The sequence below is a fragment of the Canis lupus genome, chromosome 8, assembly GCF_048164855.1.
Source record: "Canis lupus baileyi chromosome 8, mCanLup2.hap1, whole genome shotgun sequence".
NCBI classification, from domain to species: domain Eukaryota; kingdom Metazoa; phylum Chordata; class Mammalia; order Carnivora; family Canidae; genus Canis; species Canis lupus.
The window spans coordinates 30,544,858-30,616,946 of record NC_132845.1 but is presented as its reverse complement, the minus strand read 5'-3'; the positions used below and the strand labels follow the sequence as shown (position 1 = coordinate 30,616,946).

The window sequence follows — 72,089 nt, the reverse complement described above, 5'->3', positions numbered from 1 at the left end:
TCTGGATAAGGTTTTTCCTTGTCCTGAGAACTTGCTTTGTGACCAGTGACCAGTGAAAATATTATCTGGTCTCCACCAGGCAGATAGTGCACTTACTGGGATCCACCTTGGTACCTAAAGTTGCTAGCAGCACTCTTTGTCCAGCCATGCCAGCTCTCAGAAAGGTAAATAATAAGAGGTACCAGTCCATAAGGGACTTTTATGCTCTCAACCTTTGTTGCCTATTAGTACTGAAAAGTCCCATTCCAGTAGCACCCACCTTATGCCACACATTAGTAGATCTGCGACTGGAGGCATTTCAGGATTTTTTGGGTAATCAAAGACACGATTTTCACTAACCCATACTTACTGCCTGTGTAACAAAGGCTTTTGCTTTCTTAAGACTATTTTTGGGAGTAAACTTTTGGATCATGGGGACTGTATCATCCATGTCCTCTCCAGGGATGCCTCTTACTTCCATGGTCTAAGCCTAGAAACTTGCTTTTGGGTCTTTCCAAAAAAAAAAAAAAAAAAAAAAAATGGCATACTGGTTTGAGTTGTTATTAAAATGAGTAAGATCCGAGGAGACTGGCAGGATGGCAAAAGAGCAGGGGTCCTCAACTCACCTGGTCCCACACTTACCTAGATAACTTTCAAAACATCCTGAATACCTATGCATTCGCTGTGAGATGTGAAGAGAGAACAGCTGGAATGCTACAGAGAGGAAAGCTTTTGCTTCTAAAAACTTTTGAAGGGAAAAAAAAAGAAAAAAAGAAGTGGCAGAGGGGAACCGTGACTAGCATGGCTGAAGTGGAGTGGCGAATGCTTTCAGGGAACAAAAGCCCGGCCTGTACGAACAGAAATTTTAAAAATCCACACCTGAGTGTTACCTGATGAAAAGCGCGTAGCAGGAAAATGGGCAGAATTGCAGGAGGGCCAGTGAAGTATCAAGATTCTCTGAGACACTGTTAAGACTGGGGCACCCAGGAAAAAGCTCACCCCAAACTGCAGTCCAATCTCAGTAAAGGGCTGGAGTGCCACAGCCCTCTGGGGCATTTGCAGAAGTAAACCGGTTACTCCTGGAGTTCCCTTTACCCCAGAGCCCAGCAACGATGGAGACGGCTGTCCTCCATTCCCTTCGGGAGAGGCGGACCCTAGGAGTATGGGTTCAATGGCACAGAGCCCTCGATTTGAGGGCACCCCGCAAGCTGTGCAGATCAGAGGACCCACACCTGCCCGCAGGAGCAGCTAGGCCAGTGTGGACTGGAAGACTGCAGTTAATTACTCTTGGAAACTCCACACCAGAGCAGGATCTCTTGCTGCCACCATTTTTTTTTTCCTCTTCGATTCACCTTGCATCTGGGAGAGGAGGGGCATCTATGGAACAAACGCCCCACATGATAAACAGCTCATACTGAGCCCAGTACCTGGCAAGGGGCAGGGCATCTCCACCCAGGCACAGATACTTGAGAATCAGCACAGCAGACCCCTCCCCCAGAAGAACTGCAGAAAGTACAAGGGAAAAGCAAGTTTACTTAAGAAACAGCACTGGAAAGCTCCAGGACTATGGGAAAATAGTATATAGAACCTTGAGGGCCCTTCCCCCCCCATTATGACTCAATTTTTTTATCAGGCTAAAAATTTCCAATATATTTTCTCTTTTCCCATCTTAACTACAATATTTTATCAACTCTGCATTTTTAATTTCTTTTCCTTTTTGACTTTCATATTTCTACAATTACGTATCTTATATTTATTTTGCACTTCTGGATTCCCCTCAACATATTCAATTTAATTTTGGTAGATATACCAGATACGGCTTTTTGTTTTTGTTTTTTCTGTCTTGTTTTCTGATGGTGAAAGTTTAGTACCTTCTAACACAGGACCAAAACACACCCAGAACCAAGTGGAACACCACGCTGGTTCATTCTATGAGATTAAATTCTCTCTTCCTTCCCATCTTGCCTCCTTCTTTTATCTTGTTTATGTTTTTGTGGTCAATGTAGGGGCTTTCTTATAAGTATTGCTGGTTTATATAAATTTAGGATTGAGCATCTTCTAACATACAAAACAGAACACAACTGGAACCCAGAGGATCACCCTCTAGATCCCCTCAGGGAGACTACATTCATTCTCCACTACCAGTTCCTCACCACAACCATCTCCCCCCATTTTTTCTTTTTCTCCTTTTTTTTTTTTTTTTTTTTATTCCTACTACTTTTTCACTTTAGTGGTTCTTTTATTTTCTTCTGTTCTTCTTTTTCTTTTATTTTCTCGTCTCTGATCTCTTCGGAATCATCTAGGGTGTATTTTACATAGGCCGTGGTTGGTATTTTTTGACTCAGGTCACTCTTGCACTCTGCACTGGACAAAATGACTAGAAGGAAGAATTCACCACAAAATAAAGAACCAGAAGCAATACTCTCTGCCACAGAATTACAGAATGTGGATTTCAATTAGATGTCAGAAATTCAATTCAGAAGCACAATCATGAAGTTACTGGTGGCTCTGGAAAAGAGCATAAAGGACTCCAGAGACTTTGTTACTGAAGAACTGAGATCTAATCAGGCGAAAATTAAAAACAGTTTAACTTAGATGCAATCCAAACTGGATGCTCTGCTAGGGTTCCTGAGTTAGAAGAGAGTGAGTGACAAAGAAGACAAGTTGATGGAAAGGAAGGAAGTAGAGGAAAAAACAGAAAAACAATTAAGAGCCCACGAGGAAAGGCTTAGGGAAATAAATGACAGCCTGAGAAGGAAGCTTATACATCTAATTGGGATTCCAGAAGAGGCTGAGAGAGGACCACAAAGTATATTTGAAGAAATCATAACTGAGAACTTCCCTAATCTGCGGAAGGAAACAGGCATTCAGATCCAAGAGACAGAGAGGACCCCCACCAAAATCAATAAAAAACATTCAACACCTTGACATTTAATAGTGAAACTGCAAATATCAAAGATAAAGAGTAAATTCTTAAAGCAGCTCAAGACAGGAGATTATTAACTTATATGGGGAGAAATATCAGATTAACTGCAGACCTATCAAAGGACACCTGGCAGGCCAGAAAGGGCTGCATGATATATACAGGGTACTAAATAAGAAGAACATGTAGCCAAGAATACTTTATTCAGCAAGGCTGTCATTCAGAATAGAAGGAGAGATAAAGAGCTTCCAGGATAGGTAGAAACTGAAAGAATATGTAACCACCAAACCTGCTCTGCAAGAAATATTAAGGGGGACTTTGTAAGCAAAGGAAGGAGCCCAAAGAAACAATCCACAGAAACAGGAACAGTATAGGTAATACTATGATACTAAATTCGTATCTTTCAATAGTTACTCTGAACATGAATGGACTAAATGATCTCTTCAAAAGACACAGGGTATCAGACTGGATAAAATAGCAAGACCCATCTATATGCTGTCTTAAAGAGACTCATTTTAGACATAAGGACACCTCCAGCCTGAAAATGAAGGGGTGGAAAACCATTTACCATTCAAATGGTCCTCAAAAGAAAGTTGGGGTAGCAATCTTCATATTAGATAAATTAAAGTTTATCCCAAAGACTGTAGTAAGAGATGAAGAGGAACACTATATCATACTTAAAGGGCCTATCCAACAAGAGGACCTAAAAATCACAAATATTTATGCACCTACTGTGGGAGCCAAGTATATCAATCAATTAATAACCAATGTAGGGATCCCTGGGTGGCGCAGCGGTTTGGCGCCTGCCTTTGGCCCGGGGCACGATCCTGGAGACCCGGGATCGAATCCCACGTCGGGCTCCCTGCATGGAGCCTGCTTCTCCCTCTGCCTGTGTCTCTGCCTCTCTGTCTCTCTCTGTGTAACTATCATGAATAAATAAATAAAATCTTAAAAAAAAATTAATAACCAATGTAAACAGATTACTTAGATAATAACACACTAATAATAGGAGATTTCAACATGGCATTTTCAGCAAAGGAGAGATATTCTAAGCAGAACATCACCAAAGAAACAAGGGCCTTAAATGATACACTGGACCAAATGGATTTCACAGATATATATACAGGACTTTCCATCCGAACGCAACTGAATACATTCTTCTCAAGTGCACATGGAACTTTCTCCAGAATAGACCACATACTGGGTCACAAAACAGGTCTTAACTGATACCAAAAGATTGAGATTGTCCCCTGCATATTTTCAGACCATAATGCTTTGAAACTAGAACTCAATCACAAGAAGAAATTTGGAATAAACTCAAAACTCGGAGGTTAAAGAGCATTCTGCTAAAAGAAGAATGGCTCAACCAGGAAATTAGAGGAGAATTAAAAAGATTCATAGAAACTAATGAAAATGAAGATACAACTATTCAAAATCTTTGGGATACAGCAAAAGCGATCCTAAGAGGGAAATACATTGCAATACAAGTCTCCCTCAAAAAAATCAGAAAAAACTCAAATACACAAACTAACCTCACACCTAAAGGAATTGGAGGAAGAACAGCAAATGAAGCCTAAACCAAACAGAAGAGAGATAATAAAGATTAGAACAAAACTGAATGAAGTAGAGACCAGAAAAACTGTAGAACAGATTAACACACCAGGAGCTGGTTCTTAGAAACAGTCAGTAAGATAGATAAACCCCTAGCCAGATTTATATTTTATTTTTATTTTTTATTTTTATTTATTTATGATAGTCACACAGAGAGAGAGAGAGAGAGAGAGAGGCAGAGACACAGGCAGAGGGAGAAGCAGGCTCCATGCACCGGGAGCCCGATGTGGGATTCGATCCCGGGTCTCCAGGATCGCGCCCTGGGCCAAAGGCGGGTGCCAAACTGCTGCGCCACCCAGGGATCCCCCTAGCCAGATTTAATAAAAAGAAAACATAAAAGACTCAAATTAGTAAAATCACAAACAAGAATAGAGATCACATCCAATACCAAGGAAATGCAAATGATTTTAAAATGTATTATGAGCAGCTGTATGCCAACAAATTACCAATCTAGAAGAAATGGATGCATTTCTGGAAACCCACAAATTACCAAACTAGAACAGGAAGAAATAGAAAACCTGAACAGGGCAGTATAACCAGTGAGGAAATTGAAGCCATCAACAAAAACCTCCCAAGACACAAAAATCCAGGGCCAGATGGCTTCCCAGGGGAATTCTATCAAACGTTTAAAGAAGAAATAATACCTATTCTACAAAGCTGTTTCAAAGGATGAAAGAGACGGAATACTTCCAAACTTGTCCTATGAGGTCAGCACTACCTTGCTCCCAAAACCAGACAATGACTCCACCAAAAAAGGAGAATTATAGAATAATACCCCTGATGGACATGGATGCAAAAATTCTCACCAAGACATAGCCAATAGGATACAACAGTACATTAAAAAGATTATTCACAACCAAATGGGATTTATCCCTGGGATGCAAGGGTGCTTTAACACGTGTAAAACAACCAACAGGATAGAGCACATTAAATAAAAGAAAAAACAAGAATCATATGGTCCACTCTAGATGCAGAGAAAGCATTTGAAAAAATACAGCACCCATTTCACCACCTATTCTTCAAAGTGTAGGGATAGAGGGAACATTCCTCAATATCTTAAAAACCATTTATGAAAGGTCCACAGTAAGTATCATTCTCCATGGGGAAAAACTGAGACCTTTCCCCTAAGATCAGGAACACGACAGGAATGTCCACTCTCACCACTGCTATTCAAAATAGTACTAGAAGACCTAGCCTCAGCAATCAGGCAACAAAAAGAAATAAAAGGCATTCAAATTGGCAAAGAAGAAGTCAAACTCTTCCTTTTCACAGATGACATGATACTGTACATAGAAAACCCAGAAGATGACATGATACTGTACATAGAAAACCCAGAAGACTCCACCCCAAAATTGCTAGAACTCATACAGCAATTCGGCAGTGTGGCAGGATACAAAATCAATGCCCAGAAATGCCACTGGGCACACTAACAATGAGACTGAAGAAAGATAAATTAAGGAGTCAACCTTATTTACAATTATTGCACCCAAAAGCATAAGATACTTAGGAATAAACCTAACCAAACAGGTAAAGGATCTATATTCTAAACACTACAGAACAAAGAAATAGAGGAAGACATAAAGAGATGGAAAAACAGTCCATGCTCACGGATTGGAAGAATAAATATTGTGAAAATGTCAATGCTACTCAGGGCAATTTACACATTCAGTGCAATCCCTAACAAAATACCATGGACTTTCTTCACAGAATTGGAACAAATCATCTTAAGATTTGTGTGGAATCAGAAAAGACTCCAAATAGTCAGGGGAATATTGAAAAAGAAAACCAGAGCCGGGGGCATCGCAATGGTGGATTTCAGGCTGTGTTACAAACAAAGCTGTAGTCATCAAGACAGTGTGGTACTGGCACAAAAACAGACACATAGATCAATGGAACAGAATGGAGAACCTAGAAATGGTCTCTCAATTCTAGGGTCAACTAATATTCAACAAAACAGGAAAGACCATCCACTGAAAAAATGACAGTCTCTTCAATAAATGGTGTTGGGAAAATTGGACAGCCATGTGCAGAAGAATGAACTGGACGATTCTCTTATACCATACACAAAGAGAAACTCAAAATGATTGAAAGATTTGAATGTGAGATAAGGATCCATCAAAATCCTAGAGGAGAACACCAGCAACAACCGTTTTAAACTTGGCCACAGCAATTTCTTGCAAGACACATCTACAAAAGGCAAGGGAAACAAAAGCAAAAATGAACCATTGGGACTTCATCAAGATAAGCTTTTTCACAGCAAAGGATACAGTCAACAAAACTAAAAGACAACCTACAGAATGGGAGAAGATATTTGCAAATGACCTATCAGATAAAGGGCTAGTATCCAAGATCTATAAAGAACTTACTAAACTCAACAGAAAAGAAACAATCCAGTCATGAAATGGGCAGAAGACATGAACAGACAGTTCTCCAAAGAAGACACAGACATGGCCAACAAGCAGGTGAAACAATGCTCTGCATCACTTGCCATCAGGGCAATACAAATCAAAACCACAATGAGATACCACCTCACACCAGGGAGAATGGTGAAAATTAACAAGACAGGAAACAACAAATGTTGGAGAGGATGTGGAGAAAGGGGAATCCTCTTGCACTGTTGGTGGGAATGCGAACTGGTACAGCCACTCTGGAAAACAGTGTGGAGATTCCTCAAAAAGTTAAAAATAAAGTTATCCTACAACCCAGCAATTGCACTACTGGGTATTTACCCCAAAGATACTGATGAAGTGAAATGCTGGGATATGGGCACCCCAAAGATTACAGCATCAGTGTCCACAATAGCCAAACTGTGGAAGGAGCCAGGATGTCCTTCGACAGATAAATGGATAAAGATGTGGTCTATATATACAATGGAATATTATTCGGCTATCAGAAAGGACAAATACCCACCATTTGCTTTGACGTGGATGGAACTAGAGGGTATTATGCTGAGTGAAATAAGTCAATCAGAGGACAATCATATGGTTTCACTCATATGTGGAATATAAGAAATAGTGAAAGGGATTAAAAGGGAAAGGAAGATAACGGAGTGGGAAAAATCAGAGAGGGAGACAAACCATGAGAGACTCCTAACTCTGGGAAATGAACAAAGGGTTGTGGAAGGGAAGAGGATGGGGTAAGTTGGTGATGGGCAACGAGGAGGGCATGTGATGAGATAACCAATGGGTGTTATGCTGTATGTTGCCAAATTGAATTTAAATTAAAAAAATGTAAAAAAAAAATTTAGTAAGATCCTACTTATCAATGGTCAGACAATAAATCCTTTAAATTAGCTACATTTCAAAGAAAAAAAATCCTTATACAGAGCTCAATTGTCTTATTAGTGTATCTACTAGCCTTAGGGACTCCCTTGACAAGGTGAAAGAACAGAAGTTAGACTTAAGAGAAAAACTGATGTTCACATCCAAGGTAAATTCGCTTCTTTAAAACCAGCTCCATCTGCCTGTTTTAACTTACCCTTCCTTACAAGATTTAGAGAGAGCACGCCAGCCTAAACTCTAGATTTAAAGTATACAGGTTACTCATGTGAATACTAAAAACCATGAAGTGAGGGACGCCTGGGTGGCTCAGCGGTTGAGGGTCTGTCTTTGGTCCAGGGCGTGATCCTAGTCCCAGGATTAAGTCCCATATTGGGTTCCCTGCATGGAGCCTGCTTCTCCCTCTGTCTGTGTGTCTGCCTCTCTCGAATAAATAAATAAAACCTTTTTAAAAAAATAAATAAAATAAAATTCATGAAGTAAATTTAATAGAAGCACTGAAGACAAGTAATAGGACTTACTTTGCTATTTCTTACAATTCCTACTTTCCAAAGCTCTATAATCAGGCTCTGCCAGTTTAAGGCATTCTTATTCTTAGGTTGATATTCAAGGGCTAATAGAAGCCAAGACCGGACTGGCTTTTGTTAAAATGCTTTATACAGATTCCTCTTTTTTTTTTTTTTTTTTTTTTTTTTACAAAGATATAAACCTTCTGATCTCTACATTAGTTGGAAATCTTGCTCTAAAAAGGCTGATCTATCTCTTGATATTCAGGCTATAAATCAGCTCTTCGTGGGAATTAGAAACAACTTTGCCTGGCAAATCTCTACAAAACCAGAAATGCAAATCAAAGCCCCCCACATCTCTATCAATCCCAAAACTTCATCTATTCGTCTCAAAACACTTATAGATATTACAAAAAAATCAGGTTACTGAAACAAAATTATCCTGTACTTAAGGAAAGTAAATTCTAAATAGCAATTACCTTATAATTCTTAGGAAAAAAAAACCCCACAACTTATATTACATTCTTTCTCTGTCCCTTAAAGTTATAAATCTTCTATCTCTGAAGTATAAACACAGCCCATAATTGCTTGAGTAAAAGTAAAAGAAAAAAAAGATGGAAGGTCTTTTTAAAAAACACGAACTGCAGGGCAGCCCAGGTGGCTCAGTGGTTTAGCACCGCCTTCAGCCCAAGGCCTGATCCTGGAGACCCAGGATCGAGTCCCACATCGGGCTCCCTGCGAGGAGCCTGCTTCTCCCTCTGCCTGTGTCTCTCTGCCTCTCCTTCTCTCTGAGTCTCTCATGAATAAATAAATAAAATCTTAAAAAAAAAAAAAATACGAACTGCAAAAGGTTCTCCTGCCCTTTTTCTCCTCAAATATTAATAACAGTAAGATTTCTGCGTCTGTCAGTATGTCTATTGTGGATATTAGGCATTTTTCCACCTCTGGTTAGAATTGCTAAACTTAATTTGTAAAAGAGTTCTATTTAATTGGCTTAAAGAAAATTAAGCACTTATATAAAGTTTTGAATTCATAAAATTTTTCAAAAATAAAAAAAGAAACTCAATTCAATGAATTTCAAGTTCCTGTGTGCTAGGAAAATATTCAGTATTAAGGCTAACAACGTTGTTGGTTTAATTAAAATAGACATGTCCTTAGAGTTATCAGCATTAAAATAATACTTTTATTCTGCCTGGGTTTACTGAAAGTAAGTTCAAATTATCTCTAGCAAAATTTGTCAACCCCAAACAAAACAAATTTACAATAATGTCTGACTTTCTCTGATGTCTCATCAAGTTTTTGTAGGTAACCTACACATAACTGCTAAGAACAAGTAAATTAAGTAGATGTAAAGGTTTTGGGTAAACTTTTAAAATATGAATCTCAAAACTTTTCGGTAATCTGAAACCTAAAAGTTTTACTAAGTGGTAAGTTAAATTCATGGAAGTCTAATAGATCACTTCCAAATATGATAAAAACCCAAACATTAACTATTGAACATAATAGGTTCAAATTTGGCTTCATTATTGCAGAGAAACTAAAGATAAATTTGGATCTGATAGTAAATATTTTCTTGTGCTTTACTGAAAGATTTATTGGAAGAAGCACATATCTTGAAATTATGAATTATATCTCATGTCAATTTAATTTTTAGACTAAAGAACCTTGAATAATCAAGGAAAATTTTCCTCCCTCAGAACCAAGAGAAGTGCTGGTCATCACAGTGGAAAAATGACTGAAATCTTGTCTGAGACACCAAAATCTTTATACCACCTTTGGAATTAGTATGAGTTGAGAACCAACCACAACCATCACAAGAGCTAATATTTACTAAAGAACTTGACTACACACACTTACATACACACATTATCATACTTGTTTTAAGTATTTTACATTCATCAAATCATATTTACAATAACCCTAAGTATCATGACTATCTCCTTGGGCACTGACAGAACTTGCCCAAGGCCACAAAGCAATAAACCTTAGAAACAAGATCTAATGTTAGAATCTACACCTACAAAACCACTGTCATACACTAGTTTTCAGTAAATTAGGCTGAATTGCTTGTCTCTGTAGAAAGAGGGAGACACATAGGGATTTTATAAATTGATATTTTTAAATACGGGTTTTGGCATACCTAACAGAATTACATGTTCTAAGGAATAATTTTATTTAGATCTTGGCTCACTATTCCTGTCATAATTCTTAATAATTTCAAAATCCACTTAGATGATCCTTTTAATACTCAAGTTTCTCAATTTCTTTAATTTCACCTCTTTCCATGACTCTTTTCACTCAACTACCATGTTCACACCCTGGAACTTCGTCATTAATTACTGTATTCTCTCTACCTTTGTCAATTTGTCACCTTATTATCTTATTTCAATCTCCCAAATTTCTACATCCTATCTCTAGTAAATAATTCCAATATATCTTCAATCATACTACAATCTATAACTGATGATTATCATTTCTCCACTGTATCTCAACCTTCATTTTCTCACCTTGCTCTTTACCCAGAGCTCTATGTCTTTTCTTTTTAATCATTCTCTTGAATACATCAACACCCTTTCCTTTCCCCTGCTTTGTTGTCTTCATCTAGGTAAACTCCAACTTTGATTAAATTCAACTGTCTACTCAGTGATAGCATCAAGGCTAAACATAACTGGAGAAAAACACAAAGTAATTTGTCTACTATCACTTAAATTAACAACAGACTTCAATGACCACTTTAAGTATTGTCTAGCCATCCTTGTAAGAATGTCTTTACCACTTTCCCAAGTATCTATTTTACACTTTCTTTTCTTTCCTCAATCCAACACTCCTTCCCTCTGTGACCTTGCTTGTGTTTCACTGAAAAAAATGTAAATTTTACATGCCCCTACTATGTACCTAGCAAACTACAAATATCTAGACCTACACAATCTCTCCTTTCTCCCATTGCTATTATGAGCCGATTACATGCCCATCCCAGGGTCCTGGGATCAAGTCCCACATCAAGCTTCCCACAAGAAGCCTGTCTCTCCTTTTGCCTATGTGTCTGCCTCTCTCTCTGAGTCTCTCATGAATAAATAAAATCTTTAAAAAAAACCCCAAAACACACACACAAAAAAAACCTTTTTGATACTGTATGTCCCTGAGAACAAGGCTGCTCTCTGACACGGTTGTCTTCAATTCTCACTATATTAAATTCCTAATATTTTCTTTAATATCTCCTCTCATTTCTTCCATCCATCAAACCAGCTTGTCAAGGAGAGGTCTGTCAAGAACAGATCTGACGTATTTCACCACCCCTTCCTACTTGAGATATTTTCATTTGGTTTCTACCTATTCCTCAGTCTATATATTGACATCTAAAAATGAGCTGTTACAGGATTCACTTCTCCATACTCCTAATTCCTATCTTTAAAATTCCCAATTTCCTTATTTCACAGTGCTATGAGGAAGAAGCTGTGATTCACAACAGCATTCCCACAAAGACCAAATCTTTGGGCATTGATTCTGGTTAAATTATTATATACTCATAGGACATTATTAATATGCAAAGTTTTCTTATTAACATATAGCTAAAACTAATTTCACTAAGATACCAATACTTTTGTATGAGAAACACTTACACCTTTACATGATAATCTAATAGATTTGGGAGCACCAAAATAAAAGACTAAATTAGGGCAGGAATACAAATTTCCTAAAGTGGGGAAAATCTACTACTACTAAAACAAAACAAAAAACAACAAAAAACAAAAGCCTCATAGCCAAATAAAACTGCATAAATAAATATAAGAAATAACATTACTATAAAAGACTATGTTTAAGTGTATTAGTATCCAGGCAATGAAAAAGGGCAGTATCTGTAATCATAAGAGAAAATTTCTATTTAGTATTGTAAAATTACCTCAAAAAATTTTATGTGATTATCAAATTATACTTTCTAAATGTATTAAACAACATAAAGAAAAATTAAGAACAATATTTTATTGGAAAGAAAATAATTTATTATATATGAGGAAGATGATTAAAATACATGTAATATATCTCCAATAAACTGATTTAATGCATATAGATTTTAACTTTTAAATATACTTTAAAAGCTGTTACGCACAGTTCCATAGACCAGGTGTCATTTTCTTCTCCTTAAATTTGGAAAGCAGTTGGAAGACACGGAATCAAAAGGAACCTAAAACACCATAAGAATTCATTAAAAATAATAATGATTATAAAACAGTTCATTGGTTTTAAAATAACTAAAAGCATTCATATTTAGAAAATTAGTGAATCATGTCAGTACTACAAACTTTTAATTGTCTAAATAAATTGCTTATAAGGAAACTGATTAAAACATTAAAAAATAAAACATTTTAACTTCTATAAAAATAGCAATTTCAGTATCTGTAATTTTTTGTATTCTTAATGTGACAATAATTACTAACAGAATTTTTCATTGTTTTCAGTATTAGCAATAGCAGGATTTGCAAGAAGTGCAGAGGCTCCAATTCTTGATTTTCCTACTTACAGGAGGTTGAATGACTAGGTTGGCATTAAGTATCTAACCATTTTACTCTAACAAACTAGTATCCAAACTGGTCATCCCTTAGCATTACTAAATAAATCTTTTCAAATTAGATTCTTGGTCCCATTACCAGAAATTCTGATTTATTAGTTTTAGGAGAGTGTCCAGGAATCTATCTAAAAATCCTTCTTCAGTGGTTCTCAACCTTCGTCACACATTAGGAGGTTTGAAAAATTACAGTATCTATGCTGTGCACCAGACTAGTTAAATCAAAATGGGGAGGAAACCTAGGCATTAGTACATTTTTTAGCCTTTTATTTCATCTTTTTTTTTTTTTTTTTTTTTAAGTTTCCCAGGTGATTCCAAAATGTGGCCATGACTAAGAATCACGGTTTCGGGGAATTCCAGTAATCAACCAGTCTGGAAATCATTGTTACTACATATACCTACCAGGACTGTTTTTTCTTTTGTTCCACTTAATGTGCTACCCTGAGTCAACATTATGTCTTCTTCCCTCTGTTCCTCTTTTCTTATTCCTTTAGTTTTGTTTAGAAAAAGAGGGAAAAAAAAATACTTCTACTTGTTATCTCAAAGGAGATACCAATAATAAAACCTCAGATGTGAGGTCTGCTCTCTTACTTGGAATTTACAAAGAAATTCAGTTTTTTTCAGTATATATACTTTTTTAAAAGAAAAAAAGTCCTTTTTCCAAATTTTACAACATGTTATATAGAACACCTAAGCCAGATACATCATAAAACAGAAAGCATGTGTTACTGAATTAGGTTTAGGAAATACATAAATATAAGAAACAAGACTAAATTCTGTGTTAAAACAGATGAATACATTCTCCAAGTAAATAAGTTGACCTGATTCACTAACTTTCCCTGGAAAAATTACATAACCTAAGAATAGCACAGAAAATTCACAGCAGATCTAAAAAGGAGATAAATGATTTGTCCAATCAACACTGATAATTTTAGAAATATATCTTCTGAATAAATTATAAAAAAATATTGCTTAATCTGAATCAATGGGGGACAAAACATTTCTAGGAAAAACAGAAAACACTGCCCCAAAAAGGATACAACAAGAAAGGATACACTTTGTATGACAGTATTACAGCAGTATTTACGCAGGAATGCTTCTAAAGAAGAACAGCAGAATGCAGTTTAATTTTTTTCTCAATTTTTACATTAGATTTATAAATGATATTTTTAAACACACACTGAAAATTGTTATTTTAACTGTTCCACTAAGGTACTTGTAAGAATTCTGATTCAATCAGTATAGATACTTCATAAAATTCAAATATTCAAGGCATTTCACAAAAGGAATAACATTAAGCAAAATTTTCCCTTATTTAGTTATATAATTTTTTCAGCTTAACATCAGTACTGTTGACTGAGTTACTTCATGTTTTTCCAGTTTATAAAGGTAGAAAGATTTAAAATAAAACAAAAAGTATATTTCTACTCGTTTCTTAAGTCAATTACACAAACTTAGAAGTTTAAAATGGTTAATTCTATTATTTTTAATCATTAAATTACATAAGTATGCATTTAAATTACTCCTATAAAAAGCAAAAGATTTCATTCCACAAAAAATATGTAAACATTTCTGTGACATGTGTAATTAGTAATGCAAATTCCTAGGCCCCATTAAGAGCAACCAATTTGTCTTGGCTTTCCAGTCTCAGCACAGGAAAACTGGCATGGTTGACGACCCAAAGCTCCTACTCCAGACCTACTGAATCAGAACCTCTGGGTGAGGGTGAGGGGAAGCCTAGCAAACTGGTTTATCAGCCCTTCAGGTGACTGTAAGACATGTTATTAAAGTTTAAGAACCATTGCTTTACTGTAAACTGAAAAAGTTTTAAGACAAAGACATATAGTCCCCTCATAAATTCATTCTCTAAACTTCCTTTTAAAAACAGATGGGTTTTATTCTGTAGTTATAATTCTGAAATTTATTGGGAACTGATTGCAGAGATAGTGACATAGAGTGAAAAAGACATGGATGGATAGATGGATCAACTGATCTTATCTTTTAAAAACCTCAGAAGATACCTGAATTACCACTCTATCAAGGTTTATCCTTAACTTTATCTCAAGAAAGTCTTGTTCTTTTATTCTGTTTTATTCACACTTACCTTTACTAATTTTTAACACTTCCTTTTTCCTTCTTTAGAATCTTGTTTTGGTCTAGCAGATCGAGCAAATTGCTAATATTTATAAATTAAGGTTTCTTCACAAACATGACAGTAATCTCTAGATAAATAAGAACTTCCTAATGTAGGATAGGAGTAGTTTTTAAAATTTAACTCTTATATTTGTTTTCCTACTCTCAGCCATCTATCAAATATTTTTTTTTGAGCGCCTCCTGTCTGCTGCCCATGATTTGCAGAAGTAAAAAATTTACTTTTTATTTATAATCATTTTTTACACCTGGATCTTCACTTCATCTATCCCACTGATTTCTAGTTTGCAAACTGCATTAACTACTAGAAGCAGAATCTTTAATCCAAGTATACATTTTGGTTGTTAAAATTTCCAAATAGAAATATGAATTATACTACAATAAAACATTAAAAACTACAATGAACTGTATCTTTTCTAATGACTACAAATGTACCTGTAGATACTTTAGTCTTTTAGGCTTAGCCTAAAAATGTACTTCTGAGCTATATAAATGAAATGTTTAGATATTCTAATAATCTCATGCTGCTAAGGCTCTTTTATTTTCTAATAAAAGTCTAAACAACAGCCATGTCACTCAGCTAAGTATGTTTATAACGGAGTATCTCAAGCTAGAATACCAGCGGTTGAGATTTCTAAAAGATAACATAAAAATTAGTTTCAGGTATACCTTTCTACTAAAAAACACATTTTCTTTGGAATGGATTATTTAAAGGATACAACCACCATAGGTTTTCCAAAAAGAACATATCCATTAGCTTCCTTTAAGGCTTTTGCTGCTGCTTTTTCATTTGGAAGTCCAATGAAAGCTTGTCCTTTCATGCGACCTTCTTTCATCAAACGTATATCAAACCTAGAAGTCAAGGAAGAAAAAGAGGTTTTGATTTAAAGAATGTCAAACAATTCTGATCATGGGAATAGAAATGTACTAAACATTTAAAATGCTTGCTATTTCATTTTTTTTTTAAAGATTTTATTTATTTATTCATGAGAGACATAGAGAGAGAGAGAGAGAGAGAGAAAGAGAGGCAGAGGCACAGGCAGAGGGAGAAGCAGGCTCCATGCAGGGAGCCTGACATGGGACTCAATCCTAGGTTTCCAGGATCCCACCCCAGGCCAAAGGTAGTGCTAAACCGCTGAGCCACCAGGGCTGCCCAATGCTTGCTATTTCAGAGTAAAACTGTGTCGGAATAAAACATTAGACTTTATAAAATTATGTTTTGTATTCTGTTCTAAAATTGATTCTAAGTAATAAAAGTTTGATAATGACCTTCAGTATCTATCCTTCTAAGCTATGTTAAATGTATTTATGTAATTTAAAAATTACTGCAAACTACAAAAGCAAACTTAAACCTTTATTTCATATCTCTGTTTAAAAAATTTCATACAGCCAACTCAATATTGTTTACTCACATGACAAAAAACCAAATAACCAAGAATAGAAAGGCTGAAAGGAACTTCAGAAAAGTGACACAGAACTTCAGAATAGAAAGGGAAGGGACCTTATTGATCATCTAGTCAAAAATCATCATTTTACAGGTGACGTCTACAGATTATGAGTGACTGCTTCCAGGTAATACAGACAGCTAAAACTAGAGCAGAAATACAAGCCAGATTTTTTTTATTCCAAGTATAATGTTCTATTATTCCATAATTATTCATTTTTCAAAAATTTTGGGAAAACTATAATCATTTGATGTATATAGCTTTCTCCATATAAAATTATTTCCCCCCTCAAATACTAATTGCAGCAATACTAAAAAACAGACGTAAACTAGTATGTATTTATGTATGTAAAACATTTCATATATACTTTTTTTCTGTTTCTTATAATCATGATTTAAGGTAGCAACAAAAATAAAGGGCCAGTATTTTGCATGCCTAGCAAAAGAAACTTTTGGTAGACTGATAAGGAAAGATTTCTGCCACTAATGAGTATAAACAGGCTAGCTAAGATTTAAAAGATTAAAACAAAACTAACTAGTTCCAGTTACTCCTCCATTTTACCACCACTCAAGTCTATCTCTCTACCTTTTCTACTTTTCTCTACTTCTAACTTATATGGCCAAGGATCTTATATACTTTGGAGCTAACTAACTATGGCATTTTAAAGAACAAAATTGTAACTCTAAATATTAGCTTTTATAGCATTTACAGATCATATTCCTATCTTTTGCACTCATAAAATCGGGAGCCTTGCTTAACGTAGACTAATTAAACGAAGGGAAGTTACTGTCAAGGTTAAGAATCTGAAAAATTCTGCTGGATTGCTGTGTATACTGCTGAATGAGTCATTAAAACAGTAGTTTTCAGAGTGCAATCTTTGAACCAGCATTTTTGGCATGATCAATGAGCTTTTTAGAAATATAAATTCATAGGCCCTACCTTAACCTAGATGTGCCTAGGAAATGGTACCAAGCTCTCCAGGTGATTCTTATGCAGGTTAAAGTTTGAGAACCACTAATTTAGAAATGGGGATTAGGGCTGCAATTTACGCTGTTTGTATAAAATTTTATGGGAACTCAGCCATAAATGTTAGTGTGTATATTGTTAATGCCTACTTTCATGATACAAAGATAGAACTGAGTAGATCCAACAGACCCCGTACGGCCTATAATAAAATAAAAATATGAAATGGTTACTATCTTCCCATTTACAAAGATTTTTGCGGACTACTGCTTTAGACATCTAAAAATCATGTAACAGATAAGAGCAATTTCTTCCTGTAATTTTTATCTCTAAAGGGAAAGTGCTGGGATTTAAGAGCTAATTCTAACGGATAAAAACAAAACATAATTTGAGAATATGACTCCTACTTACATTATCCGTTGTGTTTCTGATGAAAAGTCAACATATCTCCCAAAAATAAATTTAAGGTCCTAGAATTTTAATAAGAAAAAGACAAGTAAGAAGGTTCAGGAAAAAAGAGGTAAAACAATAGTGCCAATTTACAAGTTTCAACTTACCTTTTCTTGAACATGTTTAGCTAAATTCTTTACATAAACTCTACAGTTTGGTTCACCAGGTTCATAACTTCTGAAAACTGACAGTGTTTCCATTTCTTATTTAAAAACAAAACAAAAGGAGGATATAAATTAGGATTTTTTCATTAATTTTCTCAAAGAAAAGCTTTAACAACATTCAAATACAAGCACTAAATAAATTAAGCATTATGAAACTGTCACAACCATAATAACCATTAATAGCAATGTCATGAATAAAAACACTAATTAAAAATCTGAATTGGTAATATGCAAATAAGCTTAAAAATTTCAGGCCATCTAGCATAACTAAAATTTGTTCAATAAAATATCTACTATTGAAGCTCCTTTACAATAAAAGCTTTTTACTTTATTAAGATTGAAGCAAAAAAAAAAAAAAAAAAAATGAAGCAGATAAGTACGTTATCAACCATTTGTGTCACTGTTTAACTTAAAGTCAATTTCCCAAACCACCAGGCACCAACGGTCAAACAGGAGAATAAATTACTCAAACCTAATTAAGTACTTCATATAAACTGTGGCTTCTGGATCCCTATATAGCTACTGCTAGTTCAATAATCAGTTCCTGGCAACTGATGTTCTATGCGAAAATGCTAATTGGAAGTTTATTCCCCATTTTTATGGGAAAAATTATAATGTTACATGTCAATCTCTAAATAACTTCCTAAAAAGTACAAACCAGGAAAATTTCTTTATTTTTACTTTTTTCAAGATTTTATTTATTCATTAGAGAGAGAGAGAGAGAGGCAGAGACAGAGGCAGAGGGAGAAGCAGGCTCCATGCAGGGAGCCCGACGTGGGACTTGATCCTGGGTCTCCAGGATCACACCCTAAGCTGAAGGCAGCCCTAAACCACTGAGCCACCTGGGCTGCCCAGAAAATTTCTTTAGAAGTAAAAAAATCTATCACGTTAGGATATAAAATCCTTAAACACAGACTTTTAACCACCAAATAATTGAAACTATTCTTTTTTAAACTGCATTGCATGCATCTCAAACACAAAACTATGATGATATATCCACTGTATTTGGAACACAAAACTCCAGACAATGGGTCACTTGATTTTTTTTTTAATGTTATATAAAAAGTTTTAGGAATGAAAACAATTTTTCTTAATAAACTGAAAACACTGTATTGAGAGAGACTATCCTCCCTACAAAATATGGGTATTAAAACCAAAAGCAGTGATTAAAAACATTAACCGGAAAGATGTGTTGAAATACATGCCTTAATCAAAATAAAGAACACGAAATTTGTTGTTTCTGACACATCAAAGAAATGGAATAAACATTTCATGAAGTTAGTTACCTTCTCTAGAAATTCTGCCTTTTTCCAACTCCCTTCTAGAAATACATTCTGATGGCATTTCATCACAGTCCTCTTTAATCTCTTCTGTGATGTTCAAATTAGGTTTGGGGAAGATTTTTCCAAATCCTACATTGGGGGCATCACCTTCAGGAGCAGGCAAATCTGAAAGTTAACATTAACATGAGCCATTAAAAATTCCCACTTTTTAAAACAGGCTTTGTTTTCCATTTTTAACTTTAAGATATCCTTTGGCGGGGACCCCTGGGTGGCTCAGCGGTTGAGCACCTCCCGTCGGCCCAGAGTGCAATAATCGAGTCCCATGTTGGGCTCCCTGCATAGGGCCTGCTTCTCCCTTTGCCTATGTCTCTGCCTATCTGTGTGTCTCTTATGAATAAATAAAATCTTAAAAAAAAAAATTCGGAAAAAAAAAAAAATTCGGTATCTTTTGGCACTAAAACTTCGGTATTTTTCTCAATGCTTCAGAGCAGGGGTAGGCAAACTTTTTTTGTAAAAGGTCAAATAGCAAATATTTTAGGCTTTGTAGGCCATATGGTTTCTGTCATGGCTATTAAGCTCTGCCATAATAATATGAAAACAGCCACACAATAAGCTAACAGCCAAACAGCTGCTTTGTGATGCTACTTATAGGGCCTGCAAAGTGGAAAGAAAATGAATTCATTTTCAACGTATTTATTAGTTTGAGGTGCCAGAGGGGCACCTAAAAAAATAAAATGTATTGGCAAGATTGGCAGAATGAAGGTTGGTGGGGTCAATAATAAATATTTTGTTTAACCTATTCACTTTGAATTATTAATAATTACATGAAAGAAATTTGTACTTCATTACTGTAATGGAATGTCATCATTCAAGATTATTTATACAATGGGTCTGAAGACTTCAGAGTGCTACATCAAAATATTATCAAACAGCCTTCAATCTTATCAAAGATGATTAAAAGATTAAGATCAGGACCTATGATGAAATCATGTCATTTCCATTTGACGATACCAAAAAAGTTTCATAAAAGCTTTACAAGTAGTAAAGGAAAACAAGTATTCATACTTAAGAAATTATTCAATTAGGAAAATTCAAAAACACTGCAGAAATTAAACTGGCACAGCAAGGATAGGGTTAAATGTTCACTAGAAAAATTCGTCATACTACCAAAAAACAAACAAAAAACACTCTAAAAAGCTATGAGCATGATGCAAAGAACATGCTACACTTAAGATCGTAAGTCTCTTAATAATGTTAAAAAATTGTTATAGAAACCGATCTCCTTCCTGTAGCCTGAAAGCATCCATAAGAGAAAAACTTAAGACTGCTTCTACCGTTACTTCAACATTGCTACTTGACACTGATGTTGAATGGGAGGACTGTCACCCTGCCAAAATCACCTAGACCCTTGAGTAATTTAAGCTTAAAAAAACAAAAATATTGTGTCTAAGGGTGATTAACATGAAATGAAGAAAAATATTCAAAAAGAAAAAAATATATATATATATATTGAAACAAAAATGGAGCCATCTGTGTGCCCTATGTACTGTTCATTTATTCAACACACAATAGGGCAGCCCGGGTGGCTCAGTGGTTTAGAGCTGCCTTCAGCCGAGGGCCTGATCTCGGAGACCCGGGATCGAATCCCATGTCAGGCTCCCTGCATGGAGCCTGCTTCTCCCTCTGCCTGTGTCTCTGCCTCTCTCTCTCTCTCTCTCTCTGTCTCTCATGAATAAATAAATAAAATCTTAAAAAACAAATAATAGCTAATATTTAGACATTTGCACCATGCATTTTTACTTGGATCATCTTGTCTCACAGCCAATATTTGTCATATGCTTCACAGGCACTGCGCTCTGGGGCAGAGGTTCTGCACATGCTGCCCCTCTGGAGATTATGGTCCAATGGCTGACCCGAGCCCATCTCTAATGCCAATAGGGCCAGGACAAGAGTACAAACGGCAGCCTCATACCATACAGCGAAATACTGTAAAGTTACAAATAAGGTTTAGCTGTTAAATAAATTATCTATTTCCCTAAGAAAGAGAAAAAAACAAGAAGCTATCTGAAAAGGCAATGCATTCTAACCATGAGAAAGAAATTAAAATTAGTTTTTCACTCGCTACATTTGCAATACTTACTGGAACTCTAGAATCTCATATTCACACAAATGGTCAAAGATATATGTGCAAAAATGTACGACGAGTAGTTTCTCAAATAGTAAAAAAAAACAGAAATAACCTCAACTTCTATCAACAGAGCATAATTAAAGATTGATGTAGCTATATTATGTAGTATAATGCAGCCATTAAAAAAATAAGGTATATATTTTTTATTGATAAGTAAACTTTAAACTCCTAAAGATCACAGACCACATCTAACTTGTCCTTTAGAGCCCAGCACAAAGCTGTTATGCTGTATGATTTCAATAAGTCAATATTAAGTCAATGACAAACATTACACAAAACATGATGCTCATTTAAAACAAGAAGAGAAAATGTGTTTACACATGTATAGGGATAAGATCTGGAATGAATAGCTATATTCTAAATTATTAACAATGGTAGTGAGATAGGGGAAAGTGGGGTTTGAGGTGTTAACCTTTTAAATTTTTACTCTATAAGCTCCTGTTTTACTGTTTCTAGAAATCTGTTTTATGAAATTAAAATTAAACAAAGGAATGCCACTATAGTATCAAATTAATGCCTAAAACAAATACCTGTAATTTTAATAAGCTTCTTTTTTTTTTAGATTTTATTTATTTATTCATGAGAATCAGAGAGAGACCAAGACAGAGACACAAGCAGAGCGAGAAGCAAGCTCCATGAAGGGAGCCCGACGTGGGACTCGATCCTGGTCTCCAGGATCACGCCCTAGGCCGAAGGCGGCGCTAAACCACTGAACCACCCGGGCTGCCCAATAAACTGTCTTTAAACTTAAGAATAGTATCTTAGTAAATAATCTATGTCTTTTGGATAAAAAAAAAAAAAAAAAAAAATTACATTAAATCTACAATACACACAATAGTCACACTGCTTGTTTACTTATCAATAATATAAATATACTAATAAAGCCACAGAATATGACATCTAACAATGAAAAAAAATAATTGTTCTATTGCATCTTTAGTGTAAACAACAAAAACCAGACTAAATTTCACCCTGAAGTTCATGACTAGCAAAAGGCAACAGTGATGGTCTCATCATTAAACATTTTTTTTAGTTATATGAAAAAGTTCAAAATGGACAGTATTCCATATTAAAAAAGACTAACTGCGTATTTTTAAAATTTAATTCTAACAAAAAGGCAGAATGAGAAGAATTTTTACATAGCATATAAACAACTAGAATATACTTACCATAACTTTGTTCTTCACAATTTTGTTCTTTTTCTAGATCTTTCTTAAATGCAGATGGCATGTCAGTAGATATATGAAATTCAATTTTCTTATTACCTACAGGCTGTGGTTGGTCAAATACATCCGAAGGTAACAGCACTGGATGTAAACTGCTGTTTATAAATAGTGACAACATTATTTTGCAAATGCAAATAAAATCTTGAGTAAAACATTACTCATATTTACCTTAAATTAACACTGACAAAGTATTCATAATACTATAGGCATTGCACAAACTTACATTTACCACTTCAAGAAATCCCAACAAATTTTCTAATATGAATACTGTTAAATTACTATTTAGACTAGAAGACTATAAGATTAAGGGATATCACTCACTAATGACAGAAACAGTACCTGGGGACTACTGAATCTAAACTTAAGGATATTTACCGATATACAAAGACATTCATTTTATGTTTAATATAAGCATTTTTATGTACTGTGTACTATGTAAGAAAGCTATCTCTCTGAAAGAATTGCCACTAGCCACATGTATGGCTAATGAGCACTTGAAATATAGCTGTTAAATTAAAATATAAGTACATAAAATACACACTAGACTTATAACAACTCTGTACAAAAAAAGGTGACATATCAATAATTTTTGTATTAATTATATGCTGAAATATTTTGGATATAATGAGTTAAATAAAATATATTATCAAAATTAATTTCATCTGCTTCCTGTTACTCTTTTATTTTTTATTTTTATTTTTATTTTCTTTTGGTTACTCCTTTAATGTGGCTACTGGAAAACTGAATTTGGTTCACATTATTTTTAACTGTTCAGTGCTGCTAGAGATCAAAAGCATGGGATTGCAGTATTAAGACATACACAGGTGAGAAACATAGATCATATTTATACCTAATGTTAAATTTTAAAAAACACAGATTAAAGACATTACTTTAAAAGGGAAAAAAGATTTCTAACAAACCCATTCTCAATTTATGAAGTTATTTACAAGTTTGAGTGAAATTTACATTGTAGAATTGCTAAATGAAATTAAAATTGCAATTAATATTAATTTTATGTGATTATTAAAGTACATAGAATTCCATGGCAAACAGGCAAGTAAAATGTCTGCCGTAATTGTTTATAAACGACACAAGTTAAGCAAATAGGCAAATTATACAGAAAAATCTTATTTCATAATTCAAAACAAAATTACCCATGTGAAGCAGATGAAGGTGTTTTCAACATATCCTTTATTTTTTGCTTTTTTCTCACATGGTGCTGCTTTATTGCTTTTGGTCTTTTGGGCTGAAGATTTGCTAATTCCATTAGTTTGGTCATTCTACATTATGAAAAGAGTAAGTAAAAACAGAAATTCTTCATGTAGAAGCATATAGTATAATTAAACTATAAATATAAATTATACATGTTACATCGTAAGTTAGGATTTACATAGAAGTATAGTTTCTAAACCATCAATTAAGATAATTTAAAATAAGCTCAAGTTCTAAATTTCCTTGGCCAACTTTCATTTTACTTTAAAAGGAACTGGTCATTTACTTGGTTTCAATTTATCTTTTTGTTTCTTAAAGATTTATTTGAGACACACACACACACACACACACACGCGCGGCACTCTGCGCACAACACAAGCAGGAGGAGAAGAAGGGAGAGAGAATATTAAGTAGCCTCCCGGAGCCCAATGAGAAGTTATCTCGCAACTCTGAGAGCATGATATGAGCAGAAATCAAGAGTCAGATGCTCAGCCAACTGAGCCACCCAGGTGCTTCTCCATTTATCTGTTAAAGATATGTATTATTATGAAAATTATTAGTTGTCCAAATAAAATGGCTGCATTTGATGCCAAAAAGTTGAACAGGATATAGTAACATATGTAACTTTATTACTTTTCTTGACTGATATTCAAAATACCTCACAAATACAGTATGATTATTTTGATTCTTATTCTAATTAAAAAGAGCCTAAGCTGAAGTTATTTTTATTTTAAAGCATTTTCGGAATTGTTGCACATGAATCAATACACAAACAAGATAACTTACTTAAGAACAAAGTTTTCAATAATATACTCTGAAGTTGCTTTTTATAAGTAATTATCAAGGTGTGATAATTAATACACTGTACCCAGTTTGTCCTCATTATGTATGATATTTCAAATAGATCTTGTCTAGGCATTTTTGTATCTTCCACAGAATCAGATACAGTGTTTCCACTGAGCACAAGCTCAAAACCAGTAGTCACAGCTCTATTTCTGTTACATTTGTGGAATTTAAAAGCAAAATAAACATGCAAACAAAATGCAAGAAAGGAGAATGTAGTTAAAATAAGCTTTAAACCCAAGTGAGGAAAAAATATAAACATATGAATTTGGTTAAAATAAGCTTTAAACTAAATGACAAAAAAAAAAAAATGTAAACACGTTATACATTTGTAAGGCTTTTCAACCATCAAGGTTTACCCAAAATTTTATGAAGAAATCCAATTATACAAAACATGTTTCTACTCATGAATTGCTCACCCAAAATATACTAAGTCTCTCAACAGTGCCCAGCATAAGATAAATATTTGCTGAATATTATGTTTTGTTTTTTAAGTTTCCAGAAGATAGTAGAAAAGCATGAAACCAGAGATTGTTTCTTGCAAGGATTCTATTCTCATTACTTAAGATGAATTACTTGCAGAATTCCTCACTACATCCCTAAACAGAAACCCAAATAAACAAAGCAAAACAAAAAATATTTTGGCCAGTCTGCATAAAGCATTCCTGATTACTATCATTATTTTTATAAAGAAAGTAAAATTTATAGAGATTATGTAATTAACCCAACGCAATACTTTATAATGCTGTTTACTTAGAAACAAGTTAAAGTTACAGTCTATCAAGAACTGCCAGCTTTCCTAAACGCCTCTATTCACAGCATTTTTGTAGTTTTGGCACCACCTATATTTTTAACTCTTTCTCCAAAAGGAATGTCTATTGAGCCAGTGCTTAAGTTAACAGTGACGAGATAATACCCACATTGTTGCTGATTATTTGTAAATATTGCCTGGATTCTCTGCTTGGGTTTTGACTCCTATCAACCACTTCCTGTATCTGACTTCTATACAGTTACCGAAGATTCTCATCATTTGGGGTGCCTGGCTGGCTCAGTTGGTGACGCTTGATCTTGGAGTTGTGAGTTCGAGCCCCAAACTGGGTCTAACAATCACTTAAAAATTTAAAAAATCTCAAAAAAAAAAAAAAAAAAAGAAAGGATTCCCTTCATATGCCCAGAGTAGTCTTCTAGGCTAGAGGATATCAATTATATCATTATAGCCCTAGGACCAAATTTAGCCAGCTGAATTCTCTTTACCTCTTTGTAAACAGAAAGTTTTGCTGAAACACAGCCATATTCACTCGCTTAGGTATTGCCTATAGCTGCTTTCCTATTAAAACAAAACTCTAGCCCTATACAGAAAATGTTTAGCAATTCCTGTTCTAGGCTATGCTGTGGATTATACATCTAAACATTATTAATAACTTACTGCTTTTCACCAGAATATTTATTTATTTATTTATTTTTAATTTTTATTTATTTATGATAGTCACACACAGAGAGAGAAAGAGGCAGAGACACAGGCAGAGGGAGAAGCCGGCTCCATGCACGGAGCCCGACATGGGATTCGATCCGAGGTCTCCAGGACCGTGCCCTGGGCCAAAGGCAGGCACCAAACCACTGCGCCACCCAGGGATCCCCACCAGAATATTTAAATAAAATATATGTAGGTTGTCAAGAACCACTGATAAAAAAGTTAATCTGCATTAGTACGAATTGATTTGTATAAAATCCCACAGAAATGCTCTGGAAATTTATTCTGAGGTGAATAAAATTTAGGGGAATAAGCTGGAAAAAATATGAATATAATCTATTCTTATTCTTATTATTTGAAATAGTTGTGTTTTATAAATCTCCATAAATAATTAGTGAATAATGAATCAATGCCCCTAGGGGAAAGTCAGGATTGGGACCTGCAAGCCTATGCTCTAGAATTTCACCAACTGATCAATACACACCTTTTTTTTTTTTTTTTTTTTAAGATTTTATTTATTTAGAGCACCAGGGAGCACCAGCAGGGCGAACAGCAGAGGCAGAGGGAGAAGAGGGGTCCCGCTGAGCAGGGAGCCCGATGTGGGGCTCCATCCCAGGACCCTGGGATCACAACCTGAGCTGAAGGCAGACACTCAACTGACTGGAACACCCAGGCACCCCACACACCTTGTTTCATATCTGTCTCTGCTTAAGGACACCTTATTTTATGTATCGCTGATTCACTAACACTGAATTCATAATCCACAGCACTATAACTCAAGTCTGAACAAGGCTTATCTAACATGTTTTCTCTGTCAGGCACATCACAGCCTTCTTGATTTTGGAAACGTTAGCACTTTTAACACTATGCTTAGGGACCACTGCTTGGGGACCACTGTAAATAGCAAAATCACCAAAAAACAGCATAAAAATGTGAAAGGCTTGGTATTAAACAGATCACAAAAAGGATACTTGTTTATAGTATGGGAGCTAATGTAAGAAGACAGAATGTCACCCTGCTCTACCTCATCTAGGAATGTGCATGCCAAGTGACTCCAATTTTTCACCATTCTGTGCATACCCACATTTGCAAAAGACCATAAAAACACAACAAGTATTGATTTTGGGGTTACAAATAAATTTTAGCATGTAGACAAATTCCCAAATACATAATCCACAAATTATGAGGATCAACTGCATTTTATAATACCATAATTATCAATCTAAAAACTTACTCATAATCTAAAATTTTCCTTAGGTCTGGATGCATAGTCTCAGAGCTTAATCTTTTTTTTTTTTTTTTTTTAATTTTATTTATTCATGAGAGATAGAGAGGCAGAGACATAGGCAGAGGGAAAAGCAGGCTTCCCACAAGGAGCTGGGTGCAGGACTCGATCCTGAATCCTGGGATCATGATCTGACCCAAAGGCTGATGCTCAACTGCTGAGCCACCCAGGCGTCCCCCATCAGATCTTAATCTATACCTATTCCTATTATATATGCTTGAGGGGTTGGGGGAGTTGGGGAAAAATTCTAATGACCCCAAATTATGAAGAACTACAGGCAAAATTTAAGAAGAGCAAAAACAATCTCTTTCTCATATCTGTTCTTAGAATCTAAACAAATATCCTTTGATATTACAAACCTCTGTCGGTCTTCATCATCACTGCTTTCATATTCTGATTCTTTACTTGATAATTCCTCATCCTCATCTGGCAAAGGTGGTTCCTCTGGTGGCTGAGGAGATGCAGGTGGAAGAGGTGCATGCAATGGCATATAGTCTTCATACTAATTAAAAGAAGATGGTATTCTTATGGTAATCCATGATATTTATAGGATAGAAAAACCACTTCTGTTCAGATAGGTTATTCTCATCTTTCTCCCTAATGATATTCTTTCACACATTCAACACATACTAAGGGAACACCTGCTACAGAAAGACCGCTAGTTGATCACAAAACTTGTTTATTCTTCCTTGGCACCTAGCTGGAATAAATCTCCAAACCTCTTTTACAGTTAGATTCACCATGTAACTGAGTTTTAGCCAACAGAATGCTAACATTAAAAAAAAAAAAAAATCTACCCATAGTCTTCTCTTCCTTCTTGATCTGCAGGATATATGGTAATGCCCTCATCAATCTGGGGATGCACATAGTGAAGAAAAGTTAGGTTTTTTTTTTTTTTTTTTTAAGTTAGGTCTTTTGAATGACTTAGAGTAAGATATCATTCCGCTCTACTTTTGGAATGGACTTGACATGCACAAGTAACTTATACTGCTATATATACTTAAGTGACTAAGATTTGAGTTTTTTGTTTGTAGCAGTTAGCCTAATCTTAATGAATATTCCTGTAATGTACTAGGTAGGCATTGAGGTGTTGGGAATACAAGAAAAAATATGAAGCCAATGGTATATATATTAGAAAAGGAATCTATATGCAATACAGAATAGAAAAGCAAATTTTCTATTTAAGTGTCAGGACTCAAATTACTTTCTCATTGCTATTATCTAAACAAGTAGTAAGGACTATAACAAAATAGTAACTAGAATGATTCAATAACAGACACAGATTGCCATCTAAAATTGATGTATCTGCATAGCATATTCTAATAAAAATTATTGGCTATCTTTCTTTTGTCTTCTGTAAATGAAACTCCATATGCAATAAAAGCACAACAATGGAAATTTTACATAATTAAGTTAAATGTAATTATTTTATAAAATAGCAAAATGTTCTGAGTCAAGGACTGAACAACACTGGCAGAAATGACAGCCTCTATTACGAAAAGCCTCTCTTTCATGTTCTGGCTTTCCCCTACAGTTGCAGGTCTTCAACTATAATTATCATAATAACTTAAATTTGTCCCTTAATTTCAAAGCTCATTAAAGGTTAGTGGCACAATATTTGTGAAGGTCAGCCTCAATAATCCCACATCAGAAGAGAAGTTTTGAACCTTCAAAAAAAATTTTTTTTTCTTTAAAGATTTATTTATTTAACCAGGAGTGGGAGGTAGGGGGTGGGGGTGTGTGAGGGGATGGCCTTAAACAGACTCTGCTGAGTGAGGATGGAGCCCAACGTAGGACTAGATTTCATGACCCTGAGATCACGATCCCAGCTGAAACCAAGAGTCAGACACTCAACTGACTGCACCACCCAGGCGCCCCATGAATCTTTAAAATTCTAAGACATTTCTTACCATGGGAGGTCGTGCCGTTATTGGTCCAAATGGTGTGGGCAAATTCATTTTATTCATAAGATGAAGCACCTTAAAGCAGCAAAACATTGGAAATCACATAGTAAAATGATAATTCAACTCACATCTTAGATTTTATGTACTTTAAAACTTTGCAGTAACACTCCTGATTTAGTGCAAAGGCTGGCCACTTCTCACTTTATCACAAAAAAGGGCTATTACCACCACCTGTATATCTCAGAAGATTACCCCTTCCTAAAATGTTTGTCAGTTCTACAAATACTCATTATTTTCATTATTAAAAATATCATGTTCTTGCAATGTAAATGCTACCAAAATGTTGTCTTTCCCTTGATTACTATGGAATTATGAAACAAAAAGTACATTCAAGAAAATAAATAACACCTGTATTTTGTACTTCAAAGTATCTTACTACTGTTGATACTTTCAAGCATTTGCTGAGGGATCTATTATGTTTTTTCCTTTAAGAAAGAATCTCCACGTTAAAGGTATATGCTCAAGTAACAAAAATTGCCAGAAGTTTTATTTCCCAAATTAGCTTATGTTTATTAGTATTAACATACTACACGTTAGTAACGTTTACACCATAGTTTATATATACATTTACTTGACTGCAGTAAATTTCATTACCTTTTGCAATGGACTTAACCCACATACAAATGCTGAAACCTAACCCTCAATGTGACGGCATCAGAAGGTAGGGTCTTTGGGAAATAATTAAATCATAAGGATAGACTCCTCTGAATGAGATTAGGGTTTCTTATAAAAGGGACCCCAGAGAGCTATCTCATCTCTTTTCAGCTAGGTGAAGATACAAAGAGAAAATAGCCATTTGCAACCCAGGAGAGGACCCTTACCAGAACTCAATCTTGCTGGCACCCTAATCTCGGAGCTCCAATCTCTGAGAAATAATTTTCTGTTGTTTATAAGCCACCCAATCCACGGTACTTAGTTATAGCAGCTCAAGCTGAGAAGATATCCTTAAATAATTTTAATATCATTGCCTGACTGAATTAGTCTGATTAACAAACACTATTATGAAAAGTATAAAAATTAGCATGGAAAAAAACTTATCAAGCTATTCAAGCATTTATTTTTGGAAAGTAAATTGCATTCTACTTACCTGTACATAGAACTTCGGCACACTTGCCAAAGCATTTACTATGTTTGCTAGGATTGTGCTTGAAGGTGGTGGGTACATATACTTGAGGCATGAATTCAGAGGAAAAGTCAGCCTAAAAAATATATTTAAAATGCTTATCATGTTTTAAATAAGTTTCATATCAATAACTTATTTTTAGATAACCTAAGGAAGTATATAACTGCTCAAATAATTCAGTACTTTTACCTTGTTCCTAATAATTCCAAATAAGTACATTTAAGAAGAAACTTGCTTTGGGGCACTTGGGTGGTCAGTTGGTTAAGTGCCTGCCTTTGGCTCAGGTCATGATCTCAGGGTCCTGAGATCAAGCTGCCTTTGGGCTCCCTGTTCAGCAGGGAGTCTGATTCTTCATTTTCCTCTGCCCACATCCCCCAAGGTTTGTGTACGTGTGCACATGCCTGAGCATTCTCTTTCTCTCAAGTAAATAAAAACTTTAAAAAAGAAAAAGAAACTTGTTTTCTGACTGTACTAGTGAAAAGTAAGGTATTTCTTACTAGAGCTTATTTTATTCTCTTAACATTTTAATGGACCCAAATTCAGTGATAAACTCTAATAGCTCAAAACGTTTAATCAATATATTGAAAATATACATGCCATAATAAAATATCCTTTGAAATATCTTATTCACAATATATATACACATCTATATATACGTACTCAAAACAAAACAAAACAGAAACAACAAAATAGAGAAAAAACGCGAACCCATGGTTTGGTGCAATTCCATTTTCTATGGTTATACAACCAAGTTCTTTCTTTTCTTTATCATCTTCCACAGGGTCATCAGATCTAGAAAATACAGAATTAAAGTTGATTTTATCTTTAGAAATAGAGTAAAAAATTGCATACAGAAAAGACATATTATCTTTTTAAACAGAGTATTATGAAAACAGTTCCATAATAAATAAAACTTTAAACCATTTCTCAAGCAAATAGCAAAAAGAAAGGGAAATAGATTCAACCTTTACTATTCCTTCTCTATTCCAGACATACAAGGCACACATTTTCATTTATTCTTTTTATTCTTCAATGAAACCCTATGAAGATGGTATGATAAATTTCACTGACAGACAAAAAATAATTAAAACAAAACAAAACAAAAAAACACACACACACACGCCAAAAAAATCAACCCTGAAGTTCACATGGTATACAACAGTGATACACAAATGTCTTTCATGTGCATCAAAATCACTAAGAAGGTTTGTTAAAACTCACACTGGTGAGCCTTATCTTCCCCTTCCACCCCTCAAATTTCAAATTCAGTGGAACTAGGGTAAGGTCCAAAAATCTGTATTCCAATCAAGATCCTACATAATGCAGCTAGCCCAGGGACTACTATGAGAACCACTAGTGGAAGGGCAAATTTGTAAAGGCTTTATAATTACAAAGAGTCACTGCTGGGAACCAAAGGCCATGCCTATTCATAACACCTTGCTGTCTGTAATACAAGTATAGTTATATACTATATAACTAGTATAATATTATATTTTATTATAATATAATACAATATTATACTAGTTATATTCCTCCACTTAAAGTTGAATGCTTTTCACCCCACCCTCTTCCCACTGATTAATTCTTATTATTAAATGAACACTCAGATTCTTAATGCACAATTAGGAACAAAATAAATATACTAGGTTAAACAGAAACATATATAATTTATTATGTCAAGTTATTTACTTGCTAGTATGAAAACAACCCAATTAATGAAACCCAATTGATTAACCCAATACAACTGATTTAAAAACACTTTAAAATATTAGGAAAACCTAACTACATACCTTTTCTTTTTTTCAGGGTCTGAAGGGGGACATGGGGAATGAACTCGATCTTGCTCTTTTGCAAATTCAACAACTAAAGTATGACCTAGAAGTTTCAGCTGATGTAGTCTTGTCAATGCCTTTAGTTGGAAAAACAAGAGTAAATATTTGATAATTATGATAAAAAATTATTTGTTAGAGAATATCTCCAAAATAATTTATACATGATCTTTGTGAATACTGCTAATATATCTCTGGCTATCTCTTAATCATTTCTAATCTCTAGGTGCTTAGCCTTTGTCATTTATTAAGGGACTGCTTCCTACCACTTAGCAAAACTAAAATCTGGATAAACCCAAACCCCTCTTCACCTATGCAACTGAAAATAGTTAGCAACTGAAAATAGAAAAACATACATAATCAGCCTAGATTCACTTTAAAGTGAATGCAACTGAAAACAGTTAGAAAAACATAATCAGCCTAGATTCACTTTAAAGTCATGATCACAATTGCAAATCTGGGGGTGAAACTTAATGATGCCATACTTATTACATTTTTAGTTCATTTTTTCTAATCTCTTAGAATATTATTTTGTACTTTCTCCTTGTTTCTTAACCTCATAACATTCCTTTCCCATCCTTTTAGCCTAGGACTTTGCTTCCTACTTTGGGAAAATCAAAATAACCAGATGAGAACTTCATATTGCAATCATAATTCCCATCTACCAGCAAATGAATCTACCTTCTGTTGTTAAGGTATTAACTATCCAAATTCTTACCTAAATCTAATTGTTTGACTTGTATACTAAATTCCACCCTCCATCTACTCAAGAATCTCTCTTCCACTCCGAATGGGGAGTGTTTTTTTTTTTTTTAATTTTTATTTATTTATGATAGTCACACACACAGAGAGAGAGAGAGAGAGAGAGGCAGAGACCCAGGCAGAGGGAGAAGCAGGCTCCATGCACCGGGAGCCCGACGTGGGATTCGATCCTGGGTCTCCAGGATTGCGCCCTGGGCCAAAGGCAGGTGCCAAACCGCTGCACCACCCAGAGATCCCTGGGGAGTGTTTTTAAGTACATTGTTAATTTTCTGTCCTGTACGGAATCATCCATATTAGCATACAAATATGCTTCTAACTTCTCCCATACTAATTCGTTTTTATTCATCTATTGATCCCATTTTGCTCCCCTCCTTTCAATTACAGTTGCAGTAAAACTTAAGAATACAAAAAACAAAACAAAAAAAAACAAAACAAAAAACAAAACAAAACAAAACAAAAAACTCCTTAAGATTTATCTAAGCCGGGGGACCTGGGTGGCTCAGTTCATGATCACAGAGTCCTGTCTTCAAGCCCCACACCGCGCTCCCTGCTGGATGGGCAGCCCACTTCTCTCTCTCTCTCCACTGCTTGTGCTCTCTAATGCATGTGCACACTCTCTCTTTCAAATAAATAAAATCTTAAAAAACAAAAGTTAGCCAAGTCTTTTACCTAAAACTCCTCTCCTCCCATGCAGTCTCCAACTCATTTCAATCAGCCTTATGTCTTATCATCAGTCCACTGGCACTGTTTGTCAAAGATGACAAATTCTGTACTGCCAACGCAATGGTCTACTTTCCATCTTCATTTTGTTGCATTTAATACAGTTGATCGCTCTCTCCTTTATACATGTTGTCTGCTTGATGTCAACACATACTTCCTGCAATTTTCTTCCTAGCTCACTGGCTTCTACTCTGTGATCTCTTGGTTTGTGCCTTCTTGAAGTCTGGAAGTTGACATACTCCAGGGTTCTATTATTGGTCCTCTTTCTAGCTCTCTTAGTGATCTAAGCACCATCCTAAATTTAAATTCCATGCCCACATTGCTCCTAATTCCCTAATTTATAACCTCAGCCCAAGCCTATCCTAAACTACAAGAAAACATACCAGACAGCTCTCCTTACGTGTCTAACAAACATCTCAAAATTGACACTTCAGAAATTGAACCACTATGTTCTCTCCTCATCCCCCCAAATGTTTTCTATCTGGAGCCTTTCATATTTCAGTTGATGGTAACCCCGTTCTTTCATTTACTCCTGTCAAAAATATTGGAATCATCTGTAAGACTTCTTTCCCATATTGCATATCCAAGCCATCAAGAAATTGCTTCTACATTCAAATATATCCAGAATCTAATCACTTCTTACCACTTCAGTCTAAACGGCCATCATCTCTGAGCTAAATTACCATAACTTTTTTACAGATTTCCCTGTTTTTACTCGTCCCTGTCTCCCATCTCTTCTCAACACAACATCCTTTTAAAGATATGTTAGATTAGGGCAGCCCGGGTGGCTCAGCGGTTTAGCGCCACCTTCAGCCCAGGGCCTGATCCCGGAGATCTGGGATCGAATCCCAATTCAGGCTCCCTGCATGGAGCCTGCTTCTCCCTTTGCCCCTCCCCCATGAATAAATAAATAAAATCTTTAAAAAAATGTAAAAAAAAAAAAAAAGATGTTACATTATGTTACTGCTTTGCTCAAAATACTACAAGAGCTCCCCATTTTATTCAGCATAAAATCCAGGATCTTTAGAGTACCTACATGAAATGGTCTCTTATTCTCTGACCTTAAATTCTAACTACATCCCCCTCATTCTGTCTGCCTATGCCATTCTGGCTTACTTGCACACGACAGGCATTCTCCTACCCTAGTGCCCTTGTTCCAGTCATTACGTTGACTGGAATGTACTTTCCCCATATATTTCTTTAGCTAACTTCAACTCCTTCAAATTGTTACTCAACTATGACCCTAAACACCTTAACTGCAACTTAACTATCCCCATCTTTTACTCTTTATCCTATTGCTCTTTTGCCTTTTTACCTCACAGTATTTAACATGTTCTAAAATAGTAAACAAGTTTATTATTTATAATCTTTTTTTGAGAATGTGAGCCCCAATGAGGAAATAAGTGTCTATTTACCTATTTTTTTGTAAATATTATTCATGGATTTATCCCAAGACCTAAAGCAGCATCTAGCATATTGTAAGCATTTCATATTTTTGAATAAATGGAACTATAAGCCTTAATTGGGATGATAATTTTGTTTTACTATGCTTATGTATCCTTATTTGATTCTTTCATTTTAAAATGTTTCAATAAAAAAAATAAAATAAAATGTTTCAATATTTTTCAAGTCCCTAAATCAACTCTAGACCTCTTCATTATCAGTGAATCTTCGATTGCCTGAAATAAAAGGCATCTAAGCTCTAATTACTTCAACTTTCTTGTTTGCAAAATGGGTATCACACCTATTCTCTTTCAGGATATATGATTTTTCATTTTTAATGTTAACTAATTTCCTGAATTCTCTCAGCTACTTTATTCTTAAACCCTGGTTTTTAAAAAAATCTATCAGTCACATGCACTGTAACCTAAACACCATATTGATGCTATCATCTTCTCATTCCTTCTCTACTATAAACATTTCCCAAAGACACTGGCTCCATACCCTCTCCTCTAAGTTAATCTTGACCATAAAACAATATGGGTTTCATTGCCATATTTTATTTATAACATCTTACGCTATATATATAAGAATCTTTTCGGGGGGGGGGGGCCTGTATGTTAAAAAAATACATATAATGTAAAAGTCTTCTATAATCCCTCCTTGACAGAAAGACATTTATTAACCATTTGGTATACAGCTTTGCTACATTTTCTTCCTATGCATAAACCAACATATGTACTACTGGATTTCCAAAAAGCCAATGTTACATCTTATACATAATGTGTGGCAACTTTATTCATGTACTTTACCTAGGCTACATTACTTATTAATACATAATCATTTGACCTCATTCTCCAACAGTAGTCCAGCCTAGGAATAAAGGTATCCCTTCCCCTTACTGATGAGAATTTGGGTGACTTCTATTGTTTCACAATAAAAAAAAAATCCTTTATTGATACACTATTTGTTCCCTATTTTGTGTCATCACAAGATCTCATCTTGTAAAAAAACTCTTCTCTTTTCAACCATGATTTTTTTTTTTTCCTAGTTCTACTTCCTTTTTGAATTTCTCCCTCTCATTCTCCTTTCCTGGCTCATCTTCCCTTGGACAACCACATCCATTCATCTGATTCAAGATACTTCATATTTGACCTTATCTCAGCAATAGAGCCATATTTTTTAACTGCATCAAAAATATTCTGGGGTGCCTGGGATACTCGGTTGGTTAAGTGGCTGACTTCAGTTCCTGGGATCCAGTCCCCTGTAGGGTTTTCCACTCAGCAGGGAGTCTGCTTCTCCCTCCTTCGGCCCCTCCCCTTGCTCATGCTCTATGAGTCCATCTCAAATAAATAATCTTTAAAAAATTTTTCCATAGAAGTAGCTCAATGACTCTTCAAAGTTAACATCTGAATTCATTACCTACCTTTGCAAACATCCTCCAAATCCTGCCCTGTCAGCTAATGTAATAACCCAATACCTCAGTCCAAAAATCTTAAGTATTCCCTTTCTTAAGCTGTGTATCAATAGGGATCACGAGGCCTGCAAACTCAATCTCTATCAGGTATATACCTACTTCTTCCCTTTGCCTTTTTCTTGATTTATTAGGATCCTTTATCTTGCCTTGGCCATTATAAGAGTTCTCTTATCTTGAATTTCCACTTGGCCTTCCTACCTCCCATCTTTTCCACATTTAATCTACCACATCTTTCACAGGCCTGACCATATTGTGCAGCTCAAACTGTGACTATGTGTGCACATGCCGGAAGTAGTATCTACTAAAAATTCAATCCCTTCCTCCCACCCAAATTTAAATTCAACCTACTTTCCATGTCCTAGTTCCATCTCAACACTTAGTTTTTGCTCTTACAACTTTTCATGCCCTATAGCTTCAGTTAGTGTTCTCTCCACCTGACAGGCCCATCTCCCTTTGTTTTCTGCTCAAAATCCAACTAATCATTAAAGGTCTACCTCAAATGTCACCTCCTTCGTAAACGAATCTCTAGGATTTATTTTTTAATGTATGTTCCTTTTAATACTGAAAACATCTGTGGCAGTTAAAGAGTTATTAATCTTTGCATTCTTTAGAACTTATCTTTACTTGCATATAAAATTCCAATTCAATTTTAATTTGCTTTAAATTAATCTATTCTTACATCTAAATACTTAAACTTTGGGGAAGATTTGAGAATAAACCAAATGCAGTCTGTGGAATAAACTCCTGAAATACAGAAACTTTTGCTTTTGAAAACCATAGTTCAACAATGTCTCACTTTTGACCAAACATTAGTAAATAGGAAATTGTTGATAACTTTAATAATAATAATAAAGTCATACCTTTATAGCTGCCTTTTCATTAGGGAAAGTAGCAAAAGCTGTATGTTTCTGAAAAAGAATTAAGGAACAAATTTTATTTATTTATTTATTTATTTATTTATTTATTTATTTATTTACTTATTTATTTATTTATGATAGTCACAGAGAGAGAGAGAGAGAGAGGCAGAGACATAGGCAGAGGGAGAAGCAGGCTCCATGCACCGGGAGCCCGATGTGGGATTCGATCCCAGGTCTCCAGGATTGCGCCCTGGGCCAAAGGCAGGCGCCAAACCGCTGTGCCACCCCAGGATCCAGAACAAATTATTTCTAATACAATTTCAGTTTCTCGTAAGAAGTCTGATTTTACCAGCTGACAGTTATTTATTTCACAAATTAATAAAGTCATGGAAAATCGAGATCACTGTAACTGTTCATTAATTTCAGCACTGTAGTTCTGAATCTTTTTTGAATCAGAGTTCCTTGAGTTGATAGCTATGGAGGTTCTTCTATAAAGGTGTACACACAGAGGCATCTGGGTAGCTCAGCGGTTTAGCGTCAGCCTTGGGCTCACTTTGTGATCCCAGAGTCCTGGGATCAAGTCCTGAATTGGGCTCCCTGCATGGAGCCTGCTTCTCCCTCTGCCTGTGTCTCTGCCTTTCTCTCTCAGTGTCTCTTACGAATAAATAAATAAAACCTTTAAAAAAAAAATAAAGGTGTACACACTTATACAGCATGTTTTATATATGTTTTCAAATAGTTTAACAGACGAGAAGTTTAAAAACCCCTACTATACACAGAGGATGGCCCTTAAACTATCCCAACATACAAAAGATCTTTAATTTATAATACATCTAAAGATCTTAAGCATACTTCTGTACAGCCAAATGCAAAGTTTAAAAATGTTTATCAACAAAAAAGCATTCCTAAGTGCATAGTTCCTTTGTGCTTTATCCCTGTAATAAGGATTCAATGGGAGAAGTGTATTTTTAAATATAAATTGCAAATAGTGTAAAAGCCATCAGAAAAAAAAAAGGTAAGTCGAGAGTAAATGAATCATTATGCTACACATAATGTTACTAGAGCTTATTAAAGCATTTACAAGTTGCTTGAGTAATTATATCACATTCTAATTTCGTCTACTCTGATCCAAGATGACCTCATTAAGAGTACTTACATTAACGACAGAGAATATTAGTATTTGCTGGTGTACTTGACACTTTGATCACAAGCGGTCAGTCTTCCCGGTACTTCTCAACGCTGGTTCATACCAGAACCACGTGAGAAGACTAAAACCACTAATATTTTGCACAATCACAGACTATCTGGCAGAAACTTAACATCCTCATTACTAGAGTAACGGAGAGAAATCCACCTAAAACATCTTCGGATATGAAAGTAAATAGAATAAACCCGTAAATACCTACGTAGAAACCTTAAAATACTATTCCAACGGATTCCGTCAGAAATTTCATGAAGAATTTTTTTTCCTAAAAAATCTAGTAGAAATGCTGTTACCCGGTTTACTGAGGTTTCTACTGTACTTTCTCCTCTACTTTAATGAATGTCTTAACAGCTGCTTATAAATGAATCGACATTTCTTTGTGGCTCATCCCCGAGAGTACTCGGAGTCCAAAGGAAACGCTCTCAAACTCGGAGGAGTGTGGAGATTCTCCCGGGGGGTGAGGGGAGGGAAGACGCCATTCGGCCTCCTCAGGCCCCGACTCTCAGCCGCCCGGTCCGGCAGCGCCGTGACGAGCACAGGCGCCAGCCCCCGCAGCTTCCCGCGGCCTCACGACGTCTGGACGTGAGCGCGGACGGGCACGACCCCGCTCCACGGGCGCACGTCCGCACTCGGCTCGGCCTCCAGCTGTCACGGCCGCCCCCCCCGCCCCCCCCCCGAGGCGCCAGCAGCCGCGGGCCTTCCGGAGCGCGGGACCGGCGCGCCCTTACCAGCCGTCCCTTATCCGACAGGACGCGCACCGACTGAGCCCCGAAGTACTTAAGCAAGTCCTCTTTCTCCTCGGCGGTCAGCTCGGCTGGCAGGTGCCTCACTAGAAGGGTCCGGTCGCCCCGCGGCGGAGAGAGCGAGGCGGAGCTCTGGCATCCCCTGGACATGGGCGGTAGCGGCTGCTCGGGAGCCGCCATTTCCCTCGGCGACGGCGACGGCGACGGCGACGCGAGAAGAGCTTGCAGCGACAACACGCCCGGCCACAGAGGCTGAGGGAAAAGAGTGTTTTTCCGCCTCGCGCTAGGGATTCTGGAAACAAGGAAGTACCGCGATAGATGGTCTCCTTCTCGCGAGACTTGCGCCCGGGCGGGGCGGGGGGGGGGCGGCTGACCCCTCTTCAGAGGCGGTCTCCTTAAAGCGAAGGACCAGGTTGCACCGCGGTGGGAACGCGAAGTGACTTAAATTCCAGGGAGCGGGCGCAGGGATTGGGGAGGAAGCGTCGCCCCAGAGAAGCGCGGGGATTTAAAACCCTGTCAGGGGAGGAGGAGGGGGCGTCGGCCGCGTGAAGGAGAAGGTTGTGAAGCCGAGGAGCGGAAGCGCCGGCGGGGCGGAGGGTGTGGGCGCGGCGGCCGGTCTGCGGCGGAGCGTCGGTCGGAACCCGGTGCCGGGCCGCGGCTGGCGGGCGCCGGGAGGGCGCGGGGAGGGCGCGGGCAGGGCGCGGGCAGGGCGCGGGCAGGGCCGGGGCGCCGTCGGGGCCGCGTGGAGCCTCAAGAGGGCGGGCTCCCTCCCCGCAGGCCGAGCTCAGCTAAAGGAGCAAGAATCGTCGTGCATGCAGCCGTTGAATAGGCTCAGCTCAGTGTTCCTTTCACGGACTGGCAGCCTAATGACTATAGACAATCCTTTTTTTTTTTTAAAGGTTTTATTTATTCATGAAAGACAGAGAGGCAGCGACCCAGGCGGTGGGAGAAGCAGGCTCCATGCAGGGAGCCCAACGCGGGACTCGAACCCGGGACCCCAGGATCACGCCCCGGGGCCGAAGGCAGGCGCTCAACCGCTGGGCCACCCGGGCTGCCCAGAGAATCCTATGGATAAATTAATCGATAGATGGATCTTCACATACTTGATTCTCATGAAACCTTAAAGGACGCCGACGTGGCCCCGTCTTAGCGCTGAGGATACTGACGCTCCGAGACCTGGAGCCGCACGGCCGGCAGGCGGCAGGCGGACGTCCGAGCTGCTAGCGGGACCGGCCGGCGCCGCCGCCCGCCCTGCGCCTCGTGTCCGCCCGCGGTGAAGCCGAGATCCCCCCGGAGCTGCAGGCGCAGCCGGCCCCGCCCGGTACAGTGAGGGCCTGCGGGCCCGGGGAGGCCCCCTCGGCCTCGGCTCTTCGCGCTCGGGTAGCCACGGCCCGCAGACCCCGGGGCCTCGGCCCACGCTTTGGGTTTTCTTCCTAATTAGATGTTGAAGATGCTACAGTAAACATTGTGTCAAACTTCTGCTTTCGTGGCGCCTTGTTTGAGAAGCAAAGGAGGGACAGACATTAATAGAAACAGATAAAAACATGGGAAAACCCCCAAAGGTCAGGTAAAGCCAGACCCTGATGGCCCTGTAGGTTTGTTTGGAGCCTTGATTATCTGGAGAGTAATTGGAAACGGACAGATTTTTCTAATAGGCGTGTGTGTGTGTGTGTGTGTGTGATGATTAAATTTTGGACATGAACATTTCTCTTTGGTTACAGTTGCAAAAAACAGAGTAGAAGCCAGAAGACAGTTGGACTACTACAGTAGTCTGGCCAAAAAACATTGTTTGAAATAGTTTAGTAACTGTGGATATAGAGAAAAGAAATTGGAATTGAGATACATTTTGGAAGTAGAATTGATAGACTTGTAGGTGAAAAAAAGTAATTAAGGATAATTCTGGGGTTTTGGCTTGAGCCTCTCAGACTGTCACCGTCTGGGTGGATGATGATGCTCTGTTGGGCATGAGAAGAGGCACTAGGGAGCCAGATTAGGGACTGCAGTGAAGGGTAGGAAAGGGAGGAGTATGTATTAGAGCTAAAATACCTATTCAGTGCCTGTGTTTCAAGAAGGCAACTGGATGTACATTTGGTAGTATCAACAGGATACACGTATAGCATCAACACATATAATACTTATATTCAAAGATAAGAGGTATTATAGGCAGGGAGACAGGGACCCAGTATTGATTTATGAAGCATCCCAATGTGGAGAGATGGAGGAGAGGGGAAGACCAAGATAATAATCCTTTCTCTCTTGGCCCTGACACTCTAGATAGACCGTAACCTGTAAGTAAGTGAGTAAATTCCTTTGGAGATTAATATATTCTTTGAAGGAAAAAAAGCAGAGACAGGATAGAGGGATAAACTGATTGGAGAAGGCATGCTACGCTAAACACTATCCTCTGTGGGCTTTTGTCCATGTCTTTTACCATCAGTAAAATGATTAGCATATAATAGACATATAAATATATGTTCAGCGAATGAATGTGGGAATGGATTAACTTTAATATTTATAACTGCCTCTTTTGGTCAAGAATTGTTTCATAGGCCATCAAAATAAATTTAAGGGTCCTTCTCTACTATGATTGAGACATCACAACTCATCGGGATAGTAAAGGGACAGAATTTTCTCTCTCCACTTAATTACTTTCAGTTGTACTGACTTAAATCTGTCTTACCCTTGTCTTGTCAATAGATTTCATGATTTCTTAGTCATTTCCAGTTAATAGTCCTGGGGGGCTCGAAATGTTGACTCCGGATTACGTTCAGGCCTCAATTTTTACCCTCTTCACATATCAGGCTTCACCTAAGAGGAGAGAGATTAATTTGCTTTCATTTCTCCCACCTTTGAGTAGAAGTGAGTGTGGTCTGCTCTGTGTTGCACATTTCTCACTGTCTTTTCTTGGGATGCCTGGGATACCACAGAGGTTCCCAAACTTCCTTAGGTAATGGTGCATTTATTGTCTTAGTAGTATTGTTTTGTTTTGCTTTCTTAACAGCATCCCTTAGTGCCTCCTTGCTTCCTCTTCCACCCAGATTCTCAAGAGGCATTTGTTCTTTATCAAAACAACAGAAAAAAAAAAAAAAAAAACAAAACCCAGCTTTGCAAAAATTTTTAAATCCAAAACTATTTCAAGCTGGGGTTTCATGTAGTGTCTGGCAGATAGGATTGCTGTTTCCCTTGAATATATAAAATACTCCATAGCAGGGCATCTGGCTGGCTCAGTCTTGATCTTGGGGTCATGAGTTCAAACCCTATTAAAAAAAAATTCCACAGCACCCCTGTGGGATAGCTGGGACACCTGGGATACCTCAGCACATAGTCTCAAAACTGTGGCTCTACTAGCATATAATGTTTTAGTTTTGATTTTCTTCACTGCAGAGTAGGAGAGAAAGTTAGAGGCTGGGAGTATCTTTCTTCATTGACCAAATGTTGGTTCTTTATCTCACTCTGATTTTGATTCTGGTGATGGAAGCCTCTACTAATGTGGTTTCTTGGGGGCTCATATTCATCAATTCCCCCTCTATCACTGCATACCCTTTCAGGCAAGAGTAGCTTTCCCCTCTTTGGCCTTTAGTTGATATCTCTAGTTTACCTCACTTAGCCATGTGTCTATTTGGACATTCCTTTCAATTTTTGAGTTCCCTATTTTTTCTTATGAAGCCAGAAGAACTCCTGGGCCCTGTTTCTACTATTTCTGGAATGCCTTGAAGAACCAATCTGAGAAAAGAATTTACTCCTTTTATTTTTCTGAGTTTTCTTTTTCTTTTTTTTTTTTTTTTACTTAAGATACAATTGATATAGAACATTGTATTAGTTTCAGATATACAGCATAATGATATGTTTGTATACACTGCAAAATGTTCACCACAATAAATCTAGTTTACATTCATCATACATAGTTACAAGACTTTTTTCTTATGAATAAAACTTTTGAGATCTACTCTCATAGCAACTTTTAACTATAGTCACCATGCAATACATTATATCTCCAGGATTTATTGATTTTATTGCTAGAAGTTTATGTCTTTGACACCCTTGACCAGTTTCTCCCATCTTCCATACTTGCCTCTGGCAACCATCAATCTATTCTCTGTATCTGTGAGCTTGGTTTTGCTTTCTTTTGTTTTTGAGTCCCATATAAGTGAGATCAGATGGCATTTGTCTTTCTCTGTTTGACTTATTTCACTTAGCAAAATGCCCTCGAGAGCCATCTGTTTTGCCACAAATTTTTATTTCTGAAAAATAATTCAAAATATTTCATTATACTCATTCATTCATTCATTCATTCATTCATTCAGGGATACATAGGTTGTTTAGCCTATATCTTGGCTATTGTAAATACTGCTGCAGTGGATTTGAGGATACACATATCTTTTTGAGTTAGTTTTCTTCAGCTAAATACCCAGAGTAGAATTACTGGATCATATAGTAGTTCTATCTTTAATTGTTTGAGGAGCCCCCATACTGTTTTCCATAGGGGCTCTACCAGTATACTTTTCTGCCAACATTGCACAGGGGTCCCATTTTCTTTACATCCATGCTATAACACTTGTTATTTCTTGTTTGTTTGTTGATAATAGCCATTCTAAAAAGTGTGAGTGATATTTCATTGTGGTTTTGATTTGCATTTCTCTGAAGTTTAGTAATGTTGAGCATCTTTTTTGTTTATCTGCTAGCCATCAGTACATCTTCTTTGGAAAAATGTCTACTTAGATTTTCTGCTCATTTTTAATTATTATTGTATATTTTTTTTGCAATTTAGTTCTATGAATTCTTTTCCTAATTTTTAGCTAAAGCATTCTCTTCCTTCACAGCAAACTTTTAAAGATTTGATATGGGAAGCAAAGGCAAAAGAAAAATTAAATTCCATTACTACTTATAGCCAGCCTATTAATAAACCCTTGAAACAGGCTAACATTCCTGTATGAACTTAGCTGCCTCAATATTAATACTTTGCTAAGGTTTAAAGGCAGCCTTTGCCTATCTCCAGAATCCTAGAAGTCTACTTAAACATAAAAAATACCTTTGGAGGGGCGGCTGTGTGGCTCAGTCAGTTGAGTATCTGCCTTTATGATCTCAGTGTCCTGGAATTGAGCCCCATATTGGGCTCCGTGCTTAGCCTCTTGCTCATGCTCTCTCTCTCTCTCTCTCTCTCTCTCTCTCTCTCAAATAAGTAAATAAAATATTTTTAAAAATACCTCTGGAAGTGTCCTTTATCTGTGCCTACCAAGATATTTTTTGGCAGTCATCCCCTAAGCATGACTCATGGATATACATCTAAAGGGTCTCATGACTCAGGTTATATTAGACAGTAATAAATGACCTTTTTTAACCATAGCTGGTCCCCTCAAGGTCCTGGAAACCTTGCTTCCAAAATTCCTCAGAGACTTACACTGTCCGTAACCCCCTCTCGATTTGAAAGTATGTAATCGGCCAATCCTCATGACTCCAGTGCAGCTCTTTCTGTCCATGGGTCCTATTTCTGTGCTTTAACAAAACCACCTTTTTGCTCCAAAGATGTCTCAAGACTTCTTGGCTGTTCACTCTGAACCTCAACATCTTTCCTACATCAAGAGAAGTAAGTTATCCTTATTTCTTTACCTTCTGCTCAATCCAGAATATATTTCCATCTGGGGCTCCTGATCCCATCAGTCCATAAAATAATTCTTGCTAGGATTAACAATTACCTCCAAATCGCTAAATTGATTGGACTTTTTCAGTTCTCATTTTAGCTTTTCAGTAGTACTTGAGACCTTTGACCACATTCTTTTTGAAACATCATCTTCCCTTGGTTTACAAAACATACAATTTCTCTTTTTTTATTCTAGCTCACTTTCTCTTTGGACTGATTTTGGTAAATTTTCAACTTCATTTTTTTCTCTTCTGTCCCCTTTGAACCTTCTTTCCACCTTTACTTTTAAATGATAACCTTGTTTCTTATTCTAACTGAAAAAACTTGAAGACTTCCATACCCATCAATTATACTTGAATTTGTCCTCCTTCGTTAAGGCAACCTCTCACTTCAGAAGTAGATCCCTTGCCTTCTCATGTACTCTACTGAATCAATTTAGTATATATGCTACTATCATTTTGATTTTTAAAAAAGCAAAGTGAATAATATGGGGGGGAAAAGGCAAAAGAAATATAGAAAAAAAATTAAACTTCCTTGTGACCTATAGCCATTGGCAGATTCTTGGAACAAGCAAAGTGACCTTCCTCCAGATAATCAACTACCTTAATGTTAATACTTTGCTAGAGGCAAAAGGCAACCTTAGCTTGATAATCTCTCAACCTCCAGAACCCTATAAGTCTTCTTTAACATATAAAAGTCCCTTTTGAAACTTCCTTTATCTCTACCCCCATATTGAAGGAGCAAAAGGCAAAATGAGGGCAAAGCACAAGCTAACACCCAACCACCCAATCCCACCCCTATGGAAGATGTGTGACATTCCTCAGGCACCCCTGGCTGGCCTAGAACTAAGGAAAGATTAAAAAACGAGTGGTTAGCTCATAGAGATCACAGTCATGCAGGACAGGAGACTCCATTAGTTTGCATTGTCTTAATGATTTACAAGAAAAAAGTGATCTCCAAAAACCTATAGACTCAATTTCCTGGAGCCCTAATATCACCCTCCTCTCCATAGAATAAAAAGTCTTATATAATCAATCACTCTTTACATTCCCAATGCAACTCTTTTCTGCCCTCAGATTCTGTCCTCCTACTATAATAACACCTTTTTGCACCAAGGACATTTCAAGAATTCTTTCTTGACCATTTTCTCCCAAACCTCAACATTTTATAGCACCAAGTATACAGATTTAAAAAAGCTTTTGTTTCCACTTCCTCTCCAGCTACCACTCCATCTCTTTCTGTTTATAGCAAAACTCCTAGAAATAGTGGTTTGTATTTGTTGTCTCCCTTTTATTCCCCCATATTTTCTTTAGATTTGTTAAAAAGAAAAAAATCCTGCAGGCCCAAAATGACATCACTGGGTCAAGTCACTGAAACAAGGCTTAATATGTAACCGAATTACAGTTTCAAGCTCCCCTGGACATAAAATCTTAATTAGTCAGGAATTTCCTGTTAAGGATCAGTGAAGTAATCTGTCAGATGGGCCCTTTCCAGCCCCCAAATAAAGATGAGGTAAGCTACCTAATAAGCCCTCCTACCATTCCCCCATAAGGGAAGGTGACCTTGCCAGGGAAAATCCTTTCTTTTCTTTTACTAATAACTTGCTCCACTCTCCTTCCCATGAAAACATTTTATTTTGTACTATTTCTTGGAGCTCCCCTCCACTTGCTAGATGGGATACTCCCTGGTTTATGAATCACTTACTAAAACCAATTGAATCTTTAAATTTAACAATTGAATTTTTGTTCTTTAACAGATTTGGTGGCAGCAACGGGATCTGAAGTAAATCTCCATCAACATTCAGGGAGAGTGAGAAACACAAGCACAGCATCTTGTGAACCCTTTTTAATTCATGGTCTTTCTAGCTGTTTCCAAAGCCCGTTGGTGAGTTCCTCTCAGTTTGAACTCTGTACGCTTTGCATTTGAGCTTCTGATCTAATTGGCTTTTTTGTCCAGGTTTAACAGATCACTCTAGACTAAGAGGAAGCACTAACAGGTCATCAGTCAGTCCTCAGTTTAGACTACCATTCCATATTGGAATCCCTTCTCTAGTTCCAGTCTGCAGTCTTTATTATTGGGGTTTGTTGGCTTAGTCCATGTTAAACTAGCCAGAGCTGGACTGGGTCGGACTTAAGAACCAGACTGAGTTCAGGATCAGACTGGATCTAAGAACCAGAATGGGTCTGGGATTGAACTGGGTCTGATTTGAGCAGGACTGCATTTAATGTGAGGTCTTGGTATTTTAAATGAAAACTAGTTGCTAATGGAATCTTAGAAACCAGAAATAAAGCTGCAAACACTGGTGGGCATGGGTTGAGCATTTAAAGGTTTTGCCACCTCAAGAAACTCCCATGTTAGGATAAGTTGGTTATGGAATGGTTTAGACTGATGGTAGGTTACTTGCCAACTTCAAGAAAATTTACATGCAATGAGGTACACTATAAAACCCTACAAATATCAACCCCTTGGCCTATCTTTCTTATATATGTTAGTTTGCCTCCAAAAGACGTAGCTAAAAGGCCCAGCTAAAAGAAATAGGATACTTTAGGGAGTTGAGCACACTGCCTCTGGCACACCTGCTTATTTTGTGACTCAGAACTATAGTTTTGGTAGTTAGAGATATCTAGCAAGATGGAACAATTTTACTAAAAACAACCAGAAATTATAATGGCCATTTTGGGGAATGCTACAATTAGGTAAGAAACGTTTAAGAAGAATACATGTAGGGCAGCCCCAGTGGCTCAGCAGTTTAGTGTTGCCTTTAGCCTAGGGTGTGATCCTGGAGACTTGGGATGGAGTCCCATGTCAGGCTCCCTGCATGGAGCCTGCTTCTCCCTCTACCTTGTGTCTCTGCCTCTCTCTCACCCTCTCTATCTGTGTGTCTCTCATGAATAAATAAATAAAATCTTAAAAAAGAAAAGAAGAATACATGTAATTAATGGTTCCCAAATTAAGTAGAACGGGATACTTATTTTGATTTGCACACAGAAGTCCTCAAAAGTTTTCAAACTTCCAAAATCATTTCAGTGGAAGGTTCATTGCAAAAGGTTAATAAAAAATTAAAGAGAGAAAAGGTACCTAAAATATTTTAATATTTGTATCCATTCTGAGGAGACTATTAAACAGTTGCCTTTTAAATTAAGACCACTCAATGCTACAGGTAATCTTCAGGTATCTTTTACTCTTTAGTCAAAGACCAAACTAAGGGCTATCATTAAGATTTTTTTAAACCCAGGGAGGATCTTCAAAATTTTTTGTAAAAAGATTGCCTCCTGAGCCCAGTCAACAGAGGAAAATAAAATTTCACACTGTCTCTCTCTTTCCAAATCCAGGCCAATTGGTTATTGATTCTTTCTCTCCCAGGATAGCTATTCCCTTTTTGTTTATCTACTTTTTGCATCCTAAGAATTTGACTTGTCTTTTTGCCTGCCTGGGACGTGCAGGTTATTGGTTCTTTCTCTATCTTTGACAGTAACTCTAGATCTTGTGAAGATACAATCTTTGCACCCTCTTTGAGGACACCTCATAGGTCCATGAGGTTGTTTAATACTGCCAGAAATATTGATTGGCCAGGGCTGAAACCTAACAAGATACTTGGAAGGATTTAATAACTATGATCAGAAATTTGGACAAAGTGGAAGCTGATCTTCAGAGCCTGACAGAAAGTTTTTTAGGCATTCTCCCATAGGCTAAATGTAACCAAAAGGAAAGAAGATATTCTAACATAGGTGGATGGGTACATCAGTCCTGTGATATCATTGGTAGCAACCAAACTAATTGTTTGAGGAATTTGAAATAGTTGCCTTTGTTTTACAAATCTAGTGTTTATAGGACCAATGGTGTGAGTCCAGAAGCGATTTGCAGTGCACTGATTCTTTTTACCTATCCCCAAACCACCCTTATTTATCTCAAAAAGATTCTAAGTAAAACTTGTAAAACCTCTGGCCACAAGGGAACAAAGGGAACAAACATTCTAAGAGCATCTTGCTTTATTTTTTCCTTTGAATTATAAATGTTTTACCCAAGGTCTTCTCCAAAACTTTTATCTAGACCATCTTTTTAAAAAGCAAATTTTGGGGAGATAGTTCTTATTAGGAAAAAAGTGAAAACAAAAAGATTATTTAGAACTTGATTTGTTAAGGATAAATAACAAATCTTAGGTGTCTTCTCCACAAATACTACAAAAATCTTTAGCCACCTAAACAGGTAATTTTAGCTTATTCCATTTACCCGAAAAACAAACCTAGATCCAGCTTTTATAACTAGTGAATTTTGCACCAATTTCATGGCAATAATTTTAAAACAGAAGCTATAAAATCTCTGTTGCATCTGAACATACATTTCACGTGTATCTATATCTATGTTGTAGATGTGTGGTATTTTCTACCTCCAGATAGTATTGCCAAAATTAATTTCAAAAAGCTCTGCTTAATTGGCTTAAACAGGCACTTTACATAAATTAGTATTCCTAAAAGTTCTCAGAAATATAATAGAAAGTAACCTAAATGTTTTTTAAGTTCTTGTGATCTGGGATTATCTTCAGTAAATTAGTGAGTTTAATAAATTCATTGGTTTAATTAAAACAAGCATGTCTTTAGAGTTATCAACATTGAATATAATTCTGGTAAACAACATTTATTCTACTAGTTAAATTTATTTACTAATTAAATTCATGTAATATTTTCAGTTTGTCAGCAAAACTAATTTAGAATTATAGTTGACTTTGGTGTCTCATGAAGTTTTTATGCATAATCTAAACAGAATTGTTAAGAACAAGTAGATTGAATAAGTAAAATTTAGGTACATTTAAAAAATAGTTTCCCCAAATCTTAGTAACTTGAAACCTTAAGGTTTTGCTAAGTGATGAGTTAAGTTAAATTCATTGAATTTCAGGATCATTTTCTAATAAGATAATAATGGAACATTAATTACTGAAGATAGATTTATCTATTTTCCACTCTTCTTACATAGAAACTAAAAGATATTTGGATGTGTTAGTGCTCTATTGAAAAAGGCACCTGCTTCTAGAAATTATGAAATGTATTCATAAATTTGCCAATCTAAAGAATGCTGGTGTTACAGGGTTGCAGTTTTCTTGTCTCTAGGAGTTGAAAAATGAATCATGTCCCTTTTATGAAGGGACATAAAAGGGTGTAGTGATAGTTTATAAGTGAAGATGAGAACCCAAAGAAAGCCCACTGGAGTGAGAGGGCCCCCAAATGGGTTGCCACTAGGGCTTTAATGGTCATAGAAAATGGATCCATAGAAAATGATCCATAGAAAATGGATCAGGGAACTTAAATCTTCTTGATGTCACCACTGAAAGCACCATGATTACTTCTTTGAATATCTCATCAGTAATGTTTAACGAGGCTGTCTGATTATATTCCCTGATTTCTGGTTTCTGTATACTTCAGCATTTCTGGGATTTCTGTGAGCTTGTCACGTAGCCCCCTACCTGTCTTTTCCTACCTGGTCCCACTTGTTTCTTACTTACAACTCTCAGGTATAATGGTTCACAATTGCTAACTTAAAATTTTCACTACAAATTAAGGTTTTAAGGGTTAAGAATTTTAATATGTGTGATTAAAACTACTAGAAATAATAAATGAAACATATCCTTATACCGAGAAAGTAGCATGTATTTTCAATAAGAGAAAGTATGAGAAATCAAGATGCATTTTTTTGTTGATAGAAAAGAAAGTAATTTTGTTCTAAAATGAGCCTGGTTGTCTAAAGAGGAAAAACAGACAGGGGCTCCTGGATGGCTCAGTCAGTTAAGTCTCTGGCTCTTGATTTTGGCTCAGGTCATGATCTCGGGGTCCTTGGGATCGAGCCCCATTCCAAAGTGTTGGACTTTTGGTCTGCTTTTGATAACAGATTATGAAAATTTCTTTACCTTTTAAGAAAACAAAGATTTTGTTTTAAAAAATAATTTCCTATGTCTGCTGTTTTTATTAGTTCTTTGATTACCTAGGAAAACAGAGTCTTCTTAATATTAAAAGAGCTAAATTTTGCTAATAGATAATTATTGTCTCATAATAATCTATGATACTGTTCAGACAAGCACTTTAAAATTTTCTTTGTGTGTGATTTTGACGAACTTACCAAAATCAAATTCTAAATAGTCTTTTTTTTGTCCTAGATGAAGTTTCCTTTAACATTCCAAAGGTTTTGTTAAGCAAATTACACTTACTTGATATGGTAAATTATATGGAAAATATTGTCAAATAAGAACTAATACCATGCCTTCCTTGTGTTTGTATCGGTATGTAAGAGTTCTAGAAATTATGTGAAATTCCTAGACACATGTGACTTGATATAACATTATTACTTTATATTATTCTTTTATCTTCTGAAGTTGTTTTCATCAAGATTGAGGCTCATACTAAAAGGACTAAATCTGAGTATCAGGGAAATGCTTTAGCTGCCTTTCATGCAAAGGCAGCAGCAACAGAATCTGTAAAGATTGTGGAACATATGGATGAAATCTATTCTACTTCTGCAGCAAATGACCCCTTGGTGCCAGACTTTTGCCATCCTGATGTCCTTGTCACATGGCAACAGTCTGCTTCTAAATCAAAGAAACAAGAAACAATAATTATAAATTAAATGAACAGTTAGGGCCATGGGAAACCCAGGATGGCTGTGCAGTTCTTTCTGGCTCTCAGGCAAGGCTTATTTTTGGTGTTTATACATCTGCATATACTCTTGTGCATTCAAGATGACTCAAATTATTAATAAACATTGTTGGGAAAACTTTTATAAAATTGCAAACATAGTCTACCAACAATGTCTGACTCATCACGTTCATAATCCTGGATAAACCATTTCACATTCATAATCCTGGATAAACCATTTTGTTTTATTTTTCAAGAGGCTTCACACCTCCCTCTGGTCCCTTTGATCACCTCCAGTTGGATGGACTTCATTCAACTGTCACTTAATATGGGTTACCACTATGTTCTTATTCTTTTTTTTTTAATTTAATATTTTAGAAGATTGTATTTTTTTATTTATTTAACAGAGAGAGAGCACAGGCAGGGCGAGAAGCAGGCAGAGGGAGAGGGAGAAGCTGGGTCCCCGCTGAGCAGGAAGACTGATATGGGGCTCGATCCCAAGATCCTGAGATAATGACCTGAGCCAAAGGCAGATGCTTAACCAACTAAGCCACCTAGGCATCCTTTTTCAATATTCTTATATGTGTGTTTTCTGGATGGGTTGAAGATTTCCCTTACTCTAAGATTAATGTCCTCACAGTGGCAAAAAACTGTTAGAAAATGTGTTTCCTACTTAGTATACTTTCCATGATCTCCAGTGATCAAGACACCTGTGCTTTACTGGGAAAATCATATAAACCTTAATGAAAACCTTGAAAACTTTTTGGAATTATCACTATCCCTATCACTTCAATCATCAGACAAGGTTGAGAGAATTAATGGGATCCTCAAACTGAACATTTCTAAACTTGCCAAAACTATTGGACTTCCCTGTTCTAAGGTATTGCCCATGGTCTTACTGACTGTTAGAAGTTCCCCATTTGGGAAGTATAATCTCATACCATGTGAGATAGTCATAGGCAGACCAGTATCTATTGGTGTACAACCTTCTACTGATCCCTTGTTGTCTCATGCTAGTATGACTGACTATTGTTAAATCTCTCATATCTTATGCTCAAGCCTGTTAACAGGTTATAGAAGCCTTTCTGGATCCCAATTCAAAGGATCCTGTTGTTTGGGTGACTAGATGTTCTGGAAAAACTGCTGGGTACCACACTTTCTATGTTTTCCCTCCATTCTGGTCACTATCTTTGTTTCTTTTGCTGATTCCTCCTCATTTTGACCTCCAAATGTAGGAATTTCTCAGGATTCAATCTTTTCTTCTTACTCTATTCATCCTACAGGCAATATCAACAAGTTTCATGGCTTTAAAAAACATGCATATATTGATGACTCCTAATTTATATCTCTAGCCTGTACCTCTTCTCCATACAACTTGAAACCATAAATCTAAGTGCTTACTTTGACACCTCCTCCATGTTCTATAATAATTTCAATCATAGCATGTTTAAAACTGAGCTCTTGATATTCTTTAAGTCTCTGAAGCTTTTTCTTTTCTTTTCTTTTCTTTTTTTTTTATTTATGATAGAGAGAGAGAGAGAGAGGCAGAGATATAGGCAGAGGGAGAAGCAGGCTCCATGCACCGGGAGCCTGACTTGGGACTCGATCCCGGGTCTCCAAGATCGCGCCCTGGGCCAAAGGCAGGTGCTAAACCGCTGCGCCACCCAGGGATCCCTCTGAAGCTTTTTCTAACTCCATTTTGATTTTATCTTTTATATTCCGTGAGTCTTCATTCAGCAAATACTGATTTTACCTTTAAAATATATAATAAATTGAACCATTTTTCTCCATCTTCACTGTTACCACTCTGTCAAAGCCACCATGAACTTTGTGAAATTGGAGTAGCCTCATGGCTATGCTACTTTTGTCCTTGACCCCTGGGCAGACACAATCAGGCTCAACAGTTATTCTATGTGTTCTTCATTTCCCAACTCCCTTGTTCTTAGGTGGGACTATGTAATTCATTCTGGTCAGTGGGCTGTTACTGAAAGTAACGTGTCAATTCCAGACTATAGCATGGAAGAGTAGATGTGAAAGCAGTGATCATGGAGGTCACATAATGAGATTATAGAGATAAGGCAAACATAGGCAGACAGGTAAACATAACAAAATACCTAGTTACCATGTCAATAACAACTGCATTACAAAATTACTGGATACCCATCAAACTTTGCATAATTAAGAAATAACTTTTATTATGTTAAATGCACTAATAGTTTAGGGTTAATATTTTTTAACTATAGCAAAGCTAATTCTATCATGATTAAAAATACACTCTGATGGTTCATTTTATGTATCAACTTGACTGGCTGCAGGATGCCCAGATTAAACATTATTTCTTGGTTTGTCTCTGAAAGTGGTATTATATGAGATTAGCATTTGATTTGGTGGACTCAATAAAGTAGTTTGTCTAATCTAATATAGATGGGGATCACACAATCCTTTGAGGGCCTAGGTAAAATAAAAGATGGATGAAGGAAAAGTCTACCTCTTTTTTCTTATCTCACTGTTAAGCTGAAATCTTTCACCTCTGATCTTTACTAGGATTTATGCCATCAGCTCCCCTGGTTCTCAGGCTTTCAGATTTGGTCTGATTTATATCACCAGCTTTCCTAGATCTCCAGCTGACAGAAGAAAAACTGTGGGACTTTTCAGCCTCCATAATCACAGGAGTCAATTCCTCAAAACTAGTATCTATCTTCTCCATGTGAATATATAATTTTTATGTACTACAAGATTTTAAAATTTAATTTCTATACATAGTAAGACTATATATTATAACATATATTAGTCTTATAATAAGAATATGTTTTGGAGGGGGAAGATGGCAGCAGACTTATTCTGCCTCCTTCTGGCAGTAGAAGGACTTTAGGCTGGCCTTATCCCACAAATACAACTAGATAACTACCAAACCATCCTAAGTACTCCAGAAGTTGATCTGAAGATTGGCAGAACAAAATCCACAACTAAAGATAGAAAAGAAGCCACATTGAAGAAAGAGAAAGAACAAAGATGTGGCTTAGGAGAGAAATGTATCGTGGCCACTGTAGTGGGAGGGAGCCATGGTTGTGGAGAAGGTCAAGAGATAGACTAACACTCAGGAGCACATGAGAAAAATGAATCCCTGTAGCATTTGGCTTGGAAAGTGAGAGAGTCCGAATTTTTTAAGTTCCTGCAATCAGTGGGGCTTAAAGCCTGGAATTTTAAAGGTTAGCATGCTTGGCCCTGGGAGACCTCCGAGAACACTGGGGCTTCTCTTGGAGAGAAGGCAAGCAAACAGGCCACAGACATATAGCATAGAAACAGGCATCTGAAGAGTGCCTGGGGAAGAGTGGGGAGGTTAGTTGTTTATCTTGGAGCATTTCCCAAAGAAGCAGCATTCACAAAGAGAACCCTCTGGGAACAAAGGAATTGGCAAGCACCATTTTCCTCTCCCTGTCCCTCAGCATAAACACAGAGCCAGGAACAGGAACCAGTACAGTGCTGGCTTCCTTACCTAATTTGCTTATGCACCCCATGCTCTGCAAGAACCACCCTTCCCAGTCATGAATGCTTCAGTCCCAGTGCTGAGGACCCCCTCTCCTAGAAAACTAGCCAAAACCCCTGACAACATAGCATCTCTGAGTCCAGGAGTTTATAGGATCTTGCTTCCAGTGGCAGTTCTCATTTTACAAGCAGACTAGAACACACCCAGTTAAAACATGCCACATTCAGGCCAGGGACCAAACATTGCCTACAACAGACAGAAAACCTCTGCAGATGATTGGCTTGAAGGATAAAGCAGCCATGATAGAAAAGCAAAGTGCATGCAGCAGAACTGGCTGTATTTCTGAAAGTGCCAAAGCGTGGGGAACAGGGGACAGACACTATGCAGCAGCATACTATAAGACCTCATCCTCATAAACCCGCTACCCTCAAAAATGAGCTATGGCTGACTTCCCTAACATAGGCACAGGCACAGAGGCTTAGACAAAATAAGAAGGCAGAGGAACTTGTCCCATTGGAAGAATAGGATAAGGCCATGGCCAGAGATCTAACTGAAACATCAGATATAAGTAACACACCTGTTGGAGAATTTAAAGCAATGATCATAAGAGTACTCACTGGATTGGAGAAAAGAGTGAAGGAGATGAGTGAGAACATTAACACAGGTAAGGAAAAGTATTACAGAGATCAAGACCTCAATAAACTAAACGAGAAACATGCTTGATGGAATTAGCAGCAGGCTGGAAGAAGTAGAGGAAAGAGTTAATGCCCTAGAAGATAGTAATGGAAAACAATGAAGCTGAACAAAAGAGAGAAAAAAGAATTATGCAAAATGAGAATAAATTTAGGGAATTCAGTGACTTCATCAGACATTAAAATTCATATTATAGGAGTCCTAGAAGAAGAAGAGAGAGAAAAGGAGACCAGAGAATTTACTTGAAGGAATAAAACTTTCTTAATCTGAGGAAGGAAACAGATATCCAGATCCAGGAGATACAGAGAACACCCAACAAAATCAACAAAAGCAGATCCACACCAAGGCATACTGTAATTAAAAAGGCCAAATATAATGATAAAGAACAAATATTAGAAGAAGCAAGACAAAAGAAGATAGTTACATACAGAGGAAACCTCATAAGGCTATCAGCAGATTTTTCAACAGAAACTTTGCAGCCAGAAAGGAGCAGCATGATATATCCAAAATATTGAAGGGGGAAAAGAATATTCTATCCAGCAAGGCATTCAGAATAGGAGAGATATAGTTTCCCAGACAAACAAAACTTAAAAGAATTCTTGACCACTAAACCAGCCCTGCAAGAAATATTTGAAGAGGGCTATTGGAGTAGAAAGGAAAGACCACCTAAAAATGACAACATGAAGGTAGGAAACACAAAAGGAGTTTTTACTAATGAATATTTCTCTAAAAGAATGCAGCAAGGGACTCACAAAATAAAAGGATGAATAGCCAGGGGAATTTTAAAAAAGAAAACCATAGCTGGAGGCATCACAGTGCCAGATTTCAGGTTGTACTACAAAGCTGTGGTCATCAAGACAGTGTGGTACTGGCACAAAAACAGACACATAGATCAATGGAACAGAATAGAGAATCCAGAAGTGGACACTCAACTTTATGGTCAACTAATATTCGATAAAGGAGGAAAGACTATCCACTGGAAGAAATACAGTCTCTTCAATAAATGGTGCTGGGGAAATTGGACATCCACATGCAGAAGAATGAAACTAGACCACTCTCTTTCACCATACACAAAGATAAACTCAAAATGGATGAAAGATCTAAATGTGAGACAAGATTCCATCAAAATCCTAGAGAAGAACACAGGCAACACCCTTTTTGAACTCGGCCACAGTAACTTCTTGCAAGATACATCCACGAAGGCAAAAGAAACAAAAGCAAAAATGAACTATTGGGACTTCATCAAGATAAGAAGCTTTTGCACAGCAAAGGATACAGTCAACAAAACTAAAAGACAACCTACAGAATGGGAGAAGATATTTGCAAATGACCCATCAGATAAAAGGCTAGTTTCCAAGATCTATAAAGAACTTATTAAACTCAACACTAAAGAAACAATCATGAAATGGGCAAAAGACATGAACAGAAATCTCACAGAGGAAGACATAGACATGGCCAACATGCACATGAGAAAATGCTCTGCATCACTTGCCATCAGGGAAATACAAATCAAAACCACAATGAGATCCCACCTCACATCAGTGAGAATGGGGAAAATTAACGAGGCAGGAAACCACAAATGTTGGAGAGGATGTGGAGAAAAGGGAACCCTCTTACACTGTTGGTGGGAATGTGAACTGGTGCAGCCACTCTGGAAAACTGTGTGGAGGTTCCTCAAAGAGTTAAAAATAGACCTGCCCTATGACCCAGCAATTTCACTGCTGGGGATTTACCCCAAAGATACAGATGCAGTGAAATGCCGGGACACCTGCACCCCAATGTTTCTAGCAGCAATGTCCACAATAGCCAAACTGTGGAAGGAGCCTCGGGGTCCATCGAAAGATGAATGGATAAAGAAGATGTGGTTTATGTATACAATGGAATATTCCTCAGCCATTAGAAATGACAAATACCCACCATTTGCTTCAATGTGGATGGAATTGGAGGGTATTATGCTGAGTGAAATGAGTCAGTCGGAGAAGGACAAACATTATAAGTTCTCATTCATTTGGGGAATATAAATAATAGTGAAAGGGAATAGAAAGGAAGGGAGAAGAAATGGGTAGGAAATATCAGAAAGGGAGACAGAACATAAAGACTCCTAACACTGGGAAACGAACTAGGGGTGGTGGAAAGGGAGGAGGGTGGGAGGTAGGGGTGAATGGGTGACGGGCACTGAGGGGGACACTTGATGGGATGAGCACTGGGTGTTATTCTGTATGTTGGCAAATTGAACACCAATAAAAAATTTATTATTTAAAAAAAAGGATGATGAAAAGATGAATGAATAAAAAAATATATATACACACACGCAGACACATATATATCAGATATATATATATATATATATATACATGCACACACATGCGCACACGCATATACACAAAATGGTATGTTAACCACAAAAAAGAATGATATATTCCATTTGCAACAACATGAGTGGACCCATAGGGTATAATGCTAAGTGAAATAAATCCGTCAGAGAAAGACAAAGACCACGTGATTTCGTGCCTATGTGGAATTTAAGAAACAAAACAAAGGAACAAAGAAAGAAAGATGAAATAATAGATTCTTAAATATAGAAAACTGATGGTTACCAAAGGGGAGGTGGGTAGTGGGATAGGTGAAATAGATGAAAAGGATGAAGAGTATACATACGGAAATGAGCACTGAGTAATGTATAAAATTGTTGAATCATTATATTGTATTCCTGAAACTAATATAACATCATATGTTAATTATACTGGAATTAAGATAAATAAATATATTTTTTTTAATTTTTATTTTTATTTATGATAGTTACAGAGAGAAAGAGAGGCAGAGACACAGGCAGAGGGAGAAGCAGGCTCCATGCACCGGGAGCCTGATGTGGGATTCGATCCTGGGTCTCCAGGATCGCGCCCTGGGCCAAAGGCAGGCGCCAAACCACTGCGCCACTCAGGGATCCCTAAAAGTATTTTTTTAAATTAAACTCCACCTTGCCCCCAAACTAACAAGGAAGACCACCCACTGGCTCTACCTTTGTTATGGTAAAATGACCCACAGTTCTGCTAATATGAAATTTCTATGGCAGCAAATAAACCTGTTTGTCAGATTATAGATGTGGTATACTTTCGTGGTCTTTGAGCAGATTCATTAATCATTTTTGAACATCATTTTCTGTGCCTAACACCCTCAATGAATTTAAAAAGACAGACCAACTACATTACAAATGAAAACTAGCATGTAACTGAGCTGTTACAGGAAGCTGTGTAAGAAAGCAGAGAAAATAGAGACTAATTTTATCTCCCTAATCTCTTGAGTTACTCCTTTATTTGACTCTAATTCATGTTTTACCCTTACATTCACTTTATGCTATTGGAAAGTTGAAGTATTTACTCTTTAAAAAAAAAACAAACACATTCACATAATCTTCTCTGTATACTTAAATATGCTGCATCTCTCAGCCCCTTGGTGATGACTTTCTTGGTCTTCATGCAAATACAAACTTTGATGACCTATATATTTTGTACCTTCTATTATGCCACTTATAGTTTCCTTTGTATTATAGTTATTTATAAGTTTGATTTGATTATTAGATATTTAAACAAATTTTTAAATATTTTATTTTTAAGTAATCTCTCCCCCCTATGTGGGGTTCAAAATCACAACCCTGGTTTAAGAGTCACATGCTCCACTGACTGAGCCAGCCAGGTGCTGATTATTAGATTTCATCATTATGTTTTGTCTGGAAGGTTGCAATAGCCTCCTGAATAATATCTTCATTTCCACTGTATAAACCCTGTAGTCTATTCTCCTCATAGTAACTAGTGTGGTCTTTATTTATTATTATTATTTTTTTTTTAGTGTGGTCTTTAAAAGATACAAATTTGATCATGTTACTTCCCTGTTTGAACATTTCAATTGGTTTCCCATCACTCTTGGAAAACGAAGTCCTTATCTTGTCCTCTAAAGCCTTTTAAGGTACTTCTGTAATCTCATATAATCCTATTACTTTGTTTCTTATACATACTCCCCTTTAATCATTCTTGCTGCAGTGGAAGATAGGGGTGGTGGGGCAGAGGCACAGAATGAAAAATAGAATCCTTCCTAGTGGCCTTTGTGTTTGCTCTTTCCCCTTCTAGCATTCTGCTAGATGCTCATATGCCTCACATTTATTCAACATCTATTTGGATATCCTTTCCTCAGAGAAGATTTTCATTACTGCTCTGGAAATAGTGTACCTCCTTACCTTCACATCAGTAATCACTTATCCTGATGTATTAAATTTTGAGCATATAACAGCCTAAACATTATGCTTATATATGTAAGTGTGTCCATGGATGTGTGTGTTTATGATACAAGCTTTACGAGGTTAAGTATATTTGTCTTATCTTTTTCTTGTTCACTTCTTCATCTACAGGCCAAAAATAGTATCTGGTACATTGTAGGAGATCAGCAAATACTTTTTTGAATTAATAAATATTTTCCAATCATGTATTTATCTTGCTTGCATATATCCAAGTTTCAATTTTATATTCAGAGGCAATTAAAAGCACAGATTTGAGAGTAAAACAGCCTGGGTTTATATTCCTGCTCTGCTGTGTGACTTAGGGGAAATTATATGACCTTTCTGTCTCAATTTTCTGATCTGTAAAATGGAAAAAATGTCTTCCATATATACTTTTTGTATTATATGACTTAATCTGGCATAGAGTCAGTATATTGAATTTGTATTTGTTGTCACTTTTGCATTTAGTTGATGATTATTTGTGTAATGTCTATCTTCCCCATAAGACTTTTAGGAAACATATTAGTTTTTTTTTCTCACCACTGTATCTCCAGACTGAAGCTCATAATTGGAACTCTGCAAATTATCTTTAAAAAGAGAATGGTTAAAAAAAAAAAAAAAAGAGAATGGTTTAAAAAAATAGAGAGATAGGGATGTCTGGGTGGCTCAGTGGTTGGATGTTTGCCTTTGGCTCAGGGAGTAATCCCGGAGTCCCGAGATCGAGTCCCACATTGGACTCCCTGCATGGAGCCTGCTTCTCCCTCTTCCTATGTCTCTGCTTCTCTCTGTGTGTCTGTCATGAATAAATAAATAAAATCTTTAAAAGAGAGAGAGAGAGAGGTAATGCACACACGTTTGTTTGTATCCACTGAATGTTTTCCCATATTCTGTAGTTACCAGGGATTGGCACTAGATGGCAAGCTTGTCCTAAGCAAGGCAAACCTTGCTGGGGTTAAGCCTCACAAAAGGAGTGAAAGTGCAGGATAGGGGGAAATGTCATATATGTGGGTTTTTTTTAGGTTGGCAGGATGATAGGAAGATGAAGGTTTAATAATAAAATAAGAAGAATCACCCATATTTTATTCTTTTTCATTCTATTATATGTTCTATCCTTCTGACTAGCTTATCTCTTGCATAGCATTTGTCATTCTACTAGTCCTTTATCACATTATTCATAGCTTTTTCTATTGAAATACAGTATTTTGAAAGTTCTCTTAGAGTAGTCATTATTAACAAAAGTTTCCTAATTCTTTCAACCCTATATCTGCTGGTTCTAAAATTCCATTATGATTTTGTCTGAGTCTTGAGTTACTCTATATCTTCTACTTATTCTTTATTCTTGAGCAAGAACTTTGATTTTTATCCTGATTATTGGTTACTCACTGATGTGAACCACACGTAATTTTTGTTTGCTTGTAGCTATCAAGATACCATCTTGGGAAAAGAAACTTGGGTTCAATGTTATTGTGTTTGTCCAACTTTACTTTTGTTTAGCAAAATTATTAGCAGGCATCAGATGTAAAAGAAAGAAAAGAAGCTGTTGAAGAGCATACAAATTAGGTAACTTCTAAATGATCAAATTTTTTAGATTCTGGAAATTAATTTTATAAATATCCATAATTTAAAATTGATTAAAGATGTATGCATATTCTGTGGTAAATTAAACTTACTAAAATATATTCAAAATGTGGACATGTAAAAATGAATAATAGTACTTTTAGACAGTAAAGTACTACTCAACTACTGAAGAAAAGATTTTTTTCTTCTTTGCTTATGAAGTAGGGTGACTATTACTTAATTCTCTTCATTAGAATGGCTTAAATTGAAAGGAATATAAATTATTTAATTATTAAAATTAATTTTTTTAACTTAACCCAGACTTTGCTACTGTAAGCAACGTTGGCAGGAATTCACACCTATTGATAATCTTTCTCAGTTTAAATGACTCAAAGTGGGAAAAAAAAATTTAGTACAGTGATTTCATATATTATGGGAAGACTTGGCATGAATTCTGAGTCTTGCACTGATTCCTACATCCTCCCTAATCTGTATTCTCTTTCAAACCTGACTCATAAAATTATTTTATATTCAACTTGAGAATTTATGAGTTGAGCTATTTTAGTAGGAAGGCATCCCCCAAGTAAAATTTTCAAATATATGATTGTCTCACAAATATTCCGGATTCAGTCACCCTGAGAACTCACACTTTAAGAAAAAATTTACTTATTTATTTGAGAGAGTGGGAGGAGAGAGAATGCGAGCATCCACGTGCATGTACGCATGTATGGGTTCACCTATGCATGCGGTTGGGGCTTGCAGAGAGAGAGAGAGAGAGAGAGAGAGGAAGAGAGATTCCTCAAGTGGACTCCCCACTGAGCATGGAGCTTGACAGGCAGCTCATCCCTGAGATCATGAACTGAGCTGAAATCAAGAGCCTGGGTTTACAGACTGACCCACTCAGGTGCCCGGAGAACTCATATATATATGTATTTTTTTAAACTATAACTTACTTGAACTGAATGTATTACTCTTTTCTAAAAGTAATACATGTTTATATTGAAACTATACTGATTGGCAAATGAAAGAAAGAAAAAATTTAACCTCAACATCTATTGATAAACTGTAACATCTTAGTATATTCCTTCTACTCCTTTACCCATTTTATATACATGTATTTGTAAAAATTGAAGATTATCATTCATATTACTTTGTAACTCTTAGTAATGTATTCCAAACATCTGTTTGAATAACTATACATTGTTCTTCATATTATGTTTTATAGGATCCCAATGCATGGATTTAACCAATCCCTTTATTATTTTCCTTTATTTTACATTAAAATATAGTATTATATAAATATAAAAGAATATTTCTAACATAAATGTTTTAGAGCCTAGTAATAATAAAAAGGACATCCATGAATCTACCACCTCACTTCTAAACTAAAATATTGCCTACATTGATCATTCTGCATTGGCAAATTCCCCAGTATAGAACCATACCATGTAAGCAAGTTGCAGCTAAATAATCTATGTTGGGCTCCAGCACTCTCAGTCCTGCCCCTATACAATTTTTCTATGTTTTTGAAGTCAGACTTTTTCTTCTTGCCTTTATCCAGTGTCTTGTTTTAATTTATCAGCGATGAGTAAGTTTGGGTAAGGATAGGTAGACACATAGATATCACATCTCCCCCAAATAAATAGTTTTCAGACACATTGTCTTATTTTTTTTAATTTTTTTTTAAATTTTTATTTATTTATGATAGTCACAGAGAGAGAGAGAGGGGCAGAGACACAGGCAGAGGGAGAAGCAGGCTCCATGCACCGGGAGCCTGATGTGGGATTCGATCCCGGGTCTCCAGGATCGCGCCCTGGGCCAAAGGCAGGCGCCAAACCGCTGCGCCACCCAGGGATCCCGAGACATTGTCTTAATCCAAATTTAGCAAAGATCCATTTTCATAAGGAAAACCACCCACATTAATGCAGATCCTTTCAGAGTAAAGAAAGCACTTACAATAATTACATTAAAAAACTAACTTTTTATCTTTTTAAACTTTTATTTCAGAATAGGATCTTTACTTACCTTTTTATAATCAAAGGCTCATTATTTTAAAGATTTTATTTATTTATTCATGAGAGACACACGGAGAAAGAGAGAGAGGCAGAGGCACAGGCAGAGGGAGAAGCAGGCTCCATGCAGGGAGCCTGGGGAGCCCAACGTGATACTTGATCCCGGGTCTCCAGGGTCACGCCCTGGGCAATGCTAAATCGCTGAGCCACCGGGGTTGCCCTCAAAGGCTCATTTAAAGTAATTTTTCTCTACTTCTAGAAAAAAAGGAAAGGCTAGCTTAAAGGGTTCTGCTTCTATCCTGTTTTAAATAGCTTTAATTATTTTTAGATTATTTTAGATAGTTTCAGCTAGCTTGTTTATTACAGTTATTAAGTCAGAGAAAATAGCTATTTCTTAAGATTAAAGATAGTATCTTAGCCCTTTAGGGTAATTTTTATGGTCTAACTTAACCAATACAAGTCTGACAGTCAATATTTGCTGAATGAATGATTTTGGTGAGTAGAATTACTCAGTAATATTTCAATTGTCTAGAATCAAGCAAACTGACAACCTATTTTATGTAAAATAAAGCATAGACCCAATAAAAAAAAATACTTGCAAAAGTCTCTTGATATTCATATGGGGAGCTTGCTCTCCACTCCTATTTCTCACCTTGGAGATTTCAATGGAGTTACATCTAGGTACTTCAGGGCTAGACTCATTGGCTTGAGGCAGTCATGATCTGGCCACTGAGTCTATTTCAGGGGTGAACAGAGGAGCCAGTCCAATTAAAGTTTACTTCAAGACTTTGACTGTGAATACTAGGGCAAATCTCCCCTTCAACACTAGGCTTGATATGACAATGAATGGCTTGGTAATGGTAAAGCATTTTGTTCACTGGAAGAGCATGGCCTAAGATAATAATCTCCACAAGGAGTAGAGACTGAAAATTGATCCTGGTGCAGTTTTATTTCTGACCTGGAGTTAGATTTACCCCAACAGTGTTCCTTTATGTTAGCCAGTATCCCTCCTTTTTTTGTAACATCCAGCTTTGTTGGATTTTCTGTCACTTGCAACCAAAAGAATTCTAATTTATCGATTTAGTTTATTTGGGTTATTTCTTTAGTTTTTTTTATTCAGATACATATCTTTAGTTTATGAACAATTCTAAAAACCTTCATTTTGTGTTTTCAAGTAAATGGTTGACAAAAATTTGAAGGAGAAAAATGGGTAGGTCCACTGTCATTAGTCAGCCATTCAATCAATCAGTATATATTTATTAAATTGCCAAACAAAACTCATGAACATAGTGGACCATATCTTCTTTTATATGTCTGTGTCCACAATTTCTAGGGTAATTTGTTACACATTGTTACTGCTCAACTATTATCTAGTGAATAAGTGAATAAATAATTAAGGATGTTAAAATTTAGTGGAAAAAATCTGGATTATTTTTGCCTGAAATATTTGATAATTGAAGAAAAGCAGATTTATGTTTATGATATTAAGCCACAGGCATAAACGGATAAGGAAAAACTCATATTATTAGTTCTGTAATCATGAGAAATTACTTCACTTCTTTGAATCTCATCTGTAAAATAATTATAATATCAAGCTGAATAATTTCTTTGAGGATTTAATGAAATAATGTATGTAAAGTGCCTATAAGAGCTCAATAACTGTTAGCTACTCTTATTGTAATGAATGAATGATCAACTTCACCATAATTTAATAATGTTTGGTTATTACTGCATTGTTATAACTTTCAAATTTTCTTGAAAGCTAAATCTTGTAGTTAAATTTGACACTAAGCATATCCAGTCAAGGTTGGATTTACATATTTCATTAAGTAATCACTTCAGATTTTCACATCAAATGTCTCAATTTAAGAATATTGCTGGCATTCACTTTTGTAGAATGCTGACAACAAGGAAGCTGAAAAACCTGCCTGGCTTATCCAACTATACTAACTCTTTATAGCAAATTAGATATATTAGAAAATATTTAGAATTAGAGCTATCAGTCATCAGACTCAAGAACATCTTAATAATAGAGAAAGAAAGCAAATTATTAAAATTCTTCGAAGTAAAAATCAAGGAAAAGCATCTCATTATGACTTTTTTAATTAGAAAATTTTACTAAATATCCACAGAATCATTGCAAATGCTAAGGAAATATAAAATAGCCTACATCTTCATTTACCCAATTCAGGTGTGCTTTAAACACATTCACTTAGAGCATTTTTGTTTTATGTTCAAAGTACACATTAGAAAAATAAATAGCCAAGAATTAGAACCATTTTTGTCTACTGTTACCTGATATTTTCATATCTTTTCTCTGGAGTTCCTAAACCCTAAACCTGTGTTTCTCAAAGTGCATTCCAAGACTACCTGTATCACCTGACTGCTTTTTTAGAATATGCATTGAATGATTTAAACAATTTTCTTTTTTAAAAAAATTATTTATTAGAATGCCTAGGTGGCTCAGTGATTATCTGCTCAGGTCCTGATCCCAGAGTCCTGGGATGAAGTCCCGGATCAGCCTCCCTGCAGGGAGCCTGCTTCTCCCTCTGCCTATGTCTCTGTCTTGTCTCTCATGAATAAATAAATAAAATCTTTTAAAAAACTATTTATTTGTTTGAGAGAGAGTGAGAGAGCACAAGCAGAGGAATGGCAGAGGGAGAGGGAGAAGCAGACTCCCTGCTGAGCACTGACATGGGTGCTGGATCCCAGGACCCGGGATTAGGCTCTGAGCCAAAGGCAGATTCTTAACCAGTGAGCCACCCAGGGCACCCCGATTTAGCTAATTTCTATTTAGTGATTTTGAGCCCATAACAGAACCTATACTACCAGACTCTCTTGGAATAAGACCCGAGACTATACTTTGTTAACAAACTCCCCTTGTGATACAAAGATAAAGTCTTATTCTCTTTGGAACCTAAAACACAAATATATAACCTGTTAGTTGTTATTGATGTCCTCCTAATGGCTACTGTATTTAACTTTACTAAAGTCAGTCTACAAAACTGAGTCCTTTATAAATATGTTTAATAACAACAATGAAAACCATCAAAATTGGTACTGAGAATTTAATAAAGGGTTTAATTAATGTATCTACATAGTTATATCATGAATTAATTCTGTGAAAATATAGAAAAATGGCATAAAAAGTATAACTACTAAACAAATATTAACATTGTGGACCATGGAATCAGTGAACATTCCCAATGCTGTAGGAATTAGTATAATGTATATTAATAATACATATTTATTAACATAGCCAAACACATACCATAGTGCCTATCACATGATATGCACTAAATCACATAATATGAACTAAATACGTATTTTAAATATATTTATGTATTTTATGTGTTTATTTTTATTATAAGATATAAGATTAGACATATATGATTATATATTAATGTAGAGAGATCAGTATTTTTTTTTAATTCTTAATTTATTTATCTGAGAGGGAGAGCACGAGCAGTGGGAGGGGGGCAGAAGGAGAGGGAGAAGTAGGCTCCTGGCTGAGCAGGGAGCCCAGTGCAGGGCTCTATCCCGGGACCCTAAGATCATGACCTGAGTGGAGGGTAGATGTTTAACTGACTGAGCCACTCAGATGCCCCAAAAGATCAGTATTTGGGGGAAATTAGGTCTATGGAGGTGTTTTTACGTGTATGGTAGGCTGAGTTATTTGCTTCAGTTCTTTTCCCTTCTTCCTGTAATCATTACCCTGTGACTTTTCAGTTCTACCCCCCCACACACACACACACAAAGACTCCCAATCTCCCTTCAAGCTAGATGTGCTTGGGTACTGGACAATGACTTAGGAGCCGACATAATCTCTGCCACCTACAAGCAATACCCTTAAAGGAAAGGAAAGTAGCTTTCCTTCCTTCTTTCCTTTATACTTCTAGCTAGAATTTGTATAGGTGTTAATGAGCCATCTGGGAACACAGAGATGGACAAACCACAGGTTAGAAGGAAGCTGACCCTCTGATTACTTTGTATAGCACAATGCCATAACAGCAAGGGCCTTTAACTTGTGTGAGAACAAACTTCATTCTTGTTTTATGCCATTGGTAATACTATATTTGAGGTGTGTATCATAAAAATGCATGGTCTATATACTATTCATCTGAGTTACTCTAATTAAATGGCCTACTTTTTCCCCTAAGATTTTATTTATTTATTCATGAGAGACACAGAGAGAGGCAGAGACATAGATAGAGGGAGAAGCAGACTCCCTGTGGGGAGCCTGATGTGGGACTCGATGCCAGACCTGAGATCACACCCTGAGTTGAAGGCAGACATCAACCGCTGAGTCACCCAGGTATCCCTAAATGGCCTACTTTTAAAAATAAATATATACTTTTTAATTACAAAATATTTGTGTTAACACACTTGTCCACTGAGTAAGAAACCAGAAATTTTATCCTCTGCACTCTTGTCTAGGAATACTCATCTTAACAGTTTGGTGTTGTTACTGTTTTTGCATGACTGGACCAGTTGTCATGTCTGCATTCCCTCCTCTGTAAGATATTAGATGACAAATAGTCCATGCCAGAGCCAGTGATTACAAGTAATTCAAAGGTTTATTACCCACTTAGGTGTAGGGAAAATGAAGGGAGTCCCTAGGCTTGGAGACCTCCAAAGAGAAGAGGGGAGAGGAGGAAAGTGGAGGAGAGAAGTAGGGAGAAGAGAAATACAGTACAGGATTTTTGAATAGGGCCAAAGGCAGGCTATTATTGGTGACTCCTCCATTAGAGGTAGGGGTTAGAGGGTAGGAATGGAGACCAAAGTCAGGCAGGGTGGCATGTTTTGCACACGACTTATTTACCAGCATAGCAGAAGTGATTGGGGGTGCGGGGGGAAGGGCATTGAAGGTTTTCTCTCTGGTATTGACTTATTGTACCAACTCTATTTCTCACAGGTATGTATCCTTCTAGCCTAATTTTGAAAGCTTCATTAAATTTGATTACAGTTAAGGAGGGATACAATGACTAATTTTACATGTCAATTTGGCTGGGCTATGGTACCCAGATATGTAGTCATACATTTTGCTATGTGTTTGAGATGATTTTTTGGATGAGATTAATATTTAAACTGGCGAACTTTGAGTAAAGTGGATTGCCCTCTGTAAGGTGGTTGGGCCTCATTCAATAAATTGAAGGCCTGAATAGAACCAGATCTACTCCCTCTGAGTAAGAGGGAATTCAAGCAGGACAAGGCTTTCAGACCTGAACTGTAGCAGTGGGCATCCAGCCTGCCAGCCTACCTTGCAGATTTTGAACTCGTCAGCCTCCAAAATGAGGTAAGCCAATTTCTTAAAATAAATCTCTTTGTATATATATATAAATATAAACATATATAAATATATATACATATATATATATGCACATCCTACTGGTTCTATTTTTCTGCAGAATCCTAATATAAGGCCAGAAACAAAATAATTACTAAATATGAAATATGTTCATATTCATCTTGTAGTAGAATCTTATATTCAAATGGAAATAAAATTATGAAAATTGAAATATAGCTACACAAATTATATTATGATCCATTTTATTTAAAACCTCACAGTGTTATATTGTCTTTTAACATATTACCCACCATCTATATTGGCTGCATATCTTATTTCTTAATTTATTTATCAAACAAAACTATTGTGTATAGTAAACTAGTTCAGCCATAAATCAAATAATTTACCATGACAGGTAAACAGAAATGTTTATCCAGTAAGTTTCACTTCAGGTTTGGTCTGCGACCAGTGGAAAATGCTCCCTTGTACTAATGAATAGATTCAGTGAAGCTAGCCAAAGCACCTGCCAAAAATACCTTAAAAATGTTCCTTTTCCAGAACCTAAAAAAATTAAAAGTGTTCAAAATGTTAATTCAAAGTACTAAGGGAACAAGCACATAGCTTGTGTTAACTAGTGTTTATATGAAGTGGGAATTCAAATTACTGAGGCTTAATTGTATAAAGATATCTGGGGCCTAGCAATAATTTTTGGGTAAGGTGTTTGGATAAGGCACTACTCCAGTAAGTAAATGTCTTTTTCTCAATGTTTTTTTTAGATCAATAAAATACCTTTCTAAGTTTCCCTTCTTGTGTGGGGGAAAGAGATGTTTTATAATATACCAATGAAAATAAGAAATGATGATGATAATAATAGTAATAATAACAATAGCTGCTTTCAGACTTGTGGATCAAAAATGAATATTCTCCAAGCTTCAGGCAGAAGCACACTCAAGGTGGGACACAACAAGAAAAAACTTTCCTAAAGATTCAGGTGCTTTATATCAATGCTTATTGCTACCTTCTGTCTCACAGGAAAGATGACTCAGATAAATACCTCTCCTATGCTTTTTAGATCCCATCTACCCACATTTCTTCAAGGATTTTTTTTCACAAACTAATCACATTTCTTTCTGGATAGATTCATTTAATAATTCTTCACTATTTCCTTCTTTCCAGAAAATACATTGATTTCTCTTGTCCTGAAAATATTCTCCCTTAGTTCTGTGTACCTTAATCACGATCATTCCTTTATTTCATAACCAAGCTTCTTGTAAGGGCTACATAGGATTGCTCTGCCCACTCCTTTATTTAGTAACCAGAGATATTTCTAAGCCAGAGTGTAAAGCTTGGGTGTGGCATATACTGTCAAATTTAATTCTTAACTGTCTGACAAAATACATGTAGATATCCCCTACTCCCTATTTACAGATGAGGAAACTGAGATTGAGACAGACTAAAGCAGATGCTGAAGGTAACCCAAACTCAAAGTCTGTGCACTAAAATAAAGACATTGTCATCTCTCCTAAAATTAACTACTGTTCATTGACTGAGTCCTTACTCTCTTAATATGTATCAGGTACTGGTTAAGCTCTTTACCCGCATTGTTGTTTAGTTCTCATGACATCTCTGTGAAGTGGATGCTCCCACTCATTCCTCAATTTCCATCAGAAATTCAAATGGAAATTCCATCTTCCAAATTCAAATGGAATGGTTTTTCTCAAACTGTGAATAATCTATTGAATGCCAGATCAAGTGATCATTTCTTTTTTCCCTTTTTAATTATTTCTCTGTGGCATTTAGTATTTCTGAGCACTCTTTTTAGAGAAAGACGTCTTCATTAATGTTAGGGAAAAAATATTGGCTTAAACATATTTGTAATAATTGGAAAGCACTAATTACATGAAGAAAAAAGTCAATAGTAATGCTACCATTCAGAGATGATTAATATTACTATTTCACTATATATACTTCCAAAATGTTTTTTCAAAAAAACTCTGATTCATATGCATATGAATATTCACATATACTTATATATATATTTTTAAATGCTAAGTCTAAGCTTTGTAATATGCTTTTTCCACTGGTCAATGAAAGGTTATTATCTTACATGTCAATAACTATTTCCCTAAAAAATAATTTTTAATATTTAAATAGTGGCACAGTATAGCTGTGTCATTTGTTTAATCAGTACTTTATTTTCAGATTGTTTAGGTTGTTTTTGAATTTTTCTTTAGCTCTTAAAACATATGCTGTGATTTTCCTTAGCATAATTTGCCGAAAGTATACTTAGAAATCAAAATGAGTGGGAAATATCAGAAAGGGAGACAGAACATGAAAGACTCCTAACTCTGGGAAATGAACTAGGGGTGGTGGAAGGGGAGGTGGGTAGGGGATGGGGGTGACTGGGTGATGGGCACTGAGGTGGGCACTTGACAGGATGAGCAGTAGGTATTATTCTATATGTTGGCAAATTGAACACCAATAAAAAATAAATTTATAAAAAAATAAAATAAAATAATAAAAATGAAAATAAAAAATAAAATAAAATATACATGTATTTTCAAGTCTGGAGACATATTGCCAAATTTCTCAACAACAACTTTCTGACCATTCCTTGGTTATTGATTTGCTTGAATTACTTTTTCCTGGTCCTCAGCCTATTTCCTCTAACACTGCTGGTCAATCTCCTTTACTGATAGCGTCTTCTTTCTGGACCCCTTAAAGGTTTCTGTTTCCTAAGGATCTGACTGCACTCTTCTCACTGTATACACTCTTACTGGAAAATATTATCTAGGCACGTGGCTTCTACTTTGGCTTCTTAAAGCAATTTTACCACCATTTTCTTCAGTCTCACTAAGCATTTC

General features: G+C 36.4%; 1 protein-coding gene across 6 annotated transcripts; it reads right to left on the bottom strand.

The window, feature by feature from the left end:
• Positions 1 to 12,449: 12,449 nt before the first annotated feature.
• Positions 12,450 to 39,983, bottom strand: RNPC3 (RNA binding region (RNP1, RRM) containing 3). 6 transcript variants are annotated; one of them, XR_012035188.1, is made up of 17 exons: positions 39,647 to 39,983; positions 37,718 to 37,765; positions 32,420 to 32,538; positions 31,338 to 31,421; positions 30,594 to 30,705; positions 29,453 to 29,521; positions 27,902 to 28,044; positions 23,886 to 24,011; positions 22,675 to 22,826; positions 19,321 to 19,482; positions 17,978 to 18,072; positions 17,832 to 17,890; positions 15,732 to 15,864; positions 14,966 to 15,037; positions 13,917 to 13,960; positions 13,264 to 13,349; positions 12,450 to 12,480 (listed from the first exon to the last, which is right to left on the bottom strand). XR_012035188.1 is itself a non-coding variant. In XM_072834739.1 (15 exons), the coding sequence occupies exons 1-14, from the start codon at positions 39,839 to 39,841 to the stop codon at positions 14,978 to 14,980; spliced, it is 1,557 nt and encodes a 518-aa protein (XP_072690840.1). In that variant the 5' UTR covers positions 39,842 to 39,983; the 3' UTR covers positions 12,450 to 12,480; positions 14,966 to 14,977. The 6 variants fall into 6 exon arrangements, 5 of the variants coding, with proteins under 5 accessions (XP_072690840.1, XP_072690842.1, XP_072690844.1 ...); XM_072834739.1 differs by lacking the exons at positions 13,264 to 13,349; positions 13,917 to 13,960; XM_072834741.1 differs by lacking the exons at positions 13,264 to 13,349; positions 13,917 to 13,960 and having other exon boundaries at positions 22,675 to 22,823.
• Between the last annotated feature and the right edge of the window lie 32,106 nt (positions 39,984 to 72,089).

Bases quoted from the DNA above. Each gene is read 5' to 3' on its own strand.
- RNPC3 (XM_072834739.1), bottom strand. From the start codon at position 39,841: ATGGCGGCTCCCGAGCAGCCGCTACCGCCCATGTCCAGGGGATGCCAG. The intron at 32,539-37,717 runs GTATGACTTTAT...TTCCAACTAAAG, and splicing joins ATGAAAAGGCAGCTATAAAG to GCATTGACAAGACTACATCA. The intron at 30,706-31,337 runs GTTCGCGTTTTT...TATATTTTTTAG, and splicing joins GGAATTGCACCAAACCATGG to GCTGACTTTTCCTCTGAATT.